Raw genomic sequence first — 65,000 nt, forward strand, 5'->3', positions numbered from 1 at the left:
ACTATACAGGGATCTCAGTGTCTGTTCATTATACAACACCAGTACTATAGTACTATACAGGGATCTCAGTGTCTGTCCATTATACAACACCAGTACTATAGTACTATACAGGGATCTCAGTGTCTGTCCATTATACAACACCAGTACTATACAGGGATCTCAGTGTCTGTCCATTATACAACACCAGTACTATAGTACTATACAGGGATCTCAGTGTCTGTTCATTATACAACACCAGTACTATACAGGGATCTCAGTGTCTGTCCATTATACAACACCAGTACTATAGTACTATACAGGGATCTCAGTGTCTGTCCATTATACAACACCAGTACTATAGTACTATACAGGGATCTCAGTGTCTGTTCATTATACAACACCAGTACTATACAGGGATCTCAGTGTCTGTCCATTATACAACACCAGTACTATAGTACTATACAGGGATCTCAGTGTCTGTCCATTATACAACACCAGTACTATAGTACTATACAGGGATCTCAGTGTCTGTCCATTATACAACACCAGTACTATAGTACTATACAGGGATCTCAGTGTCTGTCCATTATACAACACCAGTACTATACAGGGATCTCAGTGTCTGTCCATTATACAACACCAGTACTATACAGGGATCTCAGTGTCTGTTCATTATACAACACCAGTACTATAGTACTATACAGGGATCTCAGTGTCTGTCCATTATACAACACCAGTACTATAGTACTATACAGGGATCTCAGTGTCTGTCCATTATACAACACCAGTACTATAGTACTATACAGGGATCTCAGTGTCTGTCCATTATACAACACCAGTACTATAGTACTATACAGGGATCTCAGTGTCTGTCCACTATACAACACCAGTACTATAGTACTATACAGGGATCTCAGTGTCTGTTCATTATACAACACCAGTACTATACAGGGATCTCAGTGTCTGTCCATTATACAACACCAGTACTATAGTACTATACAGGGATCTCAGTGTCTGTCCATTATACAACACCAGTACTATAGTACTATACAGGGATCTCAGTGTCTGTCCACTATACAACACCAGTACTATACAGGGATCTCAGTGTCTGTCCATTATACAACACCAGTACTATACAGGGATCTCAGTGTCTGTCCATTATACAACACCAGTACTATAGTACTATACAGGGATCTCAGTGTCTGTCCATTATACAACACCAGTACTATAGTACTATACAGGGATCTCAGTGTCTGTCCATTATACAACACCAGTACTATAGTACTATACAGGGATCTCAGTGTCTGTCCATTATACAACACCAGTACTATAGTACTATACAGGGATCTCAGTGTCTGTCCATTATACAACACCAGTACTATAGTACTATACAGGGATCTCAGTGTCTGTCCATTATACAACACCAGTACTATAGTACTATACAGGGATCTCAGTGTCTGTCCATTATACAACACCAGTACTATACAGGGATCTCAGTGTCTGTCCATTATACAACACCAGTACTATACAGGGATCTCAGTGTCTGTCCATTATACAACACCAGTACTATAGTACTATACAGGGATCTCAGTGTCTGTCCATTATACAACACCAGTACTATAGTACTATACAGGGATCTCAGTGTCTGTCCATTATACAACACCAGTACTATAGTACTATACAGGGATCTCAGTGTCTGTCCATTATACAACACCAGTACTATACAGGGATCTCAGTGTCTGTCCATTATACAACACCAGTACTATACAGGGATCTCAGTGTCTGTCCATTATACAACACCAGTACTATAGTACTATACAGGGATCTCAGTGTCTGTCCATTATACAACACCAGTACTATAGTACTATACAGGATCTCAGTGTCTGTCCATTATACAACACCAGTACTATAGTACTATACAGGGATCTCAGTGTCTGTCCATTATACAACACCAGTACTATAGTACTATACAGGGATCTCAGTGTCTGTCCATTATACAACACCAGTACTATAGTACTATACAGGGATCTCAGTGTCTGTTCATTATACAACACCAGTACTATACAGGGATCTCAGTGTCTGTCCATTATACAACACCAGTACTATAGTACTATACAGGGATCTCAGTGTCTGTCCATTATACAACACCAGTACTATAGTACTATACAGGGATCTCAGTGTCTGTCCATTATACAACACCAGTACTATAGTACTATACAGGGATCTCAGTGTCTGTTCATTATACAACACCAGTACTATACACGGATCTCAGTGTCTGTCCATTATACAACACCAGTACTATACAGGGATCTCAGTGTCTGTCCATTATACAACACCAGTACTATAGTACTATACAGGGATCTCAGTGTCTGTCCATTATACAACACCAGTACTATACAGGGATCTCAGTGTCTGTCCATTATACAACACCAGTACTATAGTACTATACAGGGATCTCAGTGTCTGTCCACTGTACAACACCAGTACTATAGTACTATACAGGGATCTCAGTGTCTGTCCATTATACAACACCAGTACTATAGTACTATACAGGGATCTCAGTGTCTGTTCATTATACAACACCAGTACTATACAGGGATCTCAGTGTCTGTCCATTATACAACACCAGTACTATAGTACTATACAGGGATCTCAGTGTCTGTTCATTATACAACACCAGTACTATACAGGGATCTCAGTGTCTGTCCATTATACAACACCAGTACTATAGTACTATACAGGGATCTCAGTGTCTGTCCATTATACAACACCAGTACTATAGTACTATACAGGGATCTCAGTGTCTGTCCATTATACAACACCAGTACTATACAGGGATCTCAGTGTCTGTCCATTATACAACACCAGTACTATACAGGGATCTCAGTGTCTGTCCATTATACAACACCAGTACTATAGTACTATACAGGGATCTCAGTGTCTGTCCATTATACAACACCAGTACTATAGTACTATACAGGGATCTCAGTGTCTGTCCATTATACAACACCAGTACTATACAGGGATCTCAGTGTCTGTCCATTATACAACACCAGTACTATACAGGGATCTCAGTGTCTGTCCATTATACAACACCAGTACTATAGTACTATACAGGGATCTCAGTGTCTGTCCATTATACAACACCAGTACTATAGTACTATACAGGGATCTCAGTGTCTGTCCATTATACAACACCAGTACTATAGTACTATACAGGGATCTCAGTGTCTGTCCATTATACAACACCAGTACTATAGTACTATACAGGGATCTCAGTGTCTGTCCATTATACAACACCAGTACTATAGTACTATACAGGGATCTCAGTGTCTGTCCATTATACAACACCAGTACTATAGTACTATACAGGGATTTCAGATTCTATTTGTCACATGCGCCGAATACCTTACAATGAAATGCTCACTTACAAGCTCAACAATGCAGATTAAATTTGAAAAAAAATTATTCCCCATAACGACTTCACAATACCCCCATGATGACATCACAATAACCCATAATGACATAATGACATCACAATACCCCATGATGACATCACAATACCCCATGATGACATCACAATACCCCATGATGACATCACAATAACCCATAATGACATAATGACATCACAATACCCCATGATGACATCACAATACCCCATGATGACATCACAATACCCTATAATGACACCACAATAACCCATAATGACATCACAATACCCTATAATGACAAAGTGAAAATAGGTTTTAAGGCATTTTTTGCATATGTAAAACCCTATTTACATAAGTATTCAGATCCTTCACTATGAGACTCTAAATTGAGCTCAGCTGCATCCTGTTTCCATTGATCATCCTTGAGATGTTTCTACAACTTGATTTGAGTCCACCTGTGGTAAATTCAATTGATTGGACATGATTTGGAAAGGCACACACCTGTCTGTATAAAGGTCCCACAGTTGACAGTGCATGTCAGAGCAAAAAACAGGCAATGAGTTCGAAGGAATTGTCCGTAGAGCTCTGAGACAGGATTGTGTCGAGGCACAGATCTGGGGAAGGGTACCAAAACATGTCTGCAGCATTGAAGTTCCCCAAGAACACAGTGGCCTCCATCACTCTAATTGGAAGAAGTTTGGAACGACCCAGACTCTTCCTAGAGCTGGCAGCCCATTTGGAGTTTGCCAAAGGGCACCTAAAGGACTCTCAAACCATGATAAACAAGATTCTCTGATCTGATGAAACCAAGATTGAATTCTTTGGCCTGAATGCAAAGCGTCATGTCTGGAGGAAACGTCTGGTGATCCTTGATGAAAACCTGCCCCAGAGCGCTCAGGACCTCAGACTGGGGAGGAAGTTCACAATCCAAGAGGTCAACGATCCTAAGCACACAGCCAAGACAATACAGGAGTGGCTTTGGGAAAAGTCTCTGAATGTCATTGAGTGGCCCAACCAGAGCCCGGACTTGCACCCCATCGAACATATCAAATCAGATCAGAAGTTACAGGTGTGGACCTTATAGTGAAATGCTGAATACAACAGGTGTGGACCTCATAGTGAAATGCTGAATACAACAGGTGTGGACCTCATAGTGAAATGCTTACTTCCAAGCCCTTAACCAACCATGAAGTTTTAAGAAAAAATACAGGAGGGGACAGAGCACACACCCCTGAGGGTCCCCTGTGTTGACGATCAGCGTGGCAGATGTGTTGTTGCCTACCCTTACCACCTGGAGGTTTTTCTGTCAGGAAGTCCAGGATCCAGTTACAGAGGGAGGTGTTTAGTCCCAGGTTCCTTAGCTTAGTGATGAGCTTTGAGGGCACTATGGTATTGAACGCTGAGCTGTAGTCAATGAATATCATTCTCAAATAGGTTTTCCTTTTGTCCAGGTTGGGAAGGGGCAGTGTGGGGTGCAATAGAGATTGCATAATCTGTGTATCTGTTAGTGTGGTATGCAAATTGGAGTGGGTCTAGGTTTTCTGGGAAAATGGTGTTGATGTGAGGTGTGACCAGCCTTTCAAAGCATTTCATGGCTACAGATGTGAGTGCTACAGGTTGGTTGTCATTTAGGCAGGTTACCTTAGTGTTCTTGGGCACAGGGACTATGGTGGTCTGCTTGAAACGTGTTGGTGTTACGGACTCAGACAGGGAGTGGTTGAAAATGTCAGTGAAGACACTTGCCAGTTGGTCTGCGCATGCTCGGAGTACACGTCCTGGTAATCCATCTGGCCTTGTGGCCTTGTGCATGTTGACCTGTTTAAAGATCTTACTCACATCAGCCGCAGAGAGCGTGATCACACAGTCAGAACAGCTGGTGCACTCATGCATGTTTCAGTGCTACTTGCCTCGAAGCGAGCATAGAAGAGATGTTCTGGGGGTTTACAGTGTGTCAGGACAGACAGAACTACAGGGCTGAAGAGATGTTCTGACAGAACTACAGGGCTGAAGAGATGTTCTGACAGAACTACAGGGCTGAAGAGATGTTCTGACAGACAGAACTACAGGGCTGTAGAGATGTTCTGACAGACAGAACTACAGGGCTGTAGAGATGTTCTGACAGACAGAACTACAGGGCTGAAGAGATGTTCTGACAGACAGAACTACAGGGCTGAAGAGATGTTCAGACAGAACTACAGGGCTGAAGAGATGTTCTGGTGTTTACAGTGTGTCAGGACAGACAGAACTACAGGGCTGAAGAGATGTTCTGTGGGTTTACAGTGTGTCAGGACAGACAGAGAACTACAGGGCTGAAGAGATGTTCTGACAGACAGAACTACAGGGCTGAAGAGATGTTCTGGTGTTTACAGTGTGTCAGGACAGACAGAACTACAGGGCTGAAGAGATGTTCTGTGGGTTTACAGTGTGTCAGGACAGACAGAGAACTACAGGGCTGAAGAGATGTTCTGACAGACAGAACTACAGGGCTGAAGAGATGTTCTGACAGACAGAACTACAGGGCTGAAGAGATGTTCTGACAGACAGAACTACAGGGCTGAAGAGATGTTCTGACAGACAGAAATACAGGGCTGTAGAGATGTTCTGACAGACAGAACTACAGGGCTGAAGAGATGTTCTGGTGTTTACAGTGTGTCAGGACAGACAGAGAACTACAGGGCTGAAGAGATGTTCTGACAGACAGAACTACAGGGCTGAAAAGATGTTCTGACAGACAGAACTACAGGGCTGAAGAGATGTTCTGACAGACAGAACTACAGGCTGAAGAGATGTTCTGGGATTTACAGTGTGCCAGGACAGACAGAACTAGAGCCCTCAACCCTACTGTCTATACCCAGAGGAGAGAAGAGGGATGGAGGGATGGTGGAGGGATGGAGGGATGGTGGAGGGATGGAGGGATGGTGGATGGTGGAGGGATGGTGGAGGGATGGTGGGATGGTGGAGGGATGGAGGGATGATGGAGGGATGATGGAGGGACGGAGGGACGGAGGGATGGAGGGATGGAGGGATGGTGGAGGGATGGAGGGATGGTGGAGGGATGGAGGGATGGTGGAGGGATGGAGGGATGATGGAGGGATGGAGGGATGGAGGGATGGTGAAGGGCTGGAGGGATGGTGGAGGGACGGAGGGACGGAGGGATGGTGGAGGGATGGAGGGATGGTGGAGGGATGGAGGGACGGTGGAGGGATGGTGGAGGGATGGAGGGGCGGTGGAGGGATGGAGGGATGATGGAGGGATGGAGGGATGATGGAGGGATGGAGGGACGGTGGAGGGATGGTGGAGGGACGGTGGAGGGATGGAGGGATGATGGAGGGATGGAGGGATGGTGGAGGGATGGAGGGATGGTGGAGGGATGGAGGGATGATGGAGGGACGGTGGAGGGATGGTGGGGCGGTGGAGGGATGGAGGGATGATGGAGGGATGGAGGGATGATGGAGGGATGGAGGGACGGTGGAGGGATGGTGGAGGGACGGTGGAGGGATGGAGGGATGATGGAGGGATGGAGGGATGGTGGAGGGATGGAGGGATGGTGGAGGGATGGAGGGATGATGGAGGGACGGTGGAGGGATGGTGGAGGGATGGAGGGACGGTGGAGGGATGGTGGAGGGATGGAGGGATGGTGGAGGGATGGAGGGATGATGGAGGGATGGAGGGATGATGGAGGGATGATGGAGGGATGGAGAGATGGAGGGATGATGGAGGGATGGTGGAGGGATGGTGGGATGGTGGGATGAGGGATGGAGGGATGATGGAGGGATGATGGAGGGATGGAGGGATGGTGGAGGGATGGAGGGATTATGGAGGGATGGTGGAGGGATGGTGGGGATGGAGGGATGGAATGATGGAGGGATGGAGGGATGGTGGGATGGCGGAGGGATGGAGGGATGGTAGAGGGATGGAGGGATGGTGGAGGGATGGTGGGATGGTGGGATGGTGGAGGGATGGAGGGATGGTGGATGGATGGGATGATGGAGGAAGAGAAGGAGGAAGAGAAGGAGGAGAGTACTTTGATAACGTATCTATCGTTAATGGACGTGTATCGACTGGCTGGTGTGAAACTGAAGTGGATATTACGTGTCAGGAGGGACTTGTCTCACACACACACACACACACACACACACACACACACACACAACACACACACACACACACACACACCCCTGCCTCCCTCCCCTCCTTCCTCTCCTCCCTCCCTCCTTCCTCCCCTGCCTCCTTCCTCTCCTCCTCCCTCATTCCTCCCCTGCCTCCTTCCTCTCCTCCCTCCCTCATTACTCCCCTCCCTCCTTCCTCTCCTCCCTCCCTCCTCTCCTCCCTCCTCCTCCCTCCTCCCTCCCTCCCTCCCCCTCCCTCCCTCCCTCCCTCCCTCCCTCCCCTCCCTCCTCTCCTCCCTCCCCTCTCCTCCCTCCCTCCCTCCCTCCCTCCCTCCCTCCCTCCCTCCCTCCCTCCTCTTTCCTCTCCTCCCTCCCTCCTTCCTCCCCTGCCTCCTTCCTCTCCTCCCTCCCTCCTTCCTCCCCTCCCTCCTTCCTCTCCTCCCTCCCTCCTTCCTCCCCTCCCTCCTTCCTCCCTCCCTCCTTCCTCTCCTCCCCTCCTCCTTCCTCTCCTCCCTCCTTTCCTCCCCTCCCTCCCTCCCTCCTTCCTTCTTTCCTTCCTTCCTATCTTCTACCTTTCCTTCCTCCTTCTTTCCCTTCTTCCTCCTTCTTTCCCTTCTTCCTCCCCTCCCCCCCTCCCTCCCTCCCTCGCTCCCTCCCTCCCTCCCTCCCTTCCTTCTTTCCTTCCTTCCTATCTTCTACCTTTCCTTCCTTCTTTCCTTCCTTCCTTCCTTCCTTCCTTCCTTCCTTCCTTCCTATCCTCTACCTTTCCTCCTTCCTTCCTTCCTTCCTCTCCCTCCCTCCCTCCCTCCCTCCCTCCCTCCCTCCCTCCCTCCCTCCCTCCCTCCCTCCCTCCCTCCCTCCCTCCTTCCTTTCTTTCTTTCTTTCTTTCTTCTTCCTTCCTTCCTTCGTAGCCTCTACCTTTCCTTCCTCTCCTCCACTCATTTAGCCAGTGATTAATTGATCAATAACATGGAGAACATTAATGGCACATTATCATGTGTGTGTGTGTGAGTGTGTGTGAGTGTGTGTGTGTGTGTGTTCGTTTGATCCTGAGTGACCGGCTGTAGTGTTTCTCTGAGAATCATATTGCAGTAAATGGAAGGGTGAGGTCATAGATCTGACACTCAATGAATTAATCAGACACAAGAGCTGTGTCATCACACTCACGCAAACACACAAATACACACACTCTGGGAATGGCACTGAAAAATGGTCCTACAAAGCCGTTAAGACTCTCACCTCATTCTTCTCTCTCTATGTCTCTCTCTGTCTCTCTCTCTGTCTGTCTGTCTCTCTCTGTCTCTCTCTCTGTCTGTCTGTCTGTCTGTCTGTCTGTCTGTCTGTCTGTCTGTCTGTCTGTCTGTCTGTCTGTCTGTCTGTCTCTCTCTCTCTCCTCTCTCTCTCTCCTCTCTCTTCTCTCTCTCTCTCTCTCTCTCTCTCTCTCTCTCTCTCTCTCTCTCTCCTCTCTCTCTCTCTCTCTCTCTCTCTCTCTCTCTCTCTCTCTCTGTGTCTGTCTGTGTGTCTCTCTCTGTCTCTCTCTTTCCTCCCTCCTATCTCTCTATCCTCTCCCCTCTCTCTATCTCTCCTGTCACCTCTCCATCCTCTCTCTCTCTCTCTCTCGTCTCTGTCTTTGTATTTTAGATGATATCCTATCAGATCTCTGTGGCATTAGAGACCCTCACCCCGTCAGTTAATCAATAGAACATAAAACTGTCTTTAGAGGACACACACACACACACACACACGGTCCCCCAGGACACCAGGGAGTACACACATTAAACTAAGAAATAAAAAGAATACTGAGAAAAATCTGTCTCTGTGTGTCTATGGAAGAGAACCATGAGCCTCCTATAACAATAATAATCAGTTATTTGGTGACGTGATATTTGGTATAGTTTTATCTTTTATCTTTTATTAAAACATTTCTGAAATTTCTGAGTAGGATGGTCCTCCCCTTCCTCCTCTGAGGAGCCTCATCTGGTTGTATTGTAGAGTGTTGTTGTGATGCAGGGCCCCCTTGTTGTTGTGATGCAGGGTTCCCTTGTTGTTGTGTTGCAGGGCCCCCTTGTTGTTGTGATGCAGGGCTCCCTTGTTGTTGTGATGCAGGGTTCCCTTGTTGTTGTGTTGCAGGGCTCCCTTGTTGTTGTGATGCAGGGCTCCCATGTTGTTGTGATGCAGGGCTCCCGTGTTGTTGTGTTGCAGGGCTCCCTTGTTGTTGTGATGCAGGGCTCCCATGTTGTTGTGATGCAGGGCTCCCTTGTTGTTGTGATGCAGGGCTCCCTTGTTGTTGTGAAGCAGGGCTCCCTTGTTGTTGTCATGCAGGATCTCCCTTGTTGTTGTGATGCAGGGCTCCCTTGTTGTTGTGATGCAGGGCTCCCATGTTGTTGTGATGCAGGGCTCCCTTGTTGTTGTGATACAGATCCCCCTGGTTTTTGTGATACAGAACTCCCTTGTTGTTGTTGTTGTGAAGCAGGGCTCCCTTGTTGTTGTCATGCAGGATCTCCCTTGTTGTTGTGATGCAGGGCTCCCTTGTTGTTGTGATGCAGGGCTCCCATGTTGTTGTGATGCAGGGCTCCCTTGTTGTTGTGAAGCAGGGCTCCCTTGTTGTTGTCATGCAGGATCTCCCTTGTTGTTGTGATGCAGGGCTCCCTTGTTGTTGTGATGCAGGGCTCCCATGTTGTTGTGATGCAGGGCTCCCTTGTTGTTGTGAAGCAGGGCTCCCTTGTTGTTGTGATGCAGGGCTCCCTTGTTGTTGTGATGCAGGGCTCCCTTGTTGTTGTGATGCGGGGCTCCCTTGTTGTTGTCATGCAGGATCTCCCTTGTTGTTGTCATGCAGGATCTCCCTTGTTGTTGTCATGCAGGATCTCCCTTGTTGTTGTGATACAGATCTCCCTTGTTGTTGTCATGCAGGATCTCCCTTGTTGTTGTGATACAGATCTCCCTTGTTGTTGTCATGCAGGGCTCCCTTACTGTTGTGATACAGGGCATCCCTTGTTGTTGTGATACAGGGCATCCCTTGTTGTTGTGATACAGGGCATCCCTTGTTGTTGTGATGCAGGGCTCCCTTGTTGTTGTGATGCAGGGCTCCCTTGTTGTTGTGATACAGATCTCCCTTGTTGTTGTGTTGCAGGGTCTCCCTTGTTGTTGTGATACAGATCTCCCTTGTTGTTGTGATACAGGGCATCCCTTGTTGTTGTGATACAGATCTCCCTTGTTGTTGTGATGCAGGGCTCCCTTGTTGTTGTGATGCAGATCTCCCTTGTTGTTGTGATACAGGGCATCCCTTGTTGTTGTGATGCAGGTCTCCCTTGTTGTTGTGATACAGATCTCCCTTGTTGTTGAAAATATTCATCCCTCTCAATGGAACTGCTTCTTAAAAAGGTTAGATTGAATAAATACATATGATTGATAATTATACTAACTGTGGATACACTCCAGTCGCTAGTCCCCCTCAAATGTCACCTCAACATTGACGTGGAACCTCCCTTCTGTTGCCGGGGACGACGACCTCTGTCTGATGACACTGAGGGGTTGCGAGGTCAAACCAACGGGAGGACACACAGACTTCAAGTCATGCAGAAAGGAGCTGAAAACATACACACACACATACAGACACTCTCTCCCTGTCTTAAACACACAAAAGAACACACACTTACACAAACACACCACACACACACACACACACACAGACACACAATCTCTCTCCCTGTCTTACACATACACTACACACGAAAGAACAAACACACACTGACACAGTCACTCCCACACAGACACACGGCCCCCTGCCCCCAACCTGTCAGAGCCAGTCTATAGTGAGTCACAACCCCGTGTAGAAACACAAACGTGACCGAGGGACAATTATAAACTCATCAGACTCACTCCCCTTCTCTACTCAACTCTCTACCTCTGTGTCCTTCTCTCTCGCTCTCTCTCTCTCTCTCTGTCTCTCGGTGTGTGTGATGGGGTAGCTCAGTGGAATGCGACCATCTCTGCACGCACACACACACACACACATACACACATACACACACACACCTCAGTGCATAAACTCCCAAGATGCTCAATGACAGAGCATGGGGCAGAGAGTTGGGTGGAATGGAGGAAGACTGGACGAGAGGGAGGTGGAAATGAACGAGGGGGAAGAGAGTGGGGTGGAAATGGACGAGGGGGGAGAGAGGGAAGTGGAAATGAACGAGGGGGAAGAGAGGGGGGTGGAAATGAACGAGGGGGAAGAGAGTGGGGTGGAAATGAACGAGGGGGAAGAGAGGGGGAGTGAATGGGAAGAGGGTCGAGAGAGGAGAAAGAGTGAGGGTCAGGACAGTAGAGAGGGTAGAGAGTGGAGCTAGAGGACAAAGAGTGAAGAAATAGTGAATGTCAGGACAGGACAGTAGAGGGAAAAGAGTTGAGCGAGTGGACTGGAGGAAGAGAGGAGAGAGGAGAGAGGAGAGAGGAGAGGGAGAGAGGAGAGAAGAGAGGAGAGGGAGAGGAAGAGAGGAGAGAGGAGAGGAGGAGGAGAGAGGAGAGGAAGAGGAAGAGAGGAGAGGAGAGGACGAGAGGAGAGAGGAGAGGAAGAGCGGAGAGAGGAGAGGAAGAGCGGAGAGAGGAGGAGAGGAGGAGAGGGAGAGTGGAAGAGAGGAGAGAGGAGAGGGAGAGGGAGAGGAAGAGGAGGAGAGAGGAGAGAGGCAGAGGAGAGAGGAGAGGAAGAGGAGAGCGGAGAGAGGAGAGAGGAAAGAGGAGGAGAGGGAAGAGAGGAGAGAGGAGAGGAAGAGAGAAGAGAGGCTGGTAGTATACAAGAGGCCTTGATAGTTATATTATAGATTTATTAATAAATACTTAAAATGACGAGTACTTAATATTTTAACGTCAATCTGACATTTATTAGGTAAGCTGTTCCATCACGATTTAGGTCTTTATTAATGAAAATAATAACGTAGTGGTCAGACACATTGATATTTGAGTAAAGAACACGTGATTTATCAGTTGATTTATCAGTTGATTTATCAGTTGATTTATCTGTTGATTTATGTGTTGATTTATGTTGATTTATCAGTAGATTTACGTGTTGATTTATCAGTTGATTTATATAAGAGAGTCTGCTAAATGACTCACTACTGTAAGTCTCTGGATAAGAGAGTCTGCTAAATAACTCACTACCTTCAGTCTCTCTGGATAAGAGAGTCTGCTAAATTACTCACTACTGTAAGTCTCTCTGGATAAGAGAGTCTGCTAAATTACTCACTACTGTAAGTCTCTCTGGATAAGAAAGTCTGCTAAATGACTCACTACTGTAAGTCTCTCTGGATAAGAGAGTCTGCTAAATAACTCACTACTGTAAGTCTCTGGATAAGAGAGTCTGCTAAATTACTCACTACTGTAAGTCTCTCTGGATAAGAGAGTCTGCTAAATTACTCACTACTGTCAGTCTCTCTGGGTAAGAGAGTCTGCTAAATTACTCCCTACTGTAAGTCTCTCTGGATAAGAGAGTCTGCTAAATAACTCACTACTGTAAGTCTCTGGATAAGAGAGTCTGCTAAATTACTCACTACCTTCAGTCTCTCTGGATAAGAGAGTCTGCTAAATTACTCACTACTGTCAGTCTCTCTGGGTAAGAGAGTCTGCTAAATGACTCCACTACTGTAAGTCTCTCTGGATAAGAGAGTCTGCTAAATGACTCCCTACTGTAAGTCTCTCTGGATAAGAGAGTCTGCTAAATGACTCCCTACTGTCTGTCTCTCTGGGTAAGAGAATCTGCTAAATTACTCACTACTGTAAGTCTCTCTGGATAAGAGAGTCTGCTAAATACTCCCTACTGTAAGTCTCTCTGGATAAGAGAGTCTGCTAAATGACTCAAATGGAAAATGGAAAAATGGAATGTTGTTGGTAGGGGCTGCGGTCGAGAGGTGTGTGTGTGTGTGTGTGTGTGTGTGTGTGTGTGTGTGTGTGTGTGTGTGTGTGTGTGTGTGTGTGTGTGTGTGTGTGTGTGTGTGTGTGTGTGTGTGTGTGTGTGTGTGTGTGTGTGTGTGTGTGTGTGTGTGTGTGTGTGTGTGTGTGTGCGTGCGTGCGTGCGTGCGTGCGTGTGTGTGAGTGTGAGTAAAGAACAGACCCTCTGTTCCACTACGTAACCTCCTGACCGTCAGAACAGATCCGCTGTTACAAAACTGGTTGAATCAACGTTGTTGATCATTTTAGCCCAAAACGTCAACGTGATGATGTTTAATGTTTATTAATCATTATGGGAAAACTGATTAGATTTGTGAAAGGTCCTCACTTCTTAGTTTTTGTTACCCAACTTTTCAAACCCATATGACATGGTGACATTTTTTGGGTTGAATTAATATTACTTGACAACCTCCACCAAAATGTAAATCACAACTAAATGTTGAACTGACGTCTGCGCCCAGTTGGGGGAGGGATCAGTGGACGTGAAGAGGACGAGTAGAAGGAGGAAGAGTAGTAGAGGAAGGAGGAGGGAGGAAAGAGGATGAGTAGAAGGAGGTAGAGGAAGGAGGAAGAGCAGTCGAGGAAGGAGGAGGGAGGAAGAGGATGAGTAGAAGGAGGAGGAAGAGCAGTCGAGGAAGGAGGAGGGAGGAAGAGGATGAGTAGAAGGAGGAAGAGCAGTCGAGGAAGGAGGAGGGAGGAAGAGGATGAGTAGAAGGAGGAAGAGTAGTAGAGAGGAAGGAAGGAGGGAGGAAGAGGATGAGTAGAAGGAGGAAGAGCAGTCGAGGAAGGAGGAGGGAGGAAGAGGATGAGTAGAAGGAGGAAGAGCAGTCGAGGAAGGAGGAGGGAGGAAGAGGATGAGTAGAAGGAGGAAGGGTAAGTAGAGGAAGGAGGAGGGAGGAAGAGGATGAGTAGAAGGAGGAAGAGCAGTCGGGAAGGAGGAGGGAGGAAGAGGATGAGTAGAAGGAGGAAGAGCAGTCGAGGAAGGAGGAGGGAGGAAGAGGATGAGTAGAAGGAGGAAGAGCAGTCGAGGAAGGAGGAGGGAGGAAGAGGATGAGTAGAAGGAGGAAGAGCAGTCGAGGAAGGAGGAGGGAGGAAGAGGATGAGTAGAAGGAGGAAGAGTAGTAGAGGAAGGAGGAGGGAGGAAGAGGATGAGTAGAAGGAGGAAGAGCAGTCGAGGAAGGAGGAGGGAGGAAGAGGATGAGTAGAAGGAGGAAGAGTAGTAGAGGAAGGAGGAAGAGCAGTCGAGGAAGGAGGAGGGAGGAAGAGGATGAGTAGAAGGAGGAAGAGTAGTAGAGGAAGGAGGAGGGAGGAAGAGGATGAGTAGAAGGAGGAAGAGCAGTCGAGGAAGGAGGAGGGAAGGAAGAGGATGAGTAGAAGGAGGAAGAGCAGTCGAGGAAGGAGGAGGGAGGAAGAGGATGAGTAGAAGGAGGAAGGAGTAGTAGAGGAAGGAGGAGGGAGGAAGAGGATGAGTAGAAGGAGGAAGAGCAGTCGAGGAAGGAGGAGGGAGGACGAGGATGCAGTAGAAGGAGGAAGAGCAGTCGAGGAAGGAGGAGGGAGGAAGAGGATGAGTAGAAGGAGGAAGAGCAGTAGACGAGGAAGGAAGGAGGGAGGAGAGGATGAGTAGAAGGAGGCAAGAGTAGTAGAGGAAGGAGGAGGGAGGAAGAGGATGAGTAGAAGGAGGAAGAGCAGTCGAGGGAAGGAGGAGGGAGGAAGAGGATGAGTAGAAGAGGAAGCGCAGTCGAGGAAGGAGGAGGGAGGAAGAGGATGAGTAGAAGAGGAAGGGAGTCGAGGAAGGAGGAGGGAGGAAGAGGATGAGTAGAAGGAGGAAGAGCAGTCGAGGAAGGAGGAGGGAGGAAGAGGATGAGTAGAAGGAGAAGAGCAGTCGAGGAAGGAGGGGGAGGAAGAGGATGAGTAGAAGGAGGAAGAGCAGTCGAGGAAGGAGGAGGGAGGAAGAGGATGAGTAGAGAGAGGAAGAGCAGCGAGGAGGGAGGAGAGGAGGAGGGAGGAGGAGAGGATGAGAGTAGAAGGGGGAAGAGTAGTAGGGAGGAAGGAGGAGGGAGGAAGAGGATGAGTAGAAGGAGGAAGAGCAGTCAGAGGAAGGAGGAGGGAGGAAGAGGATGAGTAGAAGGAGGAAGAGTAGTAGAGGAAGGAGGAAGAGCCGTCGAGGAAGGAGGAGGGAGGAAGAGGATGGTAGTAGGAGGGAGGAAGAGTAGTAGAGGAAGGAGGAGGGAGGAAGAGGATGAGTAGATAGAAGGAGGAAGAGCAGTCGAGGAAGGAGGAGGGAGGAAGAGGATGAGTAGAAGGAGGAAGAGCAGTCGAGGGAGGAGGGAGGGAGGTAGATGATGAGTAAAGGGGTAAGGTATAGTAAGGAAGGAGGAGGAGAGAGGATGAGTAGAGGAGAAGAGCAGTCGAGGAGGAGAGGAGAGGAAAGGCATGAGTAGAAGTAGAAGAGCAGTCGAGAAGGAGCGAGGAATGAGATCGAGGTAGAAGGAGGAAGAGCATCGAGGGAAGAGAGAGGAAGACGGATGAGTAGAAGAGAGAGCACGAGGAAGGAGGAGGGAGGAAAGAGATGTAAGTAGAAGGAGAAGAGTAGTAGAGGAAAGGAGGAGGGAGGAAGAGAGATGAGTAGAAGGAGAAGGAGCTAGTCGAGGATAGGAGGAGGGAGGAAGAGGATGAGGGTAGAAGAGGAGGAAGAGTAGTAGAGGAAGGAGGAAGAGGGAAATGAGGAAAGAGGACAATTATAAAGAATTCATAGTTGATGTAACCTGGAATTCATAATATACTTGCTGGCACAGTTTAGTTCAACTCTTAAAATCAACCCTTGTGATCGTCAAGACTCCACAGGATAACGAGATTACACAACGCAATGCAGCTGTGACAACAGGAAGCTGTTCTGTACACCTAGATCTACCTGCATTTAACTATTTTATTTAACCAGGCAAGTCAGTTAAGAACAAAGTCTTATTTTCAATGACGGCCTGCCGGGGAACGGTGGGTTAACTGGTCTAGGAACAGTGGGTTAACTGGTCTAGGAACAGTGGGTTAACTGGTCTAGGAACAGTGGGTTAACTGGTCTAGGGACGGTGGGTTAACTGGTCTAGGAACGGTGGGTTAACTGGTCTAGGAACAGTGGGTTAACTGGTCTAGGAACGGTGGGTTAACTGCCTTGTTCAGGGACAGAACGACAGATGTTTACCTTGTCACCTCGGGGATTCGAACGTGCACCCTTTACCGTTACTAGTCCAACGCTCTAACCGACTACCTGCCACCCCACTATTCTACATGCCACCCCACTATTCTACATGCCCACCCACTACATGCCACCCCACTAGTCTACATGCCACCCCACTAGTCTACATGCCACCCCACTAGTCTACATGCCACCCCACTAGGCTACCTGCCACCCCACTAGTCTACATGCCACCCCACTAGTCTACATGCCACCCCACTAGTCTACATGCCACCCCACTAGTCTACCTGCCACCCCACTAGTCTACATGCCACCCCACTAGTCTACATGCCACCCCACTAGTCTACATGCCACCCCACTAGTCTACATGCCACCCCACTAGTCTACATGCCACCCCACTAGTCTACCTGCCACCCCACTAGTCTACCTGCCACCCACTAGTCTACCATGCCCACCCCACTAGTCTACATGCCACCCCCACTAGTCTACATGCCACCCCCACTAGTCTACATGCCACCCCACTAGTCTACATGCCACCTTACTAGTCTACATGCCACCCCCCACTAGTCTACATGCCACCCCACTAGGCTACCTGCCACCCCACTAGGCTACCTGCTACCCCACTAGGCTACCTGCCACCACGACTAGGCTACCTGCCACCCCACTAGGCTACCTGCCACCCCACACGGCTACCTGCCACCCCACTAGGCTACCTGCCACCCCACACGGCTACCTGCCACCCCACTAGGCTACCTGCCACCCCACTAGGCTACCTGCCACCCCACGAGGATACCTGCCACCCCCACTAGGCTACCTGCCACCCCACTAGGCTACCTGCCACCCCACTAGTCTACATGCCACCCCACTAGTCTACATGCCACCCCACACGGCTACCTGCCACCCCACTAGGCTACCTGCCACCCCACACGGCTACCTGCCACCCCACTAGGCTACCTGCCACCCCACACACGGCTACCTGCCACCCCACGAGGATACCTGCCACCCCACTAGGCTACCTGCCACCCCACTAGGCTACCTGCCACCCCACTAGTCTACATGCCACCCCACTAGGCTACCTGCCACCCCACTAGGCTACCTGCCACCCGACTAGGCTACCTGCCACCCCTTACCTGCCAACCCGACTAGGCTACCTGCCACCCCACTAGGCTACCTGCCACCCCACACGGCTACCTGCCACCCCACTAGGCTACCTGCCACCCCACACTAGGCTACCTGCCACCTGTCACTAGTCTACATGCCACCCCACTAGGCTACCTGCCACCCCACTAGTCTACATGCCACCCCACTAGGCTACCTGCCACCCCACTAGTCTACATGCCACCCCCACTAGGCTACCTGCCACCCCACTAGTCTACATGCCACCCCACTAGGCTACCTGCCACCCCCACTAGTCTACATGCCACCCCACTAGGCTACCCTGCCACCCCACTAGTCTACATGCCACCCCACTAGGCTACCTGCCACCCCACTAGTCTACATGCCACCCCACTAGGCTACCTGCCACCCACTAGTCTACATGCCACCCCACTAGGCTACCTGCCACCCCACTAGGCTACCTGCCACCCCCACTAGGCTACATGCCACCCCACTAGGCTACCTGCCACCCCACTATTCTACATGCCACCCCACTAGGCTACCTGCCACCCCACTAGTCTACATGCCACCCCACTAGGCTACCTGCCACCCCACTAGGCTACCTGCCACCCCACACGCCACCCCACTAGTCTACATGCCACCCCACTAGGCTACCTGCCACCCCACTAGGCTACCTGCCACCCCACTAGGCTACCTGCCACCCCACTAGTCTACATGCCACCCCACTAGGCTACCTGCCACCCCACTAGTCTACATGCCACCCCCACTAGGCTACCTGCCACCCCACTAGTCTACCTGCCACCCCACTAGGCTACCTGCCACCCACTAGTCTACATGCCACCCCACTAGGCTACCTGCCACCCCACTAGTCTACATGCCACCCCACTAGGCTACCTGCCACCCTGTCACTAGTCTACATGCCACCCCACTAGGCTACCTGCCACCCTCACTAGTCTACATGCCACCCCACTAGGCTACCTGCCACCCCACTAGTCTACATGCCCACCCCACTAGGCTACCTGCCACCCCACTAGTCTACATGCCACCCCACTAGGCTACCTGCCACCCCACTAGTCTACATGCCACACCCACTAGGCTACCTGCCACCCCACTAGTCTACATGCCACCCCACTAGGCTACCTGCCACCCCACTAGTCTACATGCCACCCCACTAGGCTACCTGCCACCCCACTAGTCTACATGCCACCCCACTAGGCTACCTGACACCCCACTAGTCTACATGCCACCCCACTAGTCTACATGCCACCCCACTAGGCTACCTGCCACCCCCACTAGTCTACATGCCACCCCACTAGGCTACCTGCCACCCCACTAGTCTACATGCCACCACTAGGCTACCTGCCACCCCACTAGGCTACATGCCACCCCACTAGGCCCCACTGCCACGGCTACATGCCACCCCACTAGGCTACCTGCCACTCCACTAGTCTACATGCCACCCCACTAGGCTACCTGCCACCCCACTAGTCTACATGCCACCCCACTAGGCTACCTGCCACCCCACTAGTCTACATGCCACCCCACTAGGCTACCTGCCACCCCACTAGTCTACATGCCACCCCACTAGGCTACCTGCCACCCCACTAGTCTACATGCCACCCCACTAGGCTACCTGCCACCTCACTAGTCTACATGCCACCCCACTAGGCTACCTGCCACCCCCACTAGTCTACATGCCACCCCACTAGGCTACCTGCCACCCCACTAGTCTACATGCCACCCCACTAGTCTACATGCCACCCCACTAGTCTACCTGCAACCCCACACACGGCTACCTGCCACCCCGCACGGCTACCTGCCACCCCACACACGGCTACCTGCCACCCCCACTAGTCTACATGCCACCCCACTAGTCTACATGCCACCCCACTAGTCTACCTGCAACCCCACACACGGCTACCTGCCACCCCACACGGCTACCTGCCACCCCACACACGGCTACCTGCCACCCCACACACGGCTACCTGCCACCCCACACACGGCTACCTGCCACCCCACACGGCTACCTGCCACCCCACTAGGCTACCTGCCACCACACACGGCTACCTGCCACCCCACACGGCTACCTGCCACCCCACACGGCTACCTGCCACCCCACTAGGCTACCTGTCACCCCACACGGCTACCTGCCACCCCACACACGGCTACCTGCCACCCCACACACGGCTACCTGCCACCCCACTAGGCTACCTGTCACCCCACACACGGCTACCTGCCACCACACACGGCTACCTGCCACCCCACTAGGCTACCTGCCACCACACACGGCTACCTGCCTAGTGGTAATAGTATCAAGACTGCCCAAATGTGGCTAATTGTTTTTTTAATACATTTTCAAGCTCATAACTGTGCACTCTCCTCAACCAATAGCATGGTATTATTTCACTGTAATAGCTACTGTAAATTAGAGAGTGCAGGTAGATTAACCAGAATTTAAGCTGTCTGCCCATATCAGATATGTCTATGTTCTGGGAAATGTTCTTGTTTACTTCCACCCTCATGCTAATCACATTAGCCTACGTTAGCTCAATTTTCCAGATCAAACCTTATTGGAGCCAATGTCTTATTCTCCTTTTGTTGCGTTCCCATGTTACATTTAGTCACCTTAGTGCACACCTGACATAGGCCTCCCTGTGTAGGTAGGCCTTTAAAAGAAAAACACCTTGGCCAAATACGGAGGTCGTTATTAATTGATGGTGAAAGTGCGCAGGCGCGTTCCCATGGGAGACCCTTGAGCGTCTAGCGGATATGGCGGACAGGGGCGGATAACCCGAGCGGACCTATAGTGCGCCCTCGTCCAGGGCTCGAGCAGCTCCATCTGTTCGCCGTTTCCCTGCGTGGAGACTGCGGCGCAAGGCGTTTTAACCAAGACTGTGGGTGACGACTCTTAAGTGTGAATGACGAGGCTTAATTAAAGGCAGAGAATTAGAATGTCACGGCTACGTTCTGATCGTTCTAATTCTACATCCACGTGGCTAAATGAATGTGCGCTGGTGAAATGGACACTCCTTGTTGTAACATCCTGCTGTTTTGATTAAACGTAGCCCATTTGTTTGTGCATAAAAGTGCATCTTATGGGGCCTCACTCGGGCACATTATACATGTCAAATGAATTCAATACAGACCATATTGTTTTCGCTGAATTTAGCCAGCTCTCCTTGTAGAATAGTTTACCGCGTAAGGCTGTATAATTGGAGAGCGGAATACACCGTTACGCGTTAAGACTATATCTGTGCCATTGCAGAATCCAAAGCCAATAGTCCTTGCAATATACGAGTTGTAAATGGGGTACTTTTCTGGGTAAATACTCCCAAAGTATACGTCAAGTGTTAAATATTGTGCGCAAGCAGAGGACCACAATTGGCACACAGGCCTTTTGCCACAAATCTTTCCTACATACGTCCTACTTCAGAAGGAACGTTTTAACATTTTACAACGTATTTATGATAAGCTTACATACATTTCTCTTAAGAAGCCTGGTTCTTAATTAATTAAAGCACTTGACTGCAATCAGTGATATTTCACAAAGCAGGATTAGCTCTCTCTCTGTCTCTCTCTTTCTCGCTCTCTCTCTCGCTCTCTCTCTCTCTCTTTCTCTCTCTCTCTTTCTCTCTCTCTCTTTCTCTCTCTCTCTCTCTGTCTCTCTCTCTGTCTTTCTCTCTCTCTCTTTCTCTCTCTCTCTCTCTCTCTGTCTCTCTCTCTGTCTTTCTCTCTCTCTCTCGTCGTTGGCGATAATCAGATTCACATGCTGTGTCTTGAGATTAGTTACACGCCAAGCGTGTTACAACAATAAGCCTATTGTCTTCGGTTTCATAATATTTATTATGAAATGTGAATTCTGTGTTTCTATACCAGAATTGTGAAAAATACCACATTCATCACGTGTTTCTGGAACCGTACTAATAGTTAGCAGACATGTTGTTAATTGTTTGTATAACATTTTTGACATCTCTACATTAAACGGTGTTTAAGAGTAAATACGGTTTGTAAAACAACTCCAAAATGCATTTATACATCCGTTCCCCATACATCCTACAACTGAAGGCTTTAAGGCGCAGCACAGCAACGCGTAGTTGACATAAACCTTTGTACCAAACGATGTTATTTTTTTATATATACATAAAAACAATTTTTTAATGACAGATTCAGTCCAATTTTATTTTATAGTGTTGGGAAGAAATAATAATGTTATACTTGTAATTGAAATAAAGTTTAAACATGCGTAAAAAATTATAATCATTACATTCATTTTAAATACATAGTTAATTTAATTAATTGAAAATGAAATATAATACAGTACCTGCATGCAAATATAATACCATCTTTGGCCGTGTTTAGACTGCTGGGAAAAGCTGTCGTTAATAACAGGTTCATAATAATCATAATCCTAATAATAATTTAATAAATGAATATTAGACCCACTGTTTTAGGCCTACGCGTACTGAAACAACGATCGATTATTATTACATAAAACTCAATATGGAGTTATTCTGCATGTCTTTGTGTGATAGGATATCCTGCAAATATGTTCTTGAGTTTTATATCAACATTGTTGATGTGTGTCAATAAATACAATTGGCGCAGGCTATCGATGTGACAAGTAGGATTGAGCTAGGCCTTAGGTCAACAGGCTATCCTTACAAGTAGCCTTTTTAAAGGCCTACATGGGCCAGACTCGACCTTACGTTTTTTAACACGATGATGATGGGGGGGGGGGACGCTAAATGCGGAAGCTGTAATTGGCATGATATATCACTTTGTAAACAGTGTCTTTTTGGCGATGATGCTAACCCTAAGCCTCCTTCGAACAGACTAGGCCGGGTTTAAATAGGACTACGTCTCCTTTAAGCAGACTCGGCCTTGTCTACTACAGGACAACGTCTCCTTCGAATAGACTAAAGTACTTGCTGGCATTGGAAAAACATAAATAATGCGTGCTACTGCCAGGGTATACGATGGGCAGGGGCATCGGCATCAAGCATCTCCCCAGCAGGTTATTGTCTTTGTACAAGGCCGGGAGCTGCAGAGCCTTCCCCGGACCCGCGTCGGAGAAATCACCGTTGGGACCATCTAGCGCTGTTGAAATCTGTCTTTTCAATTTATTCCTTCGGTTCTGGAACCAGATTTTGACCTGCGTTTCCGTTAACTGGAGAGAACTGGCGAGGCAGGCGCGCTCGGCGCTGCTAAGGTACCGCTTCATATCGAAAGTAGATTCCAACTGAAAGATCTGTCTCTTGGAGAAGATTGTGCGAGTTTTTTTCTTGGTTATTACTAACAGTTGTTTTTTCTTGCCGTTGCTATCACCGTCTCCGGTGTGATGCGTCGAGGAGCAGTCGTCGCCGCTGTCCCCGCTTTCGAAGCAATTGTCGGTGATCTGTAACGAGTCTTCCCGGGTGATAGCGACGGCGTTGGGTCCCAGGGTTGGGCTACAGTCGTTATCCGCCTCTGAGAACAGAAATGGGACAGAAATTGTATTCAGCAATATATCTATATAGCTTGACGCTGACAGTTTATCAGGCTACAATATTATGCTACACATATACATGCATTAGGCCCGATGTGTTGAATCAGGCTACAAAAGCGCAGTTTAGTCTGCTACAGTGCAGTGTTTAACGTTCATATTTTACCATATTAGGCAACAGTTGCCTACCTGCATCGTGTAGCCTTGTCGCGGGGTCCATTCTCCGTTGATGGTCATCGAACCAGTACAGTCCCGTGCTATTCTGTAGCCTGCTACCGGAATGACAGCTGTCAACTGTCTTCCTACCGTTGTTACCGCTCGAGTATGTCTGCAGGTTCAGAATATTGTCTATGGTGAATTTGAGAGACGCGGCAGTCGGCTTGCATGACGCGTCAACTTTGCTCATCATTTTAGAGAAATGGCCTCTTTTGTCCCGCAACGAATTTTGGAACCAAATGTCCCTGCGCTCTAGAAGTGGAACTTGGAACTCTCTTTCTCTCTTCCTAACGACGTCTTGACGCTCCACGCACCATTTGCTCCATGCGAGGATGATGAGGGGATTGGACTGGGGCTTTCACGGCGCGCCTCTCTCTCTCTCTGCCTCGCCTGTAACTTCCACGGACCGGATGGAACGTTGGTGCGCCCTCGTTCATTGGACAAGAGGAGTGCCTGCGAGGGGCCAATTGCATCAAGGGGAGGGGAAGAGAGAGAGAGAGGGGATTAGAATGTTATCGTTTTCCCCTTCTTTTCTTGAGCCTGGCATCTGGTATACAGGCTACGAAATGAAGAATGGAAATTATTCATTAGAAATAATTTAATTTGAGGTGTTCTGCATTTGAGGAATTAGCCTATTTTATTTTTCTTGCAGTCATGGCTTTGGGTTGGTGAATATATAATGTCTAGCTATAGACCCTGCAGTTCTGCCTTAGAAGGTAGGCTACCCAATACATCCTGTTTTAGACTTAACACCTGGTGCTGACCGGGTCCAAACCCGATGTCCACCAGAAGGTTTGTCGTTGGGAGAAGCGGAGGTGGATTACGGGGTTTCAGCGTTTTTTTTTTTTTCAATGACAGGCGTTTTTAATGAAGTTCACGTTTTAATGAGGCCTTTTCGACGAGCTGTAGTTTTCAAAGTAAAAAAACAAACCAAGAGAAACTCCAATATAAATATATTACAAATAGTATTTGCATGAATGTAGCTGGAATAACATATTGAAACACAACATTTACTGTAAATTAAAATAGCCTAGCTCCATTTCTATGTGTAGCCGTTTCCATTTAATTTAGGCCCGCATTGCAATTCATTAACGCATATTTATTTCTTTGCATCTTATAAACTCGTTAACTGATAGAAGGGAACGAATAGAATAGAACCCATCAGGCTTCTATATTCCGCCCGCGGTGGATAAAGTCCCCAAACGTCATACTTGAGTCATAGTAAAAAAATATACCTTCATAGAAAATGACTCGAGTAAAATTGAAAGTCACCCAGTAAAATACTACTTGAGTAAAAGTCTAAAAGTATTTGGTTTTAAATATACTTAAATAGGAAAAGTAAGTATGTATTGAAAGTAAAAGTATAAATCATTTCAAATTCCTTTTACTAAACAAACCAGACGGCACCATTTAATTATTTTATATTTTTTTTACAGATAGCCACGGGGCCACTCAAACACTCAGACATATTTTACAAACGAAGCATTGGTGTTTAGTGAGTCCTCCAGATCAGAGGCAGTAGAGATGACCAGGGATGTTCTCTGTTTCGTGAGTCCTCCAGATCAGAGACAGTAGGGATGACCAGGGATGTTCTCTGTTTAGTGAGTCCTCCAGATCAGAGGCAGTAGGGATGACCAGGGATGTTCTCTGTTTCGTGAGTCCTCCAGATCAGAGGCAGTAGAGATGACCAGGGATGTTCTCTGTTTAGTGAGTCCTCCAGATCAGAGGCAGTAGAGATGACCAGGGATGTTCTCTGTTTAGTGAGTCCTCCAGATCAGAGGCAGTAGAGATGACCAGGGATGTTCTCTGTTTAGTGAGTCCTCCAGATCAGAGGCAGTAGAGATGACCAGGGATGTTCTCTGTTTAGTGAGTCCTCCAGATCAGAGGCAGTAGGGATGACCAGGGATGTTCTCTGTTTAGTGAGTCCTCCAGATCAGAGGCAGTAGAGATGACCAGGAATGTTCTCTGTTTAGTGAGTCCTCCAGATCAGAGGCACTAGAGATGACCAGGGATGTTCTCTGTTTAGTGAGTCCTCCAGATCAGAGACAGTAGAGATGACCAGGAATGTTCTCTGTTTAGTGAGTGAATTAGACCATTTTCCTGTCCTGCTAAACATTAAAAATGCAACACGTACTTATGGGTGTCTAGGAAAATGTATGGAGTTAAAAGTACATTATTTTCATTAGGAATGTAGTGAAGTAAAAGTTAAAGTGGTCAATAATATAAACAGCAAAGTAAAGTACAGAAACCTCCCCAAAATAACTACTTAAGTAGTACTTTAAAGTATTTTTACCCCATTGTGTGTTTTGCACAAGGCTATGAGGTATAGGGCTATAATCAATATAATGGCTGAAAGACTACACGCTATAGTGGAGAACAGAGGCCTGTTTAACTAGGCCTGTAAATTATTATTTACAACGGCAGCCTACACCGGACAAACCCGGGCCAATTGCCCGGGCCAATTGCCAAAGAGCCTTACGTGACTCCCGATCACGGCCGTTTGTTATACAGCCTAGATTCGAACCAGGGTGTTTTTAGTGACGCCTGTAGCACTGAGATCCAGTGCCTTAGACCGCCGCGCCACTTATTCATATAGACCTAGACTGTGTTTAGGGTAGGTACTGTTATCCACGTGGTATTGAGCGTTATATTGAAAACTGCTTATTGTCCGGGACAAAGTTAGAACCTTCTATTGTATTGTTTGTTGAGATGATGATCGTGACCATATTTTTTGTTGTTGTCCGTTTTACAGATAAAAACATAGCAGAAGGAATTTCAATTAGTGTACGTTATTTTACCCAGGAAACCACACGGCCACACGTTCTCCCAAATGCAAAACGTCTATCGTCTTCGATGGGGATGTGGTTGTGATGAATATAGTTAGCGTTGAGTTGTTTTACTCCATAAATATGTGTTGTCCTCGGACGTTATCTCAAGTATCCTTCTCCCGAATGAATGGCGGCTCCCTCGTACAGGCAGAGGCTACTGAACGTTTAATGATAATAAATACATATTTATGTCGACGAAGTAAACGCGTTGTTAAATATAAATATTTATAAGCTATAATCCTATTAGTTCGGATTATAAGAGAGGCTACTTTAGTGGGTCCGTGGATCCTCTGAATAAAACGTCTACCTGTGTTGTAAATAAATAACATATTATCGTTGTTTTATTTATTTCTATTTCACCTTTATTTAACCAGGTAGGCTAGTTGAGAACACCTTTATTTAACCAGGTAGGCTAGTTGAGAACACCTTTATTTAACCAGGTAGACTAGTTGAGAACACCTTTATTTAACCAGGTAGGCCAGTTGAGAACGAGTTCTCATTTACAACTGCGACCTGGTCATAGTAGGCTACTATGCAGGTTTGCAAGTTCAAACCCCCCGAGCTGACGAGGTACAAATCTGTCGTTCTGCCCCTGAACAGGCAGTTAACCCACTGTTCCTAGACCAGTTAACCCACTGTTCCTAGACCAGTTAACCCACTGTTCCTAGGCCGTCATTGAAAATAAGAATTTGTTCTTAATTAACTGACTTGCCTAGTTAAATAAAGGTAAAAATAAATAAAAAATATAGAACTATGAGTCCTACCGTATAGGTCTATAAACCAACTAACTATATGGTTCAACTGTTTCTTATACAGTCGTCTAGTCTGCTGAGGCTCACAATCACAACTTGCCAGCTGCCAGCCAGCTCAGGCCTGGTGTTGCAGTAGCGTGATGTCATATTTATGTAATAGTGCCTATAATTCATTTGTCCTCACCAACGTCCTTTCGATGACCCCGTAATGTTTTATAAATATGAATGATGACATCAGACCATATTTCCTCTAATGGAGAGACGGGTGTTCCCAGTTCAGTTGCAGGGCAGAGAGCATGTTAGGCCTGCATGCCGGGTAAGGCCATGTTCAAAATAACTCAATGAAGTCAAATGTTTTTTTTCCCATGGAAACGTGTCGTGAGCTTCTTATATATATATGTATAGATTTCAAATAGGTATTTTGTTTTTTCTTCTCCGCTCCATTACTTCTTTAGGCTACACATTTCATTTGGTAACTTTTACAATGAACTTGTGTTTAAGAAGTGAAGGTCTATACGCTGATATGTGTGAGAACTATCGCTGCCCGGACGGAGGATTTGTGCAGTTCGCTGCACACTACGTCTTCTGTCCTCGTCCGTGTCTATTTGACGGAAGTAAAACTGGCGAAATAATATATACTAGTCTATATTTGTAGCTTATAGTCCGGGAGGAGCCAAGAGATGGGGTAAATTCCGATCAAATTACTTACAATTTCACATGGATTGATCAACTGTAGGCTACAGTTGATCGATCAATCGAATCTCATGCAAGTTCAACTCTGGACGTTAGTCGAAATAGCTCGAAAATTTACCCCGAAGCAAGTTGCCGGAGGACACACAAGACAACAGCAGACACACACACATCACTCATATCTTGTGATTCGTTTATTTAGAGCTATATTGTGGAGGGGAAAAAAGTGACGTTAGAAACGGTCTTTGAATATAAAAATCTTTGCACAAATAGACGTGTATTAAAAAAACAGAGCAATGTGGACCGGCACAAACACTATCATGATCTGGTGTGGCGATAATATAATAAAAGTAAATATGTAAAGTAGTACAATTACAACATTTAAAAAAAACACCGCGATCAATTGTAAGTCTAAAGGCCATATCTTCAAACTGTTTTACTTGTATAGTTTTCCGCAGTTATTGTTATTGCACGATTCGCTATCTTCAATAATTGAATAAATTAATGACATGACCTGAACAAAAAAGTAGTGAAAACTCGGTAACGGTCTTTACACCAACCCGGTCATTTGCGAGCGTAGTAAACGCATGGAGTGCGCAAACGAGGAGAAGGGATAGTTCACAGGGTTCGAGAAACTCATCAAAGGAGGGGAGACCTGGGACACGTTGACGTTGAAACCCAACGTCGAGGGCGTGGAGCTTTCGTGATATAGAATCGGAACTCGGACTATCCGTTGGGACGAGTGGGAAACGTTTACGGTCTCTTGATCCGCGGCCATCTGTCTCTTCCATTTGTTCCGTCGATTCTGGAACCAGATTTTCACCTGCGTTTCCGTTAGCTGGAGAGAGGTCGCGATACCTGCCCGTTCAGAACTGCTCAGGTACCGTTTCATATCGAACGTCGACTCCAACTGAAACACCTGACTCCGACTGAAAACGGTTCTAGTTTTCTTCTTCCGGATAGAGCTCGGGTCCAGAGTGGCTTCCGGGTCCGACTGATCGTCAAAGGCGTTCTGCGTCTCGTCGTTGTCCTCGGTCAGGCTGCTGTCTGCCGTTTTCCGTCCCGTTTTGTCGCTGCCTTCAGTGGGTTCTTCTGACACGTCGGAAGAGACGGAGTCTCGGTCGCTGGCTGAGTGGGAGCAACAACGGTCCTCTGAGCATCTACTGTCCTCTTTGGGATCTGTGGGGAAAAATACAACATTAATTAAATGTGAATCGAATATGGACACATGGCATCAAAGTCTGAATGATTTCAATACGCTGTTGCTGAGAACAGAAGTTGGCCATAAAAACAAAGGGGTAAAATATAGGCCTGTACCTAAAGTTAATATTTGAGCTTAATCTATGAGTTTAAAGAGTAATGGGAAGTTACTGATACAGAGATAACTGATACAGAGATAACTGATGGAGAGATAACTGATGGAGAGATAACTGATGGAGAGATAACTGATGGAGAGAACTGGTGGAGAGATAACTGATGGAGAGATAACTGATGTAGAAATAACTGATGGAGAGTTAACTGATGTAGAGATAACTGATGGAGATAACTGATGGAGAGATAACTGATGGAGAGAGAACTAGTGGAGAGATAACTGATGGAGAGATATCTGATGGAGATAACTGATGGAGAGAGAACTAGTGGAGAGATAACTGATGGAGAGAACTGATGGAGGGATAACTGATGAAGAGACAATAGGATGTAAAGATAAATGATGGAGAGATAACTGATGAAGAGACAATAGGATGTAAAGATAACTGATGGAGAGATAACTGATGGAGAGATAATATGATGGAGAGATAATATGATGGAGAGAACTGATGGAGAGAACTGATGTAAAGATAACTGATGTAGAGATAACTGATGTAAACATAACTGATGGAGAGATAACTGACGGAGAGATAACTGATGGAGAGATAATATGATGGAGAGATAACTGATGGAGAGATTACTGATGGAGAGATAACTGATACAGAGATAACTGATGCATATAAATATAGGCCTGTACCTATAGTTAATATTTGAGTTTAAAGAGTAATGGAAAGTTACTGATACAGAGATAACTGATGTAGAGATAACTGATGTAGAGATAACTGATGGAGAGATAACTGATGTAAAGATAACTGATGGAGAGATAATATGATGGAGAGAGAACTGATGGAGAGATAACTGAGAACTGATGGAGAGATAACTGATGTAGAGATAACTGCTGACCTAGGGCCCTATTCCCTAAATAGGGCACTACTTCTGACCAGAGCCCTATTCCCTAAATAATGAACTACTTCTGACCTAGGGCCCTATTCCCTAAATAGGGCACTACTTTTGACCTAGGGCCCTATTCCCTAAATAGGGCACTACTTTTGACCTAGGGCCCTATTCCCTAAATAGGGCACTACTTCTGACCTAGGGCCCTATTCCCTATATAATGAACTACTTCTGACCTAGGGCCCTATTCCCTAAATAGGGCACTACTTCTGACCTAGGGCCCTATTCCCTAAATATTGAACTACTTCTGACCTAGGGCCCTATTCCCTATATAATGAACTACTTATGACCTAGGGCCCTATTCCCTATATAATGAACTACTTCTGACCTAGGGCCCTATTCACTATATAATGAACTACTTCTGACCTAGGGCCCTATTCACTATATAATGAACTACTTCTGACCTAGGGCCCTATTCACTATATAATGAACTACTTCTGACCTAGGGCCCTATTCCCTAAATAGGGCACTACTGCTGACCTAGGGCCCTATTCCCTAAATAGGGCACTACTTCTGACCTAGGGCCCTATTCCCTAAATAGGGCACTACTTCTGACCTAGGGCCCTATTCCCTAAATAGGGTACTACTTCTGACCTAGGGCCCTATTCACTATATAATGAACTACTTCTGACCTAGGGCCCTATTCACTATATAATGAACTACTTCTGACTTAGGGCCCTATTCCCTAAATAGGGCACTACTTCTGACCTAGGGCCCTATTCCCTAAATAGGGCACTACTGCTGACCTAGGGCCCTATTCCCTAAATAGGGCACTACTTCTGCCCAGAGCCCTATTCCCTAAATAATGAACTACTTCTGACCTAGGGCCCTATTCCCTAAATAGGGCACTACTTTTGACCTAGGGCCCTATTCCCTAAATAGGGCACTACTTTTGACCTAGGGCCCTATTCCCTAAATAGGGCACTACTTCTGACCAGAGCCCTATTCCCTAAATAATGAACTACTTCTGACCTAGGGCCCTATTCCCTAAATAGGGCACTACTTCTGACCTAGGGCCCTATTCCCTATATAATGAACTACTTCTGACCTAGGGCCCTATTCCCTAAATAGGGCACTACTTCTGACCTAGGGCCCTATTCCCTATATAATGAACTACTTATGACCTAGGGCCCTATTCCCTATATAATGAACTACTTCTGACCTAGGGCCCTATTCACTATATAATGAAATACTTCTGACCTAGGGCCCTATTCACTATATAATGAACTACTTCTGACCTAGGGCCCTATTCACTATATAATGAACTACTTCTGACCTAGGGCCCTATTCCCTATATAATGAACTACTTTTGACCTACGGCCCTATTCACTATATAATGAACTACTTCTGACCTAGGGCCCTATTCCCTATATAATGAACTACTTCTGACCTAGGGCCCTATTCCCTAAATAGGGCACTACTTTTGACCTAGGGCCCTATTCCCTAAATAGGGCACTACTTCTGACCAGAGCCCTATTCCCTAAATAATGAACTACTTCTGAAACTAGGGCCCTATTCCCTAAATAGGGCACTACTTTTGACCTAGGGCCCTATTCCCTAAATAGGGCACTACTTCTGACCAGAGCCCTAATCCCTAAATAATGAACGACTTCTGACCTAGGGCCCTATTCCCTAAATAGGGCACTACTTCTGACCTAGGGCCCTATTCCCTATATAATGAACTACTTCTGACCTAGGGCCCTATTCCCTAAATAGGCCACTACTTCTGACCTAGGGCCCTATTCCCTAAATATTGAACTACTTCTGACCTAGGGCCCTATTCCCTATATAATGAACTACTTCTGACCTAGGGCCCTATTCACTATATAATGAACTACTTCTGACCTAGGGCCCTATTCACTATATAATGAACTACTTCTGACCTAGGGCCCTATTCACTATATAATGAACTACTTCTGACCTAGGGCCCTATTCACTATATAATGAACTACTTCTGACCTAGGGCCCTATTCACTATATAATGAACTACTTCTGACCTAGGGCCCTATTCACTATATAATGAACTACTTCTGACCTAGGGCCCTATTCACTATATAATGAACTACTTTTGACCTACGGCCCTATTCACTATATAATGAACTACTTCTGACCTAGGGCCCTATTCCCTATATAATGAACTACTTCTGACCTAGGGCCCTATTCCCTATATAGTGAACTACTTCTGACCTAGGGCCCTATTCACTATATAATGAACTACTTCTGACCTAGGGCCCTATTCACTATATAATGAACTACTTCTGACCTAGGGCCCTATTCACTATATAATGAACTACTTCTGACCTAGGGCCCTATTCCCTATATAATGAACTACTTTTGACCTATGGCCCTATTCACTATATAATGAACTACTTCTGACCTAGGGCCCTATTCCCTATATAATGAACTACTTCTGACCTAGGGCCCTATTCCCTAAATAGGGCACTACTTTTGACCTAGGGCCCTATTCCCTAAATAGGGCACTACTTCTGACCAGAGCCCTATTCCCTAAATAATGAACTACTTCTGAAACTAGGGCCCTATTCCCTAAATAGGCCACTACTTTTGACCTAGGGCCCTATTCCCTAAATAGGGCACTACTTCTGACCAGAGCCCTATTCCCTAAATAATGAACTACTTCTGACCTAGGGCCCTATTCCCTAAATAGGGCACTACTTCTGACCTAGGGCCCTATTCCCTATATAATGAACTACTTCTGACCTAGGGCCCTATTCCCTAAATAGGGCACTACTTCTGACCTAGGGCCCTATTCCCTAAATATTGAACTACTTCTGACCTAGGGCCCTATTCCCTATATAATGAACTACTTATGACCTAGGGCCCTATTCCCTATATAATGAACTACTTCTGACCTAGGGCCCTATTCACTATATAATGAACTACTTCTGACCTAGGGCCCTATTCACTATATAATGAACTACTTCTGACCTAGGGCCCTATTCCCTATATAATGAACTACTTCTGACCTAGGGCCCTATTCACTATATAATGAACTACTTCTGACCTAGGGCCCTATTCACTATATAATGAACTACTTCTGACCTAGGGCCCTATTCACTATATAATGAACTACTTCTGACCTAGGGCCCTATTCACTATATAATGAACTACTTTTGACCTACGGCCCTATTCACTATATAATGAACTACTTCTGACCTAGGGCCCTATTCCCTATATAATGAACTACTTCTGACCTAGGGCCCTATTCCCTATATAGTGAACTACTTCTGACCTAGGGCCCTATTCACTATATAATGAACTACTTCTGACCTAGGGCCCTATTCACTATATAATGAACTACTTCTGACCTAGGGCCCTATTCACTATATAATGAACTACTTCTGACCTAGGGCCCTATTCCCTATATAATGAACTACTTTTGACCTACGGCCCTATTCACTATATAATGAACTACTTCTGACCTAGGGCCCTATTCCCTAAATAGGGCACTACTTTTGAACTAGGGCCCTATTCCCTAAATAGGGCACTACTTCTGACCAGAGCCCTATTCCCTAAATAATGAACTACTTCTGAAACTAGGGCCCTATTACCTAAATAGGGCACTACTTCTGACCAGAGCCCTATTCCCTAAATAATTAACTACTTCTGACCTAGGGCCCTATTCCCTAAATAGGGCACTACTTCTGACCTAGGGCCCTATTCCCTATATAATGAACTACTTCTGACCTAGGGCCCTATTCCCTAAATAGGGCACTACTTCTGACCTAGGGCCCTATTCCCTAAATATTGAACTACTTCTGACCTAGGGCCCTATATAATGAACTACTTCTGACCTAGGGCCCTATTCACTATATAATGAACTACTTCTGACCTAGGGCCCTATATAATGAACTACTTCTGACCTAGGGCCCTATTCACTATATAATGAACTACTTCTGACCTAGGGCCCTATTCCCTATATAGTGAACTACTTCTGACCTAGGGCCCTATTCACTATATAATGAACTACTTCTGACCTAGGGCCCTATTCCCTATATAGTGAACTACTTCTGACCTAGGGCCCTATTCCCTAAATAGTGCACTACTTGTGACCTACGGCCCTATTCACTGTATAATGAACTACTTCTGACCTAGGGCCCTATTCACTATATAATGAACTACTTCTGACCTAGGGCCCTATTCCCTATACAATGAACTACTTTTGACCTACGGCCCTATTCACTATATAATGAACTACTTCTGACCTAGGGCCCTATTCCCTATATAATGAACTACTTCTGACCTAGGGCCCTATTCCCTAAATAGGGCACTACTTCTGACCAGAGCCCTATTCCCTAAATAATGAACTACTTCTGAAACTAGGGCCCTATTCCATAAATAGGGCACTACTTTTGACCTAGGGCCCTATTCCCTAAATAGGGCACTACTTCTGACCAGAGCCCTATTCCCTAAATAATGAACTACTTCTGACCTAGGGCCCTATTCCCTAAATAGGGCACTACTTCTGACCTAGGGCCCTATTCCCTATATAATGAACTACTTCTGACCTAGGGCCCTATTCCCTAAATAGGGCACTACTTCTGACCTAGGGCCCTATTCCCTAAATATTGAACTACTTCTGACCTAGGGCCCTATTCCCTATATAATGAACTACTTCTGACCTAGGGCCCTATTCACTATATAATGAACTACTTCTGACCTAGGGCCCTATTCACTATATAATGAACTACTTCTGACCTAGGGCCCTATTCACTATATAATGAACTACTTCTGACCTAGGGCCCTATTCCCTATATAATGAACTACTTTTGACCTACGGCCCTATTCACTATATAATGAACTACTTCTGACCTAGGGCCCTATTCCCTATATAATGAACTACTTCTGACCTAGGGCCCTATTCCCTATATAGTGAACTACTTCTGACCTAGGGCCCTATTCCCTATATATAATGAACTACTTCTGACCTAGGGCCCTATTCACTATATAATGAACTACTTCTGACCTAGGGCCCTATATAATGAACTACTTCTGACCTAGGGCCCTATTCCCTATATAATGAACTACTTCTGACCTAGGGCCCTATTCCCTAAATAGGGCACTACTTCTGACCTAGGGCCCTATTCCCTAAATATTGAACTACTTCTGACCTAGGGCCCTATTCCCTATATAATGAACTACTTATGACCTAGGGCCCTATTCCCTAAATAATGAACTACTTCTGACCTAGGGCCCTATTCCCTAAATAGGGCACTACTTCTGACCTAGGGCCCTATTCCCTATATAATGAACTACTTCTGACCTAGGGCCCTATTCCCTAAATAGGGCACTACTTCTGACCTAGGGCCCTATTCACTATATAATGAACTACTTCTGACCTAGGGCCCTATTCCCTATATAATGAACTACTTTTGACCTACGGCCCTATTCACTATATAATGAACTACTTCTGACCTAGGGCCCTATTCCCTATATAATGAACTACTTCTGACCTAGGGCCCTATACCCTATATAGTGAACTACTTCTGACCTAGGGCCCTATTCCCTATATATAATGAACTACTTCTGACCTAGGGCCCTATTCACTATATAATGAACTACTTCTGACCTAGGGCCCTATATAATGAACTACTTCTGACCTAGGGCCCTATTCCCTATATAATGAACTACTTCTGACCTAGGGCCCTATTCCCTAAATAGGGCACTACTTCTGACCTAGGGCCCTATTCCCTAAATATTGAACTACTTCTGACCTAGGGCCCTATTCCCTATATAATGAACTACTTATGACCTAGGGCCCTATTCCCTATATAATGAACTACTTCTGACCTAGGGCCCTATTCACTATATAATGAACTACTTCTGACCTAGGGCCCTATTCACTATATAATGAACTACTTCTGACCTAGGGCCCTATTCACTATATAATGAACTACTTCTGACCTAGGGCCCTATTCCCTATATAATGAACTACTTTTGACCTACGGCCCTATTCACTATATAATGAACTACTTCTGACCTAGGGCCCTATTCCCTATATAATGAACTACTTCTGACCTAGGGCCCTATTCCCTATATAGTGAACTACTTCTGACCTAGGGCCCTATTCACTATATAATGAACTACTTCTGACCTAGGGCCCTATATAATGAACTACTTCTGACCTAGGGCCCTATTCCCTATATAATGAACTACTTCTGACCTAGGGCCCTATTCCCTATATAATGAACTACTTTTGACCTACGGCCCTATTCACTATATAATGAACTACTTCTGACCTAGGGCCCTATTCCCTATATAATGAACTACTTCTGACCTAGGGCCCTATTCCCTATATAGTGAACTACTTCTGACCTAGGGCCCTGTTCACTATATAATGAACTACTTCTGACCTAGGGCCCTATATAATGAACTACTTCTGACCTAGGGCCCTATTCACTATATAATGAACTACTTCTGACCTAGGGCCCTATTCCCTATATAGTGAACTACTTCTGACCTAGGGCCCTATTCACTATATAATGAACTACTTCTGACCTAGGGCCCTATTCCCTATATAGTGAACTACTTCTGACCTAGGGCCCTATTCCCTAAATAGTGCACTACTTGTGACCTACGGCCCTATTCACTGTATAATGAACTACTTCTGACCTAGGGCCCTAGTCACTATATAATGAACTACTTCTAACCTAGGGCCCTATTCCCTATATAATGAACTACTTCTGACCTAGGGCCCTATTCACTATATAATGAACTACTTCTGACCTAGGGCCCTATTCACTATACAATGAACTACTTTTGACCTACGGCCCTATTCACTATATAATGAACTACTTCTGACCTAGGGCCCTATTCCCTATATAATGAACTACTTCTGACCTAGGGCCCTATTCCCTAAATAGGGCACTACTTTTGACCTAGGGCCCTATTCCCTAAATAGGGCACTACTTCTGACCAGAGCCCTATTCCCTAAATAATGAACCACTTCTGAAACTAGGGCCCTATTCCCTAAATAGGGCACTACTTTTGACCTAGGGCCCTATTCCCTAAATAGGGCACTACTTCTGACCAGAGCCCTATCCCCTAAATAATGAACTACTTCTGACCTAGGGCCCTATTCCCTAAATAGGGCACTACTTCTGACCTAGGGCCCTATTCCCTATATAATGAACTACTTCTGACCTAGGGCCCTATTCCCTAAATAGGGCACTACTTCTGACCTAGGGCCCTATTCCCTAAATATTGAACTACTTCTGACCTAGGGCCCTATTCCCTATATAATGAACTACTTCTGACCTAGGGCCCTATTCACTATATAATGAACTACTTCTGACCTAGGGCCCTATTCCCTATATAATGAACTACTTCTGACCTAGGGCCCTATTCACTATATAATGAACTACTTCTGACCTAGGGCCCTATTCACTATATAATGAACTACTTCTGACCTAGGGCCCTATTCACTATATAATGAACTACTTCTGACCTAGGGCCCTATTCCCTATATAATGAACTACTTTTGACCTACGGCCCTATTCACTATATAATGAACTACTTCTGACCTAGGGCCCTATTCCCTATATAATGAACTACTTCTGACCTAGGGCCCTATTCCCTATATAATGAACTACTTCTGACCTAGGGCCCTATTCCCTATATAGTGAACTACTTCTGACCTAGGGCCCTATTCCCTATATATAATGAACTACTTCTGACCTAGGGCCCTATTCACTATATAATGAACTACTTCTGACCTAGGGCCCTATATAATGAACTACTTCTGACCTAGGGCCCTATATAATGAACTACTTCTGACCTAGGGCCCTATTCACTATATAATGAACTACTTCTGACCTAGGGCCCTATTCCCTATATAGTGAACTACTTCTGACCTAGGGCCCTATTCACTATATAATGAACTACTTCTGACCTAGGGCCCTATATAATGAACTACTTCTGACCTAGGGCCCTATTCCCTATATAATGAACTACTTCTGACCTAGGGCCCTATTCCCTATATAGTGAACTACTTCTGACCTAGGGCCCTATTCCCTATATATAATGAACTACTTCTGACCTAGGGCCCTATTCACTATATAATGAACTACTTCTGACCTAGGGCCCTATATAATGAACTACTTCTGACCTAGGGCCCTATATAATGAACTACTTCTGACCTAGGGCCCTATTCACTATATAATGAACTACTTCTGACCTAGGGCCCTATTCCCTATATAGTGAACTACTTCTGACCTAGGGCCCTATTCCCTAAATAGTGCACTACTTTTGACCTACGGCCCTATTCACTGTATAATGAACTACTTTTGACCTACAGCCCTATTCACTGTATAATGAACTACTTCTGACCTAGGGCCCTAGTCACTATATAATGAACTACTTCTGACCTAGGGCCCTATTCCCTATATACAGTGCCTTGTTCTTCATGATGCTCTCTGCGCTTTTAACGGACCTCTGAGACTATCACAGTGCAGGTGCATTTATACGGAGACTTGATTACACACAGGTGGATTGTATTTATCATTATTAGTCATTTAGGTCAACATTGGATCATTCAGAGATCCTCACTGAACTTCTGGAGAGAGTTTGCTGCACTGAAAGTAAAGGGGCTGAATAATTTTGCACGCCCAATTTTTCAGTTTTTGATTTGTTAAAAAAGTTTGAAATATCCAATAAATGTCGTTCCACTTCATGATTGTGTCCCACTTGTTGTTGATTCTTCACAAAAAAATACTGTTTTATATCTTTATGTTTGAAGCCTGAAATGTGGCAAAAGGTCGCAAAGTTCAAGGGGGCCGAATACTTTCGCAAGGCACTGTAGTGAACTACTTCTGACCTAGGGCCCTATTCCCTATATAATGAACTACTTCTGACCTAGGGCCCTATTCACTATATAATGAACTACTTCTGACCTAGGGCCCTATTCCCTATATGGTGAACTACTAGTGACCAGAGCCCTATTCCCTATATAGTGAACTACTAGTGACCAGAGCCCTATTCCCTATATGGTGAACTACTAGTGACCAGAGCCCTATTCCCTATATAGTGCACTACTAGTGACCAGAGCCCTATTCCCTATATAGTGCACTACTAGTGACCAGAGCCCTATTCCCTATATAGTGAACTACTAGTGACCAGAGCCCTATTCCCTATAAAGTGAACTACTAGTGACCAGAGCCCTATTCCCTATATAGTGAACTACTAGTGACCAGGGCCCTATTCCGTATATAGTGAACTACTAGTGACCAGGGCCCTATTCCCTATCTAGTGCATTATTTTAGACCAGGGCCAAATTCCCTATCTAGTGCATTATTTTAGACCAGGGCCCTATTCCCTATATAGTGAACTACTAGTGGCCAGAGCCCTATTCCCTATATAGTGAACTACTAGTGAACAGAGCCCTATTCCCTATCTAGTGCACTACTTTAGACCAGAGCCCTATTCCCTATATAGTGCACTACTTTAGACCAGAGCCCTATTCCCTATCTAGTGCACTACTTTAGACCAGGGCCATAGGACTCCAAAGTATAGGGAATAGGGTTCCATGGGATATAACCTTGTGCCTGTACGGCTGTTCTGAAGACACCAAGACCCCTGTTCCCTGGGGTCATCCACTCGGAAAACTAATTGCACTCTTGAGCCTTTAATGAGTTTGGAATGGCTGCAGAGAGAGAGACAGAGAGAGAGAGAGGAGGCGAAAAGAGAGAGGGGGAGGGAAGAGAGAGAGAGAGAGAGAGAGGGGGGGAGGGAATAGAGAGAGAGAGAGAGAGTGAGACAGAGAGAGAGAGAGAGAGAGAGAGACAGAGAGAGAGAGAGGAGGCGAAAAGAGAGAGGGGGAGGGAAGAGAGAGAGAGAGAGAGAGAGGGGGGAGGGAATAGAGAGAGAGAGAGAGAGTGAGACAGAGAGAGAGAGAGAGAGAGAGAGAGAGAGAGAGAGAGAGATCCAAACATGAGCTCACTGCTTCTGTTAGTTTTACCAAATGAAGCAAACAGGGACCTCGTTGACCCTCCAGGGGACACTTCCCTCTATCAGTAGACTGGCTGACCAGACAGGACCAGGGGACACTTCCCTCTATCAGTAGACTGGCTGACCAGACAGGACCAGGGGACACTTCCCTCTATCAGTAGACTGGCTGACCAGACAGGACCAGACAATCCCAATATGGCATCCTATTCCCTATATAGTGCACTACTTTTAACCAGGGCCTGTGGCACCGAGTTTGGTCTAACGTAACAGGTCAGGTCGCAGTTCTAAATGAGATCTTGTTCTCAACTGGCCTTCCTGGTTAAATAAAGGTGAGAATTATTATTTTTTAAATAAAATAGAGCTGATAGGGGGCCATTGGGCTCTGGTCTAAAGTTGTGCACTATATAGGGAATAGGGCTCTAGTCTAAAGTAGTGCACTATATAGGAAATAGGGCTCTGGTCTAAAGTAGTGCACTATATAGGGAATAGGGCTCTGGTCTAAAGTAGTGCACTATATAGGGAATAGGGCTCTGGTCTAAAGTAGTGCACTATATAGGGAATAGGGCTCTGGTCTAAAGTAGTGCACTATATAGGGAATAGGGTTCCATTTGCTATCCGACCTATAGTGACAGGCAGTGTGCGTAATTAGAGATATAGGCTAGTCATGATGCGCGATAGGACTATCACGACACACGATATAGACGTAACATATAACACATGTCGGCGTAACATGATACGCCGACATGCATGGCAGACATGTGGTTAAACCTCCTTGGCAGGTCTCCCTGGTAAAAAAAAATATGTTTTTGTTTTTTTACCTCAATGGGACTGATTAAATAAAGGTTATTGTGAGATGTTCTTGGCCCTAGATGTAGACTACAGGCCTAAAACCTCGTGTTGTTATAGCCTAATATAACTGGGCCATTCAAACCCTTCGATCGCAATGAGAAGCTGTTTGTTATTTTCACAGTATAGACTATCCTACCAGCTTCGGTCATGCAGTCAAAGATAATTACAGGAATATTTATCTTTTTTAAATTTTACCTTTATTTAACCAGGCAAGTCAGTTAAGAACACATTCTTATTTTCAATGACGGCCTGGGAACAGTGGGTTAACTGCCTGTTCAGGGGCAGAACGACAGATTTGTACCTTGTCAGCTCGGGGGTTTGAACTCACAACCTTCCGGTTACTAGTCCAATGCTCTAACCACTAGGCTACGCTGCCGCTAACGGAATACAGACAGATTACTGTATTGCCCATACAGTCACATTTAAACGATGTCTGTTTTGGGCATTTTATTTACAATGGAACTCATACAGTAGATTCGATTATGCCGTTAAAATCAATTAAACACAACTATTTATCCAATAAAATAAAGATATAGGCAACTTACTGTTGGACCTTTTGAGACTGAGTGGTTCTACGTTAACGGCTGCGGCTTCTCTGTTCTGTTCTAACTGCGAGTGTCTCCGGGGGGAACCCTCGGCGCCGTGGCCGGAGCAGGCTGCCACTTGACCGGCCACTTGGCTGGGGTGTCCCGCTAAGACTCGGCTAGAGTAGACCCGCTCATTCCGCTCCATACTCTCCTCCGCGGTCCTGCTACTATACTGGCTGTTGTTGTTGTTGACCTGTCCGTTGAAATACGTTGACTCTCCATTCTTCCTCGAGCCGAGTAGGTTTTCGATGTAAAACGAGGAGACTTTTGACGGTGTCGAAGCCTGAGTGTCTGTCGCCTTGTCGTGCATGATGTTTTTAAATGAAAAACAAATGCAAATCCCTGGCCACTCAAACAAAACAATTACGACGGGTCCTCCTGCGTCCGTCCAAACCTTCAATACAGTTGACGACGAGCACGTGTGTTCTGTTACTCCGCACAACAAAACTGTTATTTTCGTTGTTGTTGATGTGTGTCCCGGTCGGATCTTTAAAGCACCATCTCAACCGGGTTTCTCCATTCTCCCCTGTTTAGAAATGATAAATCCTCATCACCGAAACGTGGAAATCGTTACCAGGGCGGCCCTGGAGCTCCGTGGCGCCAGCACAGCACCGGGCAGAGACCGGAGAGGTTGTAGCCTACAGCGGGGAAGCGAGTCAAGACAAACGGTTGACGAGCGGAGGGTATACGCTGATTGGACAAGCCACAATATCAAATGGGATGACTCCAGGAGAGCAGAGAGAGGTTTCCGTCGCAAATGGCACTCTATCCCTTACACAGTGCACTACTTTTGACCCTAGCCCTACAGACCCTGGTCAAAGGTAAGCACTATAAAAGGAATAGGGTACCATTTGGGACGGAATCGCCTCTCGCCTCACCTCAGCTACTGCTGCAGGCGCGCGTGTGTGTGTGTGCCCCCCCAAACCCCCCCAGTCATTCAGTGAACGAGCCTTTATTTGGGTCAATTAGGAGGCAAATGAAAATACAGGAAGAGAGAGAGAACACAGTCCTCCTCCTCCTCGCGGGTCCCATATGGTTCCACAGCGCTGCACGCGGAAAGGAAGAGCCGTCTGTATCTACTACTGTACATACACCACCGCCTATCGGCTAACCGGGAAAATGCAGTACGTTGCTTGACATGTAGGCTCTAAAAAAAAGGGACTCTAAAATCATCATAGTTAAAAATTAAAAATAAACAACAACTTAGAGCCCATTTTCTTGTAGACGAAAAACGCGCTGCGTATATCTCTGCGTATATCTCTGCGTATATCTCTGCGTATATCTCTGCGTATATCTCTGCGTAAGCTCTGCATATAGCTCTGCGTATATCTCTGCGTATATCTCTGCGTAAGCTCTGCATATAGCTCTGCGTATATCTCTGCGTATATCTCTGCGTAAGCTCTGCATATATCTCTGCGTATATCTCTCTGCGTATATCTCTGCGTATATCTCTGCGTAAGCTCTGCGTATATCTCTGCGTAAGCTCTGCATATATCTCTGCGTATAGCTCTGCGTATAGCTCTGCGTATAGCTCTGCGTATATCTCTGCGTAAGCTCTGCGTATATCTCTGCGTAAGCTCTGCGTATAGCTCTGCGTATATCTCTGCGTAAGCTCTGCGTATATCTCTGCGTATATCTCTGCGTATATCTCTGCGTATATCTCTGCGTAAGCTCTGCGTATATCTCTGCATATATCTCTGCGTATATCTCTGCGTATATCTCTGCGTAAGCTCTGCGTATATCTCTGCGTAAGCTCTACGTATATCTCTGCGTATATCTCTGCGTATAGCTCTGCGTATAGCTCTGCATATATCTCTGCATATATCTCTGCGTATATCTCTGCGTATATCTCTGCGCATATCTCTGCGTATATCTCTGCGTATATCTCTGCGTAAGCTCTGCGTATATCTCTGCATATATCTCTGCGTATAGCTCTGCGTATAGCTCTGCGTATATCTCTGCGTAAGCTCTGCATATAGCTCTGCGTATAGCTCTGCGTATATCTCTGCGTAAGCTCTGCATATATCTCTGCATATAGCTCTGCATATAGCTCTGCGTATATCTCTGCGTATAGCTCTGCATATATCTCTGCATATAGCTCTGCGTATATCTCTGCGTATAGCTCTGCATATATCTCTGCGTATAGCTCTGCGTATATCTCTGCGTATAGCTCTGCATATATCTCTGCATATAGCTCTGCGTATATCTCTGCGTAAGCTCTGCATATAGCTCTGCGTATAGCTCTGCGTATATCTCTGCGTAAGCTCTGCATATAGCTCTGCGTATATCTCTGCGTAAGCTCTGCATATAGCTCTGCGTATAGCTCTGCGTATATCTCTGCGTAAGCTCTGCGTATAGCTCTGCGTATATCTCTGCGTATAGCTCTGCGTATAGCTCTGCGTAAAGCGATAATTGGTTCTATTGTAGAGCTGGGACCATAAACAGCTAATAATCGACACAAACCAACCCGATCATTTATCGCTGGTATTTAGCTGGTAGCATTCCTTACAGATAAGAAGTCTTCACTAAATAAATGATACGAGTGTTAATATGAATTACTAGTAGTAGATAATACCATTTAAAAAAAGATGTAGTGTGTATTAAAGTTATAAACGTATCGTTCTATGCATCATTATCGCTTCAATTCAGGCAATTTACCGCAGTATGGATTTTTGGTCAATATTTTCCATCTCTATAGGCTAATGAATGTAGGCTTACCGAGTGCGCTTTTCTGAGGGAGTTGATACGTAAAGGCTAATTAATGTAGGCTTACCGAGTGCGCTTTTCTGAGGGAGTTGATACGTAAAGGCTAATTAATGTAGGCTTACCGAGTGCGCTTTTCTGTGGGAGTTGATAGTAAAGGCTAATTAATGTAGGCTTACCGAGTGCGCTTTTCTGTGGGAGTTGATAGTAAAGGCTAATGAATGTAGGCTTACCGAGTGCGCTTTTCTGTGGGAGTAGATAGTAAAGGCTAATTAATGTAGGCTTACCGAGTGCGCTTTTCTGTGGGAGTAGATACTAAAGGCTAATTAATGTAGGCTTACCGAGTGCGCTTTTCTGTGGGAGTTGATAGTAAAGGCTAATTAATGTAGGCTTACCGAGTGCGCTTTTCTGTGGGAGTTGATAGTAAAGGCTAATGAATGTAGGCTTACCGAGTACGCTTTTCTGAGGGAGTAGATACGTAAAGGCTAATTAATGTAGGCTTACCGAGTGCGCTTTTCTGTGGGAGTTGATACGTAAAGGCTAATTAATGTAGGCTTACCGAGTGCGCTTTTCTGTGGGAGTAGATACTAAAGGCTAATTAATGTAGGCTTACCGAGTGCGCTTTTCTGTGGGAGTAGATACGTAAAGGCTAATTAATGTAGGCTTACCGAGTGCGCTTTTCTGAGGGAGTTGATACGTAAAGGCTAATTAATGTAGGCTTACCGAGTGCGCTTTTCTGTGGGAGTAGATACGTAAAGGCTAATTAATGTAGGCTTACCGAGTGCGCTTTTCTGTGGGAGTTGATAGTAAAGGTTAATTAATGTAGGCTTACCGAGTGCGCTTTTCTGAGGGAGTTGATACGTAAAGGCTAATTAATGTAGGCTTACCGAGTGCGCTTTTCTGTGGGAGTTGATACGTAAAGGCTAATTAATGTAGGCTTACCGAGTGCGCTTTTCTGAGGGAGTTGATACGTAAAGGCTAATTAATGTAGGCTTACCGAGTGCGCTTTTCTGTGGGAGTTGATAGTAAAGGCTAATTAATGTAGTCTTACCGAGTGCGCTTTTCTGAGGGAGTTGATACGTAAAGGCTAATTAATGTAGGCTTACCGAGTGCGCTTTTCTGAGGGAGTTGATACGTAAAGGCTAATTAATGTAGGCTTACCGAGTGCGCTTTTCTGAGGGAGTTGATAGTAAAGGCTAATTAATGTAGGCTTACCGAGTGCGCTTTTCTGAGGGAGTTGATACCTAAAGGCTAATTAATGTAGGCTTACCGAGTGCGCTTTTCTGAGGGAGTTGATACGTAAAGGCTAATTAATGTAGGCTTACCGAGTGCGCTTTTCTGAGGGAGTTGATACGTAAAGGCTAATGAATGTAGGCTTACCGAGTGCGCTTTTCTGAGGGAGTTGATACGTAAAGGCTAATTAATGTAGGCTTACCGAGTGCGCTTTTCTGAGGGAGTTGATACCTAAAGGCTAATTAATGTAGGCTTACCGAGTGCGCTTTTCTGAGGGAGTTGATACGTAAAGGCTAATTAATGTAGGCTTACCGAGTGCGCTTTTCTGAGGGAGTTGATACGTAAAGGCTAATTAATGTAGGCTTACCGAGTGCGCTTTTCTGTGGGAGTTTATACGTAAAGGCTAATTAATGTAGGCTTACGGAGTGCGCTTTTCTGAGGGAGTTGATACTTAAAGGCTAAATAATGTAGGCTTACCGAGTGCGCTTTTCTGAGGGAGTTGATACTTAAAGGCTAAATGTGTTTTGTTATTTTTATCTCTCCGTTCTGTGTATTATTAGGGCTCTATGTTATGTTATGACCCTGTCGTCTTGACTGTATGTTAAACCTTAGCTAGGAGAGACCATGTCGGCAATAGCTTAATATTTCTAATCAGTGACCCGTAAAATATATATATATTTTTTCGAGCATATTGAGGAAAATAAAATTCATCGTAGGCAGTTGTCTTCCTGCCGTTGAGGTGTATTATTTCAGAAATCTCCCATTCACACAGGGAAGGGAAGTTGTGCTGGTAGAACCGAGGACATGTAAACATTTTGTTTTTGAGGCGTCATTATTTCTCTCCGGCTCCAGAGTGACGCAGCGGTCTAAAGGCACTGCATTTCAGTGCACGAGACGTCACTACAGTCCCTGATTCGAATCCAGGCTGCATCACATCAAGGCCGTGATTGAGAGTCCCATAGGGTGGCGCACAATGTCGTCCCGGTTTGTTTTCGGTGTAAGGCCGTCATTGTAAATAAGAATTTGTTCTTAACGGACTTGAATGGTTAAATAAAGAAAAAATACTATCACAGTGTGAATTCTTATTATCCCTATTTATAATTGCCCCTGTAAGTCGCTCTGTATAGAGCGTTTGCTAAATGACTGAATATAAAATGATGTTACAATACGCAGGTAGTCAAGAACAGCCGAGATCGCCTATGATTTATTTTAATTAACACAGAATATGTTTAGATTTTTTCGTGTATGTAATCCAGCTCATCGAGTGGCCTGTGTTCTGAGATATCCATGTTATTGGGCATTAATTATGGTTCAAGTTGATATTGACTTTCCTAATGAAAAACACACGTTTCATCATCCTCCATAGAAATATTAAAATGATCGCTGACGTCCGCTTTTAGCCTTCTGGGTGACATGGCAACCAGACACGCTTTTACCCTTCTGGGTGACATGGCAACCAGACACGCCTTCATTATTTCTTCATTATTTATTTCAATGGAGTCAGCAGCAGTGATGACCTTTACCGGGACCACTGGCTCTCCTCACCCCGCTTCCCTCTCTCGCTCTCTTTCTCCATCTCACCCTCTCTCTCTATATCTCTCCCCCTCACCCCCCCCCTCTCTCTGTCTCTCCCTCTATCTCTCCCCCTTACCCCCCCCCCCTCTCTCTGTCTCTCCCTCTATCTCTCCCCCTATCTCTCCCCCTTACCCCCCCCCCCTCTCTCTGTCTCTCCCTCTATCTCTCCCCCTTACCCCCCCCCCTCTCTCTGTCTCTCCCTCTATCTCTCCCCCTATCTCTCCCCCTTACCACCCCCCCTCTCTCTGTCTCTGTCTCTCTGTCTCTCTCTCATAGTACCTATAGGCCAGAGTTAGCCCTTGACCACGGATCAGAGAGCACGCTCCTCTTTACACAACACTCAATAACGTGAATGAAACGGTACTATGACCCCGTGCTTAAAGAGGTCACGCACCTGTCATGTCTGGTTGGAGTGAAGGCCGCAATAGCGCGTGTTTCGTTGTGTGTGTGGACTTGTGCGTAGAAGGATAGATGGATTTTTGGGTCTGTTCTTAGTGGGTAGAAGGGTAGATGGATTTTTGGGTCTCTTCTTAGTGGGTAGATGGATTTTGGGGTCTCTTAATCTTTATTCTACAAGGGAAGAAAAACAAAAACAAATTAGCCGATAAAATTCTAATTACGTTATCTGATATATTTTATGAGTTACAGTGAATTTATTCATTTACTTCGGCTACTTTAATTTATTTTTCTGAAGTATTGAAAGCCTGTTTTTTGGTGAACAAATGAAAAGCTGCATTGTTCAAAACCTGAGCGCAAATTGATTAGACATATATATATATATTTCTTACATTGTTTATTAATGCAGCTCAAAAATACAACCCACAAATATATTGTCATTATCGGCCCACTGAACTTCCTCAGCCTTTGTATTTCAACCCGTATTTTGAGTTGACCGTTAAAATATCGTAAGAAATGAATAAGAATTTGTGACACATTATTATTATTATTTAAATCAAACCTTATGGAACATAATTTGTTTATGTCGTCATATAGTCCAATTGACGCTATAATAGTTTATTGAATTCATCCACATACAATTTGAATGAACAAGTCTTTCAATAACAACAAAGAATACTACGACTTATTTATGGAATCCAACGCACACGTTTTCTCTTAGGTCATCGTTGTAAAAAACGTCCCCGCAGTCATGGCGCATTGAGACTATATTCGATAAAAAAAATGTTGAATGTACTTCTTTTTTTTTTCGTGCCCGAATTAATCACATTGTTGATCCCCCAAAAATAATACTTGGCCTGTTTGTAGGTTTATTCGTTGTGTTAAATATTAGTAAAATGTTACGTTTCGTCAGGTCGGATTGTCATTTCATGGGTAACCTAACAACGTCTGATAATTTACGAGCGGAGAAACCCGTCCGGTGTCCTTGATAGAAGACGCATTGTTTCTCTCCGTTAGATCTAACAATTAACTTGCGAGGAATTATGGTTGTTATGGTTATGCCGTTATCACTCGAAATACCTTGAATTTCAACGTTGAAAACAACCACGTAGTCTAGCCTGAGTCATTTAATAGGCGGACTAGTCATCCGTCGTATCCGCACTGGGCAAAAACTGGTTGAATCAAAGTTTGTTTCCACGTCATTTCAACCAAATAAATGAATGTGAAGACGGTGAATCAACGTGGACAACCCATTGGATTTACACACAATTATCAAGGTAAGTTCATTTCATATATATATATTTTTTAACCTAAATCCAATGATATGGTGATTGCTTGTTGTTGCTGTTTCACATCGAAATCACAATATTCAGAAAAGTTCAAACGTAAATACAAAATTAGACGTTGAAATGACGTCTGTGCCCAGTGGGATCTCTTGATTAAGAACATATTTTTTTGTAATTCAACCAAAATATCTTTTAGGTTTAATCCTCGTTCCCATATAGGCCTGCAATCAAACAAACGCAATAATAATGGCCAGTGTTCATTTAAAGTCATTAACTTATCCGATCCAATGTAACGGGAAGTCATTGAGCTTGAACACAACACTATGACCTACCCCGCACTCTCACCGAACGCGTCCCAAATGACACCCGAGGCACGGCTGTTGGTGGATGTTGTATACGTTATTCCTGAACAATTACAATAATTGTTTTCAGCTTCGGCTTTTGGTGTGTGTGTGTGCTGGTCTGTATGTGTGTGTGTGTGTGTGTGTGTGTGTGTGTATTGTGTGTGTTAGTGTATGTGCTGGTATGTGTGTTGGTGTGTGTGTGTTGGTGTATGTGCTGGTGTGTGTGCTGGTGTGTGTGTTGGTGTATGTGCTGGTGTGTGTGTTGGTGTGTGTGTTGGTGTGTGTGTTGGTGTGTGTGTTGGTGTGTGTGTTAGTGCATGTGCTGGTATGTGTGTTGGTGTGTGTGTGTCGGTGTATGTGCTGGTATGTGTGTTGGTGTGTGATCTATTCAAGACCTTGTTGTGTAGACCTGTCCACATGTTTAACCAAATTTAGCTGCTCTGATTCAGCCAGCATCCCTAATGTTAATCTGTTCCCTGTATAGTAGACCAGAGCCCTAATGGAGCCCTGTTCCCTGTATAGTAGACCAGAGCCCTAATGTTAACCTGTTCCCTGTATAGTAGACCAGAGCCCTAATGGAGCCCTGTTCCCTGTATAGTAGACCAGAGCCCTAATGTTAACCTGTCCCCTGTATAGTAGACCAGAGCCCTAATGTTAACCTGTCCCCTGTATAGTAGACCAGAGCCCTAATGGCTCCCTGTTCCCTGTATAGTAGACCAGAGCCCTAATGGCTCCCTCTCCCCTGTATAGTAGACCAGAGCCCTAATGGCTCCCTGTTCCCTGTATAGTAGACCAGAGCCCTAATGGAGCCCTGTTCCCTGTATAGTAGACCAGAGCCCTAATGTTAATCTGTTCCGTGTATAGTAGACCAAAGCCCTAATGGAGCCCTGTTCCCTGTATAGTAGACCAGAGCCCTAATGGAGCCCTGTTCCCTGTATAGTAGACCAGAGCCCTAATGGAGCCCTGTTCCCTGTATAGTAGACCAGAGCCCTAATGTTAACCTGTTCCCTGTATAGTAGACCAGAGCCCTAATGTTAAACTGTTCCCTGTATAGTAGAACAGAGCCCTAATGGAGCCCTGTTCCCTGTATAGTAGACCAGAGTCCTAATGTTAACCTGTTCCCTGTATAGTAGACCAGAGCCCTAATGTTAATCTGTTCCCTGTATAGTAGACCAGAGCCCTGTTCCCTGTATAGTAGACCAGAGCCCTAATGTTAATCTGTTCCCTGTATAGTAGACCAGAGCCCTAATGGAGCCCTGTTCCCTGTATAGTAGACCAGAGCCCTAATGTTAACCTGTTCCCTGTATAGTAGACCAGAGCCCTAATGGCTCCCTGTTCCCTGTATAGTAGACCAGAGCCCTAATGGCTCCCTGTTCCCTGTATAGTAGACCAGAGCCCTAATGGAGCCCTGTTCCCTGTATAGTAGACCAGAGCCCTAATGTTAACCTGTTCCCTGTATAGTAGATCAGAGCCCTAATGTTAATCTGTTCCCTGTATAGTAGACGAGAGCCCTAATGTTAATCTGTTCCCTGTATAGTAGACCAGAGTCCTAATGTTAACCTGTTCCCTGTATAGTAGACCAGAGCCCTAATGTTAATCTGTTCCCTGTATAGTAGACCAGAGCCCTAATGTTAACCTGTTCCCTGTATAGTATACCAGAGCCCTGTTCCCTGTATAGTAGACCAGAGCCCTAATGTTAACCTGTTCCCTGTATAGTAGACCAGATCCCTGTTCCCTGTATAGTAGACCAGAGCCCTAATGTTAACCTGTTCCCTGTATAGTAGACCAGAGCCCTAATGTCTCCCTGTTCCCTGTATAGTAGACCAGAGCCCTAATGGAGCCCTGTTCCCTGTATAGTAGACCAGAGCCCTAATGGAGCCCTGTTCCCTGTATAGTAGACCAGAGCCCTAATGGAGCCCTGTTCCCTGTATAGTAGACCAGAGCCCTGTTCCCTGTATAGTCGACCAGAGCCCTAATGGAGCCCTGTTCCCTGTATAGTAGACCAGAGCCCTAATGTTAACCTGTTCCCTGTATAGTAGACCAGAGCCCTAATGTTAATCTGTTCCCTGTATAGTAGACCAGAGCCCTAATGGAGCCCTGTTCCCTGTATAGTAGACCAGAGCCCTAATGTTAACCTGTTCCCTGTATAGTAGACCAGAGCCCTAATGTTAATCTGTTCCCTGTATAGTAGACCAGAGCCCTAATGGCTCCCTGTTCCCTGTATAGTAGACCAGGGCCCTAATGGAGCCCTGTTCCCTGTATAGTAGACCAGAGCCCTAATGGAGCCATGTTCCCTGTATAGTAGACCAGAGCCCTAATGTTAACCTGTTCCCTGTATAGTAGACCAGATCCCTGTTCCCTGTATAGTAGACCAGAGCCCTAATGTTAATCTGTTCCCTGTATAGTAGACCAGAGCCCTAATGTCTCCCTGTTCCCTGTATAGTAGACCAGAGCCCTAATGGAGCCCTGTTCCCTGTATAGTAGACCAGAGCCCTAATGGAGCCCTGTTCCCTGTATAGTAGACCAGAGCCCTAATGGAGCCCTGTTCCCTGTATAGTAGACCAGAGCCCTGTTCCCTGTATAGTAGACCAGAGCCCTAATGGAGCCCTGTTCCCTGTATAGTCGACCAGAGCCCTAATGGAGCCCTGTTCCCTGTATAGTAGACCAGAGCCCTAATGTTAATCTGTTCCCTGTATAGTAGACCAGAGCCCTAATGGAGCCCTGTTCCCTGTATAGTAGACCAGAGCCCTAATGTTAACCTGTTCCCTGTATAGTAGACCAGAGCCCTAATGGCTCCCTGTTCCCTGTATAGTAGACCAGAGCCCTAATGGAGCCCTGTTCCCTGTATAGTAGACCAGAGCCCTAATGTTAATCTGTTCACTGTATAGTAGACCAGAGACCTAATGGAGCCCTGTTCCCTGTATAGTAGACCAGAGCCCTAATGTTAATCTGTTCACTGTATAGTAGACCAGAGCCCTAATGGAGCCCTGTTCCCTGTATAGTAGACCAGAGCCCTAATTGAGCCCTGTTCCCTGTATAGTAGACCCGAGCCCTAATGGAGCCCTGTTCCCTGTATAGTAGACCAGAGCCCTAATGGAGCCCTGTTCCCTGTATAGTAGACCAGAGCCCTAATGTTAACCTGTTCCCTGTATAGTAGACCAGAGCCCTAATGTTAATCTGTTCCCTGTATAGTAGACCAGAGCCCTAATGGCTCCCTGTTCCCTGTATAGTAGACCAGGGCCCTAATGGAGCCCTGTTCCCTGTATAGTAGACCAGAGCCCTAATGGAGCCATGTTCCCTGTATAGTAGACCAGAGCCCTAATGTTAACCTGTTCCCTGTATAGTAGACCAGAGCCCTAATGTTAACCTGTTACCTGTATAGTAGACCAGAGCCCTAATGTTAACCTGTTCCCTGTATAGTAGACCAGAGCCCTAATGTTAATCTGTTCCCTGTATAGTAGACCAGAGCCCTAATGGAGCCCTGTTCCCTGTATAGTAGACCAGAGCCCTAATTGAGCCCTGTTCCCTGTATAGTAGACCCGAGCCCTAATGGAGCCCTGTTCCCTGTATAGTAGACCAGAGCCCTAATGGAGCCCTGTTCCCTGTATAGTAGACCAGAGCCCTAATGGAGCCCTGTTCCCTGTATAGTAGACCAGAGCCCTAATGGAGCCCTGTTCCCTGTATAGTAGACCAGAGCCCTAATGTTAACCTGTTCCCTGTATAGTAGACCAGAGCCCTAATGTTAATCTGTTCCCTGTATAGTAGACCAGAGCCCTAATGGCTCCCTGTTCCCTGTATAGTAGACCAGGGCCCTAATGGAGCCCTGTTCCCTGTATAGTAGACCAGAGCCCTAATGGAGCCATGTTCCCTGTATAGTAGACCAGAGCCCTAATGTTAACCTGTTCCCTGTATAGTAGACCAGAGCCCTAATGTTAACCTGTTACCTGTATAGTAGACCAGAGCCCTAATGTTAACCTGTTCCCTGTATAGTAGACCAGAGCCCTAATGTTAATCTGTTCCCTGTATAGTAGACCAGAGCCCTAATGGAGCCCTGTTCCCTGTATAGTAGACCAGAGCCCTAATGGAGCCCTGTTCCCTGTATAGTAGACCAGAGCCCTAATGGAGCCATGTTCCCTGTATAGTAGACCAGAGCCCTAATGTTAACCTGTTTCCTGTATAATAGACCAGAGCCCTAATGTCAACCTGTTCCCTGTATAGTAGACCAGAGCCCTAATGTTAACCTGTTCCCTGTATAGTAGACCAGAGCCCTAATGTTGATCTGTTCCCTGTATAGTAGACCAGAGCCCTAATGGAGCCCTGTTCCCTGTATAGTAGACCAGAGCCCTAATTGAGCCCTGTTCCCTGTATAGTAGACCCGAGCCCTAATGGAGCCCTGTTCCCTGTATAGTAGACCAGAGCCCTAATGGAGCCCTGTTCCCTGTATAGTAGACCAGAGCCCTAATGTTAACCTGTTCCCTGTATAGTAGACCAGAGCCCTAATGGCTCCCTGTTCCCTGTATAGTAGACCAGAGCCCTAATGGAGCCCTGTTCCCTGTATAGTAGACCAGAGCCCTAATGGAGCCATGTTCCCTGTATAGTAGACCAGAGCCCTAATGTTAACCTGTTCCCTGTATAGTAGACCAGAGCCCTAATGTTAACCTGTTACCTGTATAGTAGACCAGAGCCCTAATGTTAACCTGTTCCCTGTATAGTAGACCAGAGCCCTAATGTTAATCTGTTCCCTGTATAGTAGACCAGAGCCCTAATGGAGCCCTGTTCCCTGTATAGTAGACCAGAGCCCTAATTGAGCCCTGTTCCCTGTATAGTAGACCCGAGCCCTAATGGAGCCCTGTTCCCTGTATAGTAGACCAGAGCCCTAATGGAGCCCTGTTCCCTGTATAGTAGACCAGAGCCCTAATGTTAACCTGTTCCCTGTATAGTAGACCAGAGCCCTAATGGCTCCCTGTTCCCTGTATAGTAGACCAGAGCCCTAATGGAGCCCTGTTCCCTGTATAGTAGACCAGAGCCCTAATGGAGCCATGTTCCCTGTATAGTAGACCAGAGCCCTAATGTTAACCTGTTCCCTGTATAGTAGACCAGAGCCCTAATGTTAAACTGTTACCTGTATAGTAGACCAGAGCCCTAATGGAGCCCTGTTCCCTGTATAGTAGACCAGAGCCCTAATGTTAATCTGTTCCCTGTATAGTAGACCAGAGTCCTAATGTTAACCTGTTCCCTGTATAGTAGACCAGAGCCCTAATGTTAATCTGTTCCCTGTATAGTAGACCAGAGCCCTAATGTTAACCTGTTCCCTGTATAGTATACCAGAGCCCTGTTCCCTGTATAGTAGACCAGAGCCCTAATGTTAACCTGTTCCCTGTATAGTAGACCAGATCCCTGTTCCCTGTATAGTAGACCAGAGCCCTAATGTTAATCTGTTCCCTGTATAGTAGACCAGAGCCCTAATGTCTCCCTGTTCCCTGTATAGTAGACCAGAGCCCTAATGGAGCCCTGTTCCCTGTATAGTAGACCAGAGCCCTAATGGAGCCCTGTTCCCTGTATAGTAGACCAGAGCCCTAATGGAGCCCTGTTCCCTGTATAGTAGACCAGAGCCCTGTTCCCTGTATAGTCGACCAGAGCCCTAATGGAGCCCTGTTCCCTGTATAGTAGACCAGAGCCCTAATGTTAACCTGTTCCCTGTATAGTAGACCAGAGCCCTAATGTTAATCTGTTCCCTGTATAGTAGACCAGAGCCCTAATGGAGCCCTGTTCCCTGTATAGTAGACCAGAGCCCTAATGTTAACCTGTTCCCTGTATAGTAGACCAGAGCCCTAATGTTAATCTGTTCCCTGTATAGTAGACCAGAGCCCTAATGGCTCCCTGTTCCCTGTATAGTAGACCAGGGCCCTAATGGAGCCCTGTTCCCTGTATAGTAGACCAGAGCCCTAATGGAGCCATGTTCCCTGTATAGTAGACCAGAGCCCTAATGTTAACCTGTTCCCTGTATAGTAGACCAGATCCCTGTTCCCTGTATAGTAGACCAGAGCCCTAATGTTAATCTGTTCCCTGTATAGTAGACCAGAGCCCTAATGTCTCCCTGTTCCCTGTATAGTAGACCAGAGCCCTAATGGAGCCCTGTTCCCTGTATAGTAGACCAGAGCCCTAATGGAGCCCTGTTCCCTGTATAGTAGACCAGAGCCCTAATGGAGCCCTGTTCCCTGTATAGTAGACCAGAGCCCTGTTCCCTGTATAGTCGACCAGAGCCCTAATGGAGCCCTGTTCCCTGTATAGTAGACCAGAGCCCTAATGTTAACCTGTTCCCTGTATAGTAGACCAGAGCCCTAATGGCTCCCTGTTCCCTGTATAGTAGACCAGAGCCCTAATGTTAATCTGTTCCCTGTATAGTAGACCAGAGCCCTAATGGAGCCCTGTTCCCTGTATAGTAGACCAGAGCCCTAATGTTAACCTGTTCCCTGTATAGTAGACCAGAGCCCTAATGGCTCCCTGTTCCCTGTATAGTAGACCAGAGCCCTAATGGAGCCCTGTTCCCTGTATAGTAGACCAGAGCCCTAATGTTAATCTGTTCACTGTATAGTAGACCAGAGCCCTAATGGAGCCCTGTTCCCTGTATAGTAGACCAGAGCCCTAATTGAGCCCTGTTCCCTGTATAGTAGACCCGAGCCCTAATGGAGCCCTGTTCCCTGTATAGTAGACCAGAGCCCTAATGGAGCCCTGTTCCCTGTATAGTAGACCAGAGCCCTAATGGAGCCCTGTTCCCTGTATAGTAGACCAGAGCCCTGTTCCCTGTATAGTCGACCAGAGCCCTAATGGAGCCCTGTTCCCTGTATAGTAGACCAGAGCCCTAATGTTAACCTGTTCCCTGTATAGTAGACCAGAGCCCTAATGTTAATCTGTTCCCTGTATAGTAGACCAGAGCCCTAATGGAGCCCTGTTCCCTGTATAGTAGACCAGAGCCCTAATGTTAACCTGTTCCCTGTATAGTAGACCAGAGCCCTAATGTTAATCTGTTCCCTGTATAGTAGAACAGAGCCCTAATGGCTCCCTGTTCCCTGTATAGTAGACCAGGGCCCTAATGGAGCCCTGTTCCCTGTATAGTAGACCAGAGCCCTAATGGAGCCATGTTCCCTGTATAGTAGACCAGAGCCCTAATGTTAACCTGTTCCCTGTATAGTAGACCAGATCCCTGTTCCCTGTATAGTAGACCAGAGCCCTAATGTTAATCTGTTCCCTGTATAGTAGACCAGAGCCCTAATGTCTCCCTGTTCCCTGTATAGTAGACCAGAGCCCTAATGGAGCCCTGTTCCCTGTATAGTAGACCAGAGCCCTAATGGAGCCCTGTTCCCTGTATAGTAGACCAGAGCCCTAATGGAGCCCTGTTCCCTGTATAGTAGACCAGAGCCCTGTTCCCTGTATAGTCGACCAGAGCCCTAATGGAGCCCTGTTCCCTGTATAGTAGACCAGAGCCCTAATGTTAACCTGTTCCCTGTATAGTAGACCAGAGCCCTAATGGCTCCCTGTTCCCTGTATAGTAGACCAGAGCCCTAATGTTAATCTGTTCCCTGTATAGTAGACCAGAGCCCTAATGGAGCCCTGTTCCCTGTATAGTAGACCAGAGCCCTAATGTTAACCTGTTCCCTGTATAGTAGACCAGAGCCCTAATGGCTCCCTGTTCCCTGTATAGTAGACCAGAGCCCTAATGGAGCCCTGTTCCCTGTATAGTAGACCAGAGCCCTAATGGAGCCCTGTTCCCTGTATAGTAGACCAGAGCCCTAATGTTAATCTGTTCCCTGTATAGTAGACCAGAGTCCTAATGTTAACCTGTTCCCTGTATAGTAGACCAGAGCCCTAATGTTAATCTGTTCCCTGTATAGTAGACCAGAGCCCTAATGTTAACCTGTTCCCTGTATAGTATACCAGAGCCCTGTTCCCTGTATAGTAGACCAGAGCCCTAATGTTAACCTGTTCCCTGTATAGTAGACCAGATCCCTGTTCCCTGTATAGTAGACCAGAGCCCTAATGTTAATCTGTTCCCTGTATAGTAGACCAGAGCCCTAATGTCTCCCTGTTCCCTGTATAGTAGACCAGAGCCCTAATGGAGCCCTGTTCCCTGTATAGTAGACCAGAGCCCTAATGGAGCCCTGTTCCCTGTATAGTAGACCAGAGCCCTAATGGAGCCCTGTTCCCTGTATAGTAGACCAGAGCCCTGTTCCCTGTATAGTCGACCAGAGCCCTAATGGAGCCCTGTTCCCTGTATAGTAGACCAGAGCCCTAATGTTAACCTGTTCCCTGTATAGTAGACCAGAGCCCTAATGTTAATCTGTTCCCTGTATAGTAGACCAGAGCCCTAATGGAGCCCTGTTCCCTGTATAGTAGACCAGAGCCCTAATGTTAACCTGTTCCCTGTATAGTAGACCAGAGCCCTAATGTTAATCTGTTCCCTGTATAGTAGACCAGAGCCCTAATGGCTCCCTGTTCCCTGTATAGTAGACCAGGGCCCTAATGGAGCCCTGTTCCCTGTATAGTAGACCAGAGCCCTAATGGAGCCATGTTCCCTGTATAGTAGACCAGAGCCCTAATGTTAACCTGTTCCCTGTATAGTAGACCAGATCCCTGTTCCCTGTATAGTAGACCAGAGCCCTAATGTTAATCTGTTCCCTGTATAGTAGACCAGAGCCCTAATGTCTCCCTGTTCCCTGTATAGTAGACCAGAGCCCTAATGGAGCCCTGTTCCCTGTATAGTAGACCAGAGCCCTAATGGAGCCCTGTTCCCTGTATAGTAGACCAGAGCCCTAATGGAGCCCTGTTCCCTGTATAGTAGACCAGAGCCCTGTTCCCTGTATAGTCGACCAGAGCCCTAATGGAGCCCTGTTCCCTGTATAGTAGACCAGAGCCCTAATGTTAACCTGTTCCCTGTATAGTAGACCAGAGCCCTAATGGCTCCCTGTTCCCTGTATAGTAGACCAGAGCCCTAATGTTAATCTGTTCCCTGTATAGTAGACCAGAGCCCTAATGGAGCCCTGTTCCCTGTATAGTAGACCAGAGCCCTAATGTTAACCTGTTCCCTGTATAGTAGACCAGAGCCCTAATGGCTCCCTGTTCCCTGTATAGTAGACCAGAGCCCTAATGGAGCCCTGTTCCCTGTATAGTAGACCAGAGCCCTAATGTTAATCTGTTCACTGTATAGTAGACCAGAGCCCTAATGGAGCCCTGTTCCCTGTATAGTAGACCAGAGCCCTAATTGAGCCCTGTTCCCTGTATAGTAGACCCGAGCCCTAATGGAGCCCTGTTCCCTGTATAATAGACCAGAGCCCTAATGGAGCCCTGTTCCCTGTATAGTAGACCAGAGCCCTAATGGAGCCCTGTTCCCTGTATAGTAGACCAGAGCCCTGTTCCCTGTATAGTCGACCAGAGCCCTAATGGAGCCCTGTTCCCTGTATAGTAGACCAGAGCCCTAATGTTAACCTGTTCCCTGTATAGTAGACCAGAGCCCTAATGTTAATCTGTTCCCTGTATAGTAGACCAGAGCCCTAATGGAGCCCTGTTCCCTGTATAGTAGACCAGAGCCCTAATGTTAACCTGTTCCCTGTATAGTAGACCAGAGCCCTAATGTTAATCTGTTCCCTGTATAGTAGAACAGAGCCCTAATGGCTCCCTGTTCCCTGTATAGTAGACCAGGGCCCTAATGGAGCCCTGTTCCCTGTATAGTAGACCAGAGCCCTAATGGAGCCATGTTCCCTGTATAGTAGACCAGAGCCCTAATGTTAACCTGTTCCCTGTATAGTAGACCAGATCCCTGTTCCCTGTATAGTAGACCAGAGCCCTAATGTTAATCTGTTCCCTGTATAGTAGACCAGAGCCCTAATGTCTCCCTGTTCCCTGTATAGTAGACCAGAGCCCTAATGGAGCCCTGTTCCCTGTATAGTAGACCAGAGCCCTAATGGAGCCCTGTTCCCTGTATAGTAGACCAGAGCCCTAATGGAGCCCTGTTCCCTGTATAGTAGACCAGAGCCCTGTTCCCTGTATAGTCGACCAGAGCCCTAATGGAGCCCTGTTCCCTGTATAGTAGACCAGAGCCCTAATGTTAACCTGTTCCCTGTATAGTAGACCAGAGCCCTAATGGCTCCCTGTTCCCTGTATAGTAGACCAGAGCCCTAATGTTAATCTGTTCCCTGTATAGTAGACCAGAGCCCTAATGGAGCCCTGTTCCCTGTATAGTAGACCAGAGCCCTAATGTTAACCTGTTCCCTGTATAGTAGACCAGAGCCCTAATGGCTCCCTGTTCCCTGTATAGTAGACCAGAGCCCTAATGGAGCCCTGTTCCCTGTATAGTAGACCAGAGCCCTAATGTTAATCTGTTCACTGTATAGTAGACCAGAGCCCTAATGGAGCCCTGTTCCCTGTATAGTAGACCAGAGCCCTAATTGAGCCCTGTTCCCTGTATAGTAGACCCGAGCCCTAATGGAGCCCTGTTCCCTGTATAGTAGACCAGAGCCCTAATGGAGCCCTGTTCCCTGTATAGTAGACCAGAGCCCTAATGTTAACCTGTTCCCTGTATAGTAGACCAGAGCCCTAATGGCTCCCTGTTCCCTGTATAGTAGACCAGAGCCCTAATGGAGCCCTGTTCCCTGTATAGTAGACCAGAGCCCTAATGTTAATCTGTTCACTGTATAGTAGACCAGAGCCCAAATGGAGCCCTGTTCCCTGTATAGTAGACCAGAGCCCTAATTGAGCCCTGTTCCCTGTATAGTAGACCCGAGCCCTAATGGAGCCCTGTTCCCTGTATAGTAGACCAGAGCCCTAATGGAGCCCTGTTCCCTGTATAGTAGACCAGAGCCCTAATGTTAACCTGTTCCCTGTATAGTAGACCAGAGCCCTAATGTTAACCTGTTACCTGTATAGTAGACCAGAGCCCTAATGTTAACCTGTTCCCTGTATAGTAGACCAGAGCCCTAATGTTAATCTGTTCCCTGTATAGTAGACCAGAGCCCTAATGGAGCCCTGTTCCCTGTATAGTAGACCAGAGCCCTAATGGAGCCCTGTTCCCTGTATAGTAGACCAGAGCCCTAATGGAGCCATGTTCCCTGTATAGTAGACCAGAGCCCTAATGTTAACCTGTTTCCTGTATAATAGACCAGAGCCCTAATGTCAACCTGTTCCCTGTATAGTAGACCAGAGCCCTAATGTTAACCTGTTCCCTGTATAGTAGACCAGAGCCCTAATGTTGATCTGTTCCCTGTATAGTAGACCAGAGCCCTAATGGAGCCCTGTTCCCTGTATAGTAGACCAGAGCCCTAATTGAGCCCTGTTCCCTGTATAGTAGACCCGAGCCCTAATGGAGCCCTGTTCCCTGTATAGTAGACCAGAGCCCTAATGGAGCCCTGTTCCCTGTATAGTAGACCAGAGCCCTAATGTTAACCTGTTCCCTGTATAGTAGACCAGAGCCCCAATGGCTCCCTGTTCCCTGTATAGTAGACCAGAGCCCTAATGGAGCCCTGTTCCCTGTATAGTAGACCAGAGCCCTAATGGAGCCATGTTCCCTGTATAGTAGACCAGAGCCCTAATGTTAACCTGTTCCCTGTATAGTAGACCAGAGCCCTAATGTTAACCTGTTACCTGTATAGTAGACCAGAGCCCTAATGTTAACCTGTTCCCTGTATAGTAGACCAGAGCCCTAATGTTAATCTGTTCCCTGTATAGTAGACCAGAGCCCTAATGGAGCCCTGTTCCCTGTATAGTAGACCAGAGCCCTAATTGAGCCCTGTTCCCTGTATAGTAGACCAGAGCCCTAATGTTAACCTGTTACCTGTATAGTAGACCAGAGCCCTAATGGAGCCCTGTTCCCTGTATAGTAGACCAGAGCCCTAATGTTAATCTGTTCCCTGTATAGTAGACCAGAGCCCTAATGGAGCCCTGTTCCCTGTATAGTAGACCAGAGCCCTAATGGAGCCCTGTTCCCTGTATAGTAGACCAGAGCCCTAATGGAGCCATGTTCCCTGTATAGTAGACCAGAGCCCTAATGTTAACCTGTTTCCTGTATAATAGACCAGAGCCCTAATGTCAACCTGTTCCCTGTATAGTAGACCAGAGCCCTAATGTTAACCTGTTCCCTGTATAGTAGACCAGAGCCCTAATGTTGATCTGTTCCCTGTATAGTAGACCAGAGCCCTAATGGAGCCCTGTTCCCTGTATAGTAGACCAGAGCCCTAATGGCTCCCTGTTCCCTGTATAGTAGACCAGAGCCCTAATGGAGACCTGTTCCCTGTATAAATGCTGTGATTGAGCATTCCTTCTCCTAACACACTGTCTGTGTTGTTGTCTGTTTTAAGTCTGTGTGTGTTGTTGTCTATTTTAAGTCTGTGTTGCTGTCTGTTTTAATTCTGTGTTGTTGTCTGTTTTAAGACTGTGTGTGTTGCTGTCTGTTTTAAGACTGTGTGTGTTGTTGTCTGTTTTAAGTCTGTGTTGCTGTCCACTCTAAGTCTGTGTGTGTTGCTCTCTGTTTTAGGGCTCTCGAGTGGCTCAGCGGTCTAAGGCACTGCATCTCAGTAGTGCAAGAGGCGTCACTACAGTTCCTGGTTTGAATCCAGGCTGTATCACATCCGGCCATGGTTGGGAGTCCCACAGGGCGGCGCACAATTGGCCCAGCGTCATCCGGGTTAGGGGAGGATTTGGCCGGGGTAGGCCGCCATTGTAAATAAGAATCTGTTCTTAACTGACTTGCCTAGTTAAATAAAGTAAAGGTTAAATATATACATGTTTTAAAAGTCTGTGTTTCTGTATGTTTTAAGTCTGTGTGAGTGTTTCTGTATGTTTTAAGTCTGTGTGAGTGTTTCTGTATGTTTTAAGTCTGTGTGAGTGTTTCTGTATGTTTTAAGTCTGTGTGAGTGTTTCTGTATGTTTTAAGTCTGTGTGAGTGTTTCTGTATGTTTAAGTCTGTGTGAGTGTTTCTGTATGTTTTAAGTCTGTGTGAGTGTTTCTGTATGTTTTAAGTCTGTGTGAGTGTTTCTGTATGTTTTAAGTCTGTGTGAGTGTTTCTGTATGTTTTAAGTCTGTGTGAGTGTTTCTGTATGTTTTAAGTCTGTGTGAGTGTTTCTGTATGTTTTAAGTCTGTGTGAGTGTTTCTGTCTCTCCTGGTCTGTGAGTGTTTCTGTCTCTCTTGGTCTGTGAGTGTTTCTGTATGTTTTAAGTCTGTGTGAGTGTTTCTGTCTCTCTTGGTCTGTGAGTGTTTCTGTATGTTTTAAGTCTGTGTGAGTGTTTCTGTATGTTTTAAGTCTGTGTGAGTGTTTCTGTATGTTTTAAGTCTGTGTGAGTGTTTCTGTATGTTTTAAGTCTGTGTGAGTGTTTCTGTATGTTTTAAGTCTGTGTGAGTGTTTCTGTCTCTCCTGGTCTGTGAGTGTTTCTGTATGTTTTAAGTCTGTGTGAGTGTTTCTGTCTCTCCTGGTCTGTGAGTGTTTCTGTATGTTTTAAGTCTGTGTGAGTGTTTCTGTCTCTCCTGGTCTGTGAGTGTTTCTGTCTCTCTTGGTCTGTGAGTGTTTCTGTCTCTCTTGGTCTGTGAGTGTTTCTGTCTCTCTTGGTCTGTGAGTGTTTCTGTCTCTCTTGGTCTGTGAGTGTTTCTGTCTCTCTTGGTCTGGGAGTGTTTCTGTCTCTCTTGGTCTGTGAGTGTTTCTGTCTCTCCTGGTCTGTGAGTGTTTCTGTCTCTCTTGGTCTGGGAGTGTTTCTGTCTCTCTTGGTCTGTGAGTGTTTCTGTCTCTCTTGGTCTGTGTGTGTTTCTGTCTCTCTTGGTCTGTGAGTGTTTCTGTCTCTCTTGGTCTGTGAGTGTTTCTGTCTCTCTTGGTCTGTGAGTGTTTCTGTCTCTCTTGGTCTGTGAGTGTTTCTGTCTCTCTTGGTCTGTGAGTGTTTCTGTCTCTCTTGGTCTGTGTGTGTTTCTGTCTCTCTTGGTCTGTGAGTGTTTCTGTCTCTCTTGGTCTGTGTGTGTTTCTGTCTCTCTTGGTCTGTGAGTGTTTCTGTCTCTCTTGGTCTGTGAGTGTTTCTGTCTCTCTTGGTCTGTGAGTGTTTCTGTCTCTCTTGGTCTGTGAGTGTTTCTTTCTCTCTTGGTCTGTGTGTGTTTCTGTCTCTCTTGGTCTGTGTGTGTTTCTGTCTCTCTTGGTCTGTGAGTGTTTCTGTCTCTCTTGGTCTGTGAGTGTTTCTGTCTCTCTTGGTCTGTGAGTGTTTCTGTCTCTCTTGGTCTGTGAGTGTTTCTGTCTCTCTTGGTCTGTGAGTGTTTCTGTCTCTCTTGGTCTGTGAGTGTTTCTGTCTCTCTTGGTCTGTGAGTGTTTCTGTCTCTCTTGGTCTGTGAGTGTTTCTGTCTCTCTTGGTCTGTGAGTGTTTCTGTCTCTCTTGGTCTGTGAGTGTTTCTGTCTCTCTTGGTCTGTGAGTGTTTCTGTCTCTCTTGGTCTGTGAGTGTTTCTGTCTCTCTTGGTCTGTGTGTGTTTCTGTCTCTCTTGGTCTGTGAGTGTTTCTGTCTCTCTTGGTCTGTGTGTGTTTCTGTCTCTCTTGGTCTGTGTGTATTACCAGACTATTTAGCTCATATTTCTCTGTGTACACTGGGCTGTCTCACCCATGTGGCACGTGGACCACCACCCACAGCTCTAATGGCAGACAGCCCCAGCATCCCCTACTCTCCTCCGTTCTCTCTCCCAGGCTCCCCCTCTCTCCCTCTTCTCTCCATATTGTCTAGTCCCCTTCTCCCCAGCATTCTCCACCCCCTCTCCCCGTTCTCTCCTCCCTCTCCCCGCTCTCTCCTCCCTCTCTCCCCTCTCCTCCCTCTCTCCCCTCTACTCCCTCTCTCCCCTCTCCACCCTCTCCCCTCTCTATTCACCCTCTCCACACTCTCTTCCCTCTTTTCCCTCTCTCCTCTCCCACTTCTCTATTCCCTCTCCCCTTCTCCCATCTCTCACCTTCTCCTCTCTCCCCTCACTCTCTATTCACGCTCCCCTCCCCCCCACCTTCTCCCTTCCCTCTCCCCTCTCCTCCCTCACTCCCTCCTCTCTCTCCTCCCCCCCCCCATGATCCTCCCTGATCCTCATCCAGCCTGGCGTGTCCTTTACCTGGCCACCCGGCCACCACAGGCAGTCCTCTTTAAACTCTGCTCATCAATATCAAGCCTCAGAACACCCTCTCTCTTCCACAGTCCTACAGAATAATCCCTCTCCCTATATCTTTCTACTCTACCCTTACCAACAGGCCCCTTTCTACTCTGTCTACCCTTACCAACAGGCCCCTTTCTACTCTGTCTACCCTTACCAACAGGTCCCTTTCTACTCTGTCTACCCTTACCAACAGGCCCCTTTCTACTCTGTCTACCCTTACCAACAGGCCCCTTTCTAGTCTGTCTACCCTTACCAACAGGCACCTTTCTACTCTGTCTACCCTTACCAACAGGCCCCTTTCTACTCTGTCTACCCTTACAAACAGGCCCCTTTCTACTCTGTCTACCCTTACCAGCATTTTATCAGGCCTGCTCCTCAACCTTTCCCAGTGCCAACAGGCCACTTTCTATCTGCCAGTCAGTCAGCCAGTCAGTCAATCAGCCAGCCAGTCAGTCAGTCAGTTGTGTCTCTCTCTATCTGTCGGAGGGATTAAAATGCTAACGAACGTTTGTTTAAACTCCTCATGGTACGTTGACCCCCTGTCAGGACCCGGCTCGTCACGAGGACAAAGGGGTGAGAAACAGGGTTATAACCCCCCCCCCCCTTTCCCCACTCTCTGAGCCCCTCTCTCACTTTTTAAGCTAACATCTTCAGGTCAGGGTACACCAAGGTAAGTAAGTACACTAAAGTGTTGTGCTGAGTAGTGTATAATTTGTTTCAAATAGTTAGGTTGAGATATTAGTGTGTGAATGTCATGGTTGAGGTGCTAACTATACTCAGAGACATATCCACTATTCTGTTGTTAATCATTATGAGCCCCATGGTTAGAGTCAGGTAGAGATACTAGTCTACTACCGTTCCCCGACAGCAGACCAGAGCCCCATGGTTAGAGTCAGGAAGAGATACTAGTCTACTACCGTTCC

General features: G+C 46.2%; 2 protein-coding genes across 2 annotated transcripts; both read right to left on the reverse strand.

The window, feature by feature from the left end:
• Positions 1-21,482: 21,482 nt before the first annotated feature.
• On the reverse strand, positions 21,483-23,882 carry LOC116360174 (homeobox protein HMX3-A-like). The gene is made up of 2 exons (XM_031814991.1): positions 23,437-23,882; positions 21,483-23,231 (listed from the first exon to the last, which is right to left on the reverse strand). The coding sequence occupies exons 1-2, from the start codon at positions 23,654-23,656 to the stop codon at positions 22,654-22,656; spliced, it is 798 nt and encodes a 265-aa protein (XP_031670851.1). The 5' UTR covers positions 23,657-23,882; the 3' UTR covers positions 21,483-22,653.
• A 4,023-nt stretch (positions 23,883-27,905) lies between these two features.
• On the reverse strand, positions 27,906-42,371 carry LOC109886618 (homeobox protein HMX1-like). The gene is made up of 2 exons (XM_031814986.1): positions 41,353-42,371; positions 27,906-28,912 (listed from the first exon to the last, which is right to left on the reverse strand). The coding sequence occupies exons 1-2, from the start codon at positions 41,702-41,704 to the stop codon at positions 28,284-28,286; spliced, it is 981 nt and encodes a 326-aa protein (XP_031670846.1). The 5' UTR covers positions 41,705-42,371; the 3' UTR covers positions 27,906-28,283.
• Between the last annotated feature and the right edge of the window lie 22,629 nt (positions 42,372-65,000).

The sequence above is a fragment of the Oncorhynchus kisutch genome, unplaced genomic scaffold (assembly GCF_002021735.2).
Source record: "Oncorhynchus kisutch isolate 150728-3 unplaced genomic scaffold, Okis_V2 Okis07a-Okis12b_hom, whole genome shotgun sequence".
NCBI lineage: Eukaryota > Metazoa > Chordata > Actinopteri > Salmoniformes > Salmonidae > Oncorhynchus > Oncorhynchus kisutch.

Coding starts and splice junctions, on each gene's coding strand:
- LOC116360174 (XM_031814991.1), bottom strand. CDS start 23,656: ATGATGAGCAAAGTTGACGCGTCATGCAAGCCGACTGCCGCGTCTCTC. Junction 23,232..23,436: donor GACAAGGCTACACGATGCAG/GTAGGCAACTGT, acceptor TTCTGTTCTCAG/AGGCGGATAACGACTGTAGC.
- LOC109886618 (XM_031814986.1), bottom strand. CDS start 41,704: ATGCACGACAAGGCGACAGACACTCAGGCTTCGACACCGTCAAAAGTC. Junction 28,913..41,352: donor CAGTCTCAAAAGGTCCAACA/GTAAGTTGCCTA, acceptor TTTTCCCCACAG/ATCCCAAAGAGGACAGTAGA.